This window comes from Zingiber officinale, chromosome 4A (genome assembly GCF_018446385.1).
Source record: "Zingiber officinale cultivar Zhangliang chromosome 4A, Zo_v1.1, whole genome shotgun sequence".
In the NCBI taxonomy this organism is placed as follows: Eukaryota; Viridiplantae; Streptophyta; class Magnoliopsida; order Zingiberales; family Zingiberaceae; genus Zingiber; species Zingiber officinale.
Window position 1 is genome coordinate 83469858 of NC_055992.1, and position 72089 is coordinate 83541946.

Genomic DNA, 72089 nt, shown 5'->3' on the forward strand with positions numbered 1-72089 from the left:
AACTCCTTTGGCCATCCGCCAGGCGCCTCCGGTCGGAGTTCTTCGGTTAAGTGCGAGATTTCCTGAAGTCCGAGGATCCAACTTGGCCTTGGAGATCGAGGGAGGTTTTGTCCGGCAGTCTTTGTTATGTCCGCGTGCATCGATTCGAGCCACACTGATATTGTGCCCATGGATGCCACCGTACGTATTCTACTAGACATTTCGAGCATCGGTAGAACCGCGCTTTTTCCCTTTGCCGCTCCGACATTGACAAACCATTGTTGAGCCATTTTTTCGGCTTCATTTCCTCGATAGGTTGCCTGAGCGGTGACTCTGCCGCTATATTTTACCACCTGATGTATGTGACCGTGTGACCAAGAAAGAACTCTCAAGAATTTCAAGTCAAGTCCCGTGTAAATCTCCGGCGGCTTCTGACTCTCTCCACCCGTACGGCAGGCATGCAAAGCGTCGAGCGGAAGCTGCTTCACCTTCCTTCGCGGCGTGAAGTCCTGGCTCTGGTTGGTGTGTGCCGGCAGGCATCCTACTGTTGTGCCCCAGTCTTGGCCTCGCTACTCCTACCTGGGCATCGATGCAGGCTTCCTTTCCTCCCTCTTGGGATTCATCCTCATCTCTTGGGGTTCCGTTGTCCTTACCGTCGCCGTTAGTAAGGCCTCGTAAATCGGTGGAACCTCAAGACCAGGTCGTCGACCGCCCGTATTACTGGGTACTTTGGCGAGCCTTGGTGGCTATTTCTCGTCGTTGTCGTCATCATAGCCAGCTGCTCGCCACTAACAGAGGTTCTGGAGGAGGAGCCTTCTTGTTGCTTTAATCAAGGCTCTTCCTATCCGGCCTCGTGCATTTCTAGACAATCGAGAACATCGAGAACATAACTAATGTAATCACAGTTATATACAACTATCGATATCATGTTTAAAAACTATCATTATGTGAAGAGGTGGCATAAAATGGTAATTGTAATGAACACAACAAGGGCATAAATTAAGTAGGGTATTCTTATTGGAAGGGGAATGTGCTAATGTGCGGAGAATGGGGCTCTCGAGCCAGTTGTAAGACCCTTCTTACTACTACTACTGCTACTACTACTACTAATAACTCTACTTAACCGGTATGATTTAAAATCACATGGAAAACCCTACGAGAAATTTTACGTCTCCTACTGTCTACCATTTTCCATATCTGAGCAATATACCAAATTACGAAATATATCCAATCAACCCGCTGAGTAATAAAATGAAAACTAACCCACACCGGGTTTATAAATCAAAATATGCACGGGTAGGTAGAAAAATGAAACATAACTTTTACTTTACACAATTTTCTTATCAACTTAATAAAAAATCAAACTAAACAATTTCTTAAACTAAATGAGTTCTTTAGCTAAGTCCCAAGGACCTCCATAGTCCACACATCACACACTCCTCTTGCATCTCCTTATCGCCTTCCTTCACTAAATAAAAAGTAATGAATATACAAAAAAAAAAAAAAATGTTCATGTAGTGAAACAAATGCATATATATAAAACAATACGGAAAACATACAATGACTTATTTTACAAGACAACAATATATCACAAGATCTTCTAATAGAGCTCCATCGACCTAACTTATATATATTGGCTTCATCGGAAAGTTAACTCACTTTAATTAGTCTATCGTTCCATATTTCCTAAGATATCCAAATTCTACTCCCTAAATTCTAAGATATTGAACTGTCTTCTACAAGAATAATTAACAATTTAAAAATTAAAACAACTGATCTTACATCACCTTTCTTATAAATAAACAAAGAATAATCAGATTATAACTATTCGAAGTCATAATCTTTGGCTGTGAAGAGAGCCTTTTAAACCAATTTTAAGAAACCTACTTTAACCCATATAATTTTTTTACGATACGCTTAAAGAAACTAATGGAAGTTGATTTGTTAGCAAAGAATTCTTCAGACAAGGAGCCAAGAAAGAAGCATTTGATGATCATCAGAATGTATAAATCATCATCACTTATCGATAGGGATTTCATAATTAATTTTCTTACCTGCTTTAACTAGGTTATACCCAAAAGGTTATCCCGAACCAGAGAGTGAGCCCAGCCCTTGACTTGGACATCTAGTCCATAAAGGCTGAAGGCTAAATAAGTTATTTTAAATGCTTCTACCGCATTTATTTACTGAGCTATTAAAATGCCTACTGCAGCATTATATTGAGCTAAGCATTTTATCACACTTGGGGGTGCCTAGAGCAATCCTCTCTGATCATCAGAACTACTCTTACGCAGATGCACAACCTGCAAAAACTTAAATAGCCTACTATATAGTACTGCTCATATAAACAATAGATGCTGCTAATAGGAAAATAGACAATGTCATTGTGCATTGTTAACGTCAGACGTTCGAGAAAGTAAGTACGCATAGAATCTAGAGACTGAATAGATCTAGGAACTGAATCAATCACACATGTTTAACAGAATATCATGCTTCACGGAACTTAAACTAGCTTCAAAAGAACTAACAAATAAAAATCTAACTCATGCATAGGGAGTAAAAGATGGATCAAGAAAATTGCTACTAGAAATCAAAACTTCATGCATGGATTAACTACTAAGAATCCAACTGAAACTTTCCGAATTAAATCAGTTCATCAAAATCATTGTTTCATTGACCTAACAACATGGAATTTTCTTATACTAAAAAGAACCAAAATCGATAATCCTTCTTCATGTTCGATACTACAAAGATTTGCTACTAAGAACTTATGAACATAGCTGTTTGTCACGTTCTGTTAACAAGGTATACTATTCTGCAATCTACTGGAATTCAAAACAAAAGGAACATTGGCCTATTTCCCTTCTTTGAGGCACACGACAACTAAACAAAAGGAACTTAAATTGCAACTATTCTACATGCCTTGTAGCACAGCAAGGAAAAAAACCAAGATGCAACTAATAAGAGAACACTACTACGGGAAATCTAGGACCATATTTGTAACTGTTCTTCAGGCTTAAACTGCACTAATCCTTCTCTTCTTTCTTTAGGGTTCACGGTGGAACATCAAGACCAAAAACCTTACAACATGCTTCGAAATTCAAAGGAACGAAAATCCGAAAGCCATGAAAACAAATCGAAGCTCGGAACAACTCCTACTGTAGGTGAGAAGCAACTCACGGAGAAGGGTGCTCGCCGGCCGCCGGATACGAAGCCCTAGCTTCGTCTCTGTTTTCGCCCGAGAGAAGAAGCGCCGTCGCGAGAGGAGGAAAGGAGAAGATTTTGTCACGGGAAAAACCTAAGTTCTCTTCTTATAACTTTAATATTCTGTTAACTAACTATTGCTTAAATACAACTTGATTCGGGTTTTATTAACAAACCCGCGGCTGGTCTGTTGGTGGGCTGCGTTCTGCTTAAGGCATAGCGCATGGGTTCGAAACTTAGCTTCAACCATTTTTCCTTCCTATTTATTTCCTATTCATTAACTACTTCTTAAATAGAATATTTCTCCTTTCTTAATAAGCACACTTGGTCAGCCCGGCTTTAACCAAATCCCAGGTCGCAGCTTCGATTCCTCATCCGCGCACTTTTATTCTCAATTTATTTAAACATTCCTAAATACTGCTTATATATATTTCGCTCCATATAAGGTTAACAAAAATCGTGTAGCTCAGCTGGTTGGCTGCATCCGATTAGAACCTGGTTCAGGTCCGAGGTCTTGGGTTCAAAACCCGGCTTTAACACTTTTATTTAAAACTTCTCTTGTAAAAATTTCCTTTTTTAATTACGTAAAAATACGCTAAAAATTTCTAAAAATCTCTATAATAACAATTCTAGATTTTAATAAGGTCTTTTAGGACTTGAAATAGTGAAATTGTGGGTTACAATTCCTCTGATTCTCCTCAAAAGTTAGACGAGAATAGTCCCTGGAGTCGGATTGTCTTACCGTGTGTCTCGTGTTGTTCTAGTAACTTTCTCCGAGTCTGCGAGATCATGCGGATGACTTTTAGACCTCCTTCTGCTAGCCGTCGGGCTATCGTGTTCTATTCGCCTCTTAGATCCTCTTTCGAATGGCTCTCAGGCTAAGGAATACCTTGCGCATGGAGACATGAAATACATGGTGTTGTGCCGACATATTGGTAAAGTCATTGTACCTTCGATTCATGATATGATCACGGGTAGGGGTAGTCCTACGTGTCGAGGACTTAACTTCTTTTTTTCTTCGTACTGCTACGCGAACTGGTGCCGCCCTTGAGGTCGGAATACGCAATCTATTTACGAGGCTTTACTTTGTCCGTAGAAATTTAGATATCCAATAAGTCGCCACGTTTGCATGTCAGATCACTATCTCATCTAGCACTGATCGGACACAGAGTTCTCATACTGCTGCCCGCCACTCACCTGCGATGGTTGCGCCCTTGCGAACTCTAACCCGAGATAGCTTGTTTTTAATGAATCCTGAGTATTCCCGTACCTCAAATTACTCCGTGATGCCGCGATACTTTTCTGCGATATAGCAGCGTGATATTCCATCACCGGTAAGCATCATCTTTGAAAATACTAATCTGACTGACACAGTGTCAGAGGGCATTCGTCCTTCGTGTAAGTAGATCCTCGTCGTCAGAATGGTCCGTGGTGAGGCTTCAGGGCTTCTAGCGCCTCGAGCCCGAATGGGTGGTGATCATCTAACCTACCGGTGACGGTGTAATCAGGTGACATTGTAGCTATGCAATCTGTCGGCGTGGGATGGCATTTGGTGGTTGCCCTTCGTAACATCATCCCATTCAATTTCCCACAGTAGCACACTCTTGGTACTTTCGCATGGTCCAGGTTCACGGTTGAGTTCCCTTTCGGTCCTGAGCCATTTGGCCCTTGCCTTGCGCCTTTGGAATTAGTGCCTTGTTACGAGATTGGTCCCTTCTATGCGCTTGGCCTTGCCTGGGATGCTTGCACTCGAGTCCTGTGGCTCTCTGGAGACTCACTCTCGTTCCTAGTGTCCTAATCAAGTGTGTTTTTGCCTATCTGGATGCACACTCGCCACCATTCATGCCTCATTACATCGTGCCTCGGTCAGATAGGTTGACGACCCGAAACTCTCGCTATTTCACTCGTGATCGTACACCCCTCTGAACTGACCCGACGGCCGACTTTTCCTAGATCCAGGCTTCACCCGGCGACAGTGTGCCGATCTTCCCAGTAGGTTTCCCTCAAAAGAACTCAAGAATCCTGGTTCGATCCTTTCTCAAGGCGCTGTGACTGCAGCAAACGGCGTAGGGCGGGGCACACGAAGTTGTCCACAACTACGGTTCAGTCTCTCAGCAGCTCCATTTCACCCGCGTGCCTTGATAAGCTCACCATTTCTGGGCTCCGCCTTGCCGGATAGTTCCGCCACCGGATTTCTCCACTGGCTTTGCCGTTCCGGATCGTGCCGTCGCCAGGGTCATGGCTGCTTTGCAGTAATGTGGCCTATGCGGCTTTGTCAGTTCCGGTTATCTGGCCCGTGTGACCGGGATCAAGCCCTTCGTGATTAGGGTGATTCTGGTTGGCTTCAAATTCTCTGTTGAATTCGTTGCAGTAGACCGGACCACTAATGAGGGTCTGCGGAACCGCCCGCGCCCGCCTTGTCAGGCCTTTAGAGCAGCTCTCCCTCAAGGTCGCCCCGTCTCATTGTGCACATTTCTAAGACATCGAGAACATAACACTAATGTAATCACATAATATCATATTATGTCATGTTTAAAAAATCACATACTAACAGGATAGGCAAAGAAGGCATATAAAACATGAATAATAACAAAACAAGGAGATAATTAAGTAGAGTATTCTTACTGAAGACTCGGACGACTCGTTGCTATATGTGTGTGTCTTTGGAGAATGGGAGGCTGCGTATCGTCCGTTACAAGCCAACAGGTTGTAGTACCACCCTTCTTACTACTACACAAGGAATGTTATTAGCTTGCTTAATCATTAACTTACTTATAGCATTATGATTTAAAATCACATGGAAAACCCTATTAAAAAAAATTTCTAGAAAAATGATTCCCTGAGTCCCCTGTCTGGTGAGACTGTCTGGGTGAGTGACGGACCATGAAGCCAAGCATTTTATAATATATTATACCCAAGCAGGGCGAATATATTCAACCGCGGTGATTTAATAAAATAAACTAACTAACCAACAACCACGTTTAATAAATCAAAATAAAAAGCGGAAACATAACTTCTTACTACATAAGATTCAATAAAATTAAGCTAAACAAATTCTTAAACTAAGTGAGTTCTTTAGCTAAGTCTCAAGGATCTCCATAGTCCGCATCATCCACACCGTCTCTTCCTCCTTGTTCTTGCTTCTTTCCTTATACTCGCCTCTTTATACTATATCTGTCATGAGAGGAGAAAGGAAAGATATATTAGTCGATTGACTTAGGCTGAATCGATCAGGAGCCTAAGTTAATTGATTGGTATGAATTCCAATTGATTGGTTTGGCGGAAAAAATTGTGTTTAATTTGATAAAAATAAGATTAGATTTTAATTTGAATGTCTTGAATTTAAGAGAAATTATATCTCATTTTAAATTTTTTTACCTAAAAAAATAAGATAATTAGGTAAATTGATATGCATTAGAAAATTAAAGAGAGTTGAAGTAAAGAAAAATTTACATGCAAAGAATGAGAATAAAATACTGTGTCGCAACAATCTTCTTTTCTAAGAACGACAAATATTCAAAAAGGTACTATACATATGGAAATAAAATAGTTTGCCGTTAAAGAAGAAGTTCATAAACAAAGAGTGTCAATTAAGCACATTAGCACCAACCTTATGATTGTCGATCCATTAACTAAAGGATTGCCACCAAAAACATCTAATGAACGTGTCATAAGAATGGACATTATGGAAAATTGTTAATGATTTCATAATTAATTTTATGCGCTTTTGTATTTGACTCTCTGAGCTCTTTAAATGTTATTTCTGATACATTAATGCATCTTGTTTTTTCTATGTTAGTGTATATACATGAATGAATTATGTAATTATTAACAAGATTTGTCTCTAATAAGAATATTATGGATGAACCATTATGTTATGTCTGTTAAGTATAGAACTAATATTATGATACATAGAAGGAAGTATGTCAAACTAATAATGTACAATCATTATGATCCTTATTAGTTTTTGCTTAATGATTACTTATAAAAATAGAACTGCTCATGTTATTCCAATAGCAAATAGGAAACTAGAACAACTTAAGCATGCTGTGAAAGTAAAACCAATTCAACTACTAGACATGCAATAGAATCTAGAAAATAAGGAATCGTTGCTGTATGGAATTAACAGAATATCATGCTTCACGGAACTTAAACTAGCTTCAAAGGAACTAACAAATAAAAATCTAACTCATGCATAGGGAGTAAAAGATGGATCAAGAAAATTGCTACTAGAAATCAAAACTTCATGCATGGATTAACTACTAAGAATCCAACTGAAACTTTCCGAATTAAATCAGTTCATCAAAATCATTGTTTCATTGACCTAACAACATGGAATTTCCTTATACTAAAAAGAACCAAAATCGATAATCCTTCTTCATGTTCGATACTACAAAGATTTGCTACTAAGAACTTATGAACATAGCTGTTTGTCACGTTCTGTTAACAAGGTATACTATTCTGCAATCTACTGGAATTCAAAACAAAAGGAACATTGGCCTATGACCAATGATAGTACCACTGAAACTGCAAAGGCGAAGAACTTAAATTGCAACTATTCTACATGCCTTGTAGCACAGCAAGGAAAAACCAAGTAATAAGAGAACACTACTACGGGAAATCTAGGACCATATTTGTAACTGTTCCCAAACCTATCATTATCCTTCTTTCTTTAGGGTTCACGTGGAACATCAAGACCAAAAACCTTACAACATGCTTTGAAATTCAAAGGAACGAAAATCGATGAAAACAAATCAGCTCTCCTATCTCTGGGGTGAAGCACTCACTGCGGAGCACGAAGCCCCAGCTTCACCTAAGTTTTCACTGTTTCGCGCGCGCCGTCGATGCAGGAGAGGAGAAGATTTTGTCACGGGAAAAACCTAAGTTCTCTTCTTATAACTTTAATATTCTGTTAACTAACTATTGCTTAAATACAACTTGATTCGGGTTTTATTAACAAACCCGCGGCTGGTCTGTTGGTGGGCTGCGTTCTGCTTAAGGCATAGCGCATGGGTTCGAAACTTGGCTGCAACCATTTTTCCTTCCTATTTATTTCCTATTCATTAACTACTTCTTAAATAGAATATTTCTCCTTTCTTAATAAGAAACGATCGCTAGCACACTTGGTCAGCCCGGCTTTAACCAAATCCCAGGTCGCAGCTTCGATTCCTCATCCGCGCACTTTTATTTTCAATTTATTTAAACATTCCTAAATACTGCTTATATATATTTCGCCCCATATAAGGTTAACAAAAATCGTGTAGCTCAGCTGGTTGGCTGCATCCGATTAGAACCTGGTTCGGGTCCGAGGTCTTGGGTTCAAAACCCAGCTTTAACACTTTCTTTTTACTTCTCTCTTTTCCTTTTTACTTCTCTCTATAATAAATACTCTAAAAATTTCTAAAATCTTTAGAATTTTTCTAAAACAATTCTAGATTTTAATAAGGTCTTTTAGGACTTCAAATAGTGAAATGTTTATAATTCCCCCAAATTAAATAAAGTTAGATCCTCGAAGAACTGAGAATACCTTCTGGATATTTCTGCTCTCATTTGTCTCCAGTAACTTTCCGTGCCTCGGGTGCTTGGTTCTCGTATGACTTTTCTAATAATACATCTTCCATACCTGCGTGTGCATCTTCATGTATGCACGTATATCTGCGTATGCCCGTTATCTCGCATATATAGCTAGATCCTCCGAATCATTGGCTGAGGTCGTGAATACACTTCTTGCATGGAACATGAAATACATTGTGTTGTCATATCTCTGAGGCAAGTCTGAAACATAGCTTTAAACAAATAAACAAAAAATCAGGTATGGTCCCACATATCGGGGACTTAACTTGCCCTTCTTCTTGGGTTCTGTACTCCGCGGCTTCGGTGCTCAGTCGACGACTTTCTCCGCTACAGTACAACGGAGGCGCCAGCCTGGAGGAAGTCATCCAAGAAGAAGTAGGCAGGCCGTGCAGCACCATCGATCGGTCATTCTTGTCGGAAGATGAAGATTCTGAGTCACCAGCTATCATGTTAGCTCAACGGCGTCACAATACCTCCCGGGTTGGTAAACTTCTCCCGCCCTAACACCGAGAAGCCTCTATGGGGTTCTGTATATAACTTTTCGCTATGGCGGTATGATGCACGCTCATCTATGAACGGGTCAGCATGTCATGCTATCTGACAGAACAAGAAAGACTTAAAAACTAACCGACCCTACATTGACCTTGCGAGGTACGGCTCCCCCGTGATTGCCGAGACTACCGCGTTAATGATGTCTGATGCCTCCGATAGATCTAACTGTGGTTGTGTAGCTATGTCCTCCTTGCGTTTGGCTTGTGCCGGAGAGAGAAGCGTGCTTGTTCGGGCATTGGCCATATGCCCTTCCCGCCCATTCATTCAAGCATGCCTCCTTGTGTGCCCTCCTGTCCATCCAAAACTCCTCAGCTTGAAATGTGCCTTAAAGGTGACGAGTAACTGATAACTTTAACGCCGTCTTACGCCTCCTTTGCCTCGGTATTTGAGTCCACAGTTGTTCTTTGTAGTTTGGAGTCATGCCTTTCCTACCGTGTATGAACCCTGAACTTCACAGGCGCTAGTTCTTTGGAATGAGGAGGTTCGTTCGAGCTCGTATTGTCCGTAGTGCGGTAGTGTGCTGGCTTGTGAGATCGCGAATCGCAGTCGAGTCTTCTGTGGTCGAGCACTACTTGGCTGATACCGTAGTGCTTGATCCTATGATGCTCAGGTTCTGTTTCTCTGTTCAAGGCATCTTCGTTCCTCACGACGACTAATCTAGGACATTCACGGATCCTTCATGAATTTCTTCATGATATTTCAACGCTTCTCAACTCGATAGGTAGGTCTGAAAACTCTTGTGAACTTCCGTAGAGGGCGGGGACCAGTGTATGAAAGAACTCTCGAAGATTCTTGAAATCGCCGTAATGTCGGTTCCTTGGTAACTCGACTCTCTCACCATCAGTCTCTGTGTGCGATGCGGGCAGGCCCTTCACCTTCACCTGCGCTGTTGGCTAAGGTCTCCCCGGTTCCATCGGCCAGGCCATCGTGCTGCCTTCATTCCGCCACGATGGATCTTCCTTCTTGAAGGCTCACGCCTGACTGCCTTGCTGGTGCACGCAAGGAGGGTTGTGTGTAAGAGTCTAACGAACGTTGGTACCGTCGTGGAACCTTGATTCGGGGTTTCGGTGACCGTAGATTCGTTGTTTTTCACGATTAGGGGTTTAGTGTAAATTACAGTCTGTCAATAACCCAGTAACCGGTAAATGTGCCGGATCGGAGGAGGACCGAATCCACCCTCAGTTCGGTCGCGGAGCACACGATTCAGGTGGGGCTCGATGGCTAGTGCTCGGCCATTCTAAGACATCGAGAACATAACATAACTAATGTAATCACAGTTATATAACTACCGATATCATGTTTAAAACTATCACATACTAACAAGCAATAGGCATATAAACATGAACTGTAATAACAAACATCAAACATTTGAAAGCTTCCACATATAAATGGCAAAATGGAAATAGTTAGAGGAGGTTTAGAGTAATTAATTATAGCTAGGATAATACCGTTAGAACAGTTATGTATGTTGTGTTGGAAAATTATTCTTTTTTCTTTGGAATGCATAGTTACACGATCAATATTAATATAGGATTCTTTTTTTCCATAATACTATTTTATCTACGGTCAATTATAAGTTAATGTCATTCCACATGTTAGCGTAGTTAGTGTATATATAAACATTTATTTCAATAAATTTTAGAATTAATTTTTAACAAATATAAAATCCTTTTTAATTTATCTACTCAATTTTCTTATCAACTTAATAAGAAATTAAGCTAAACAAATTCTTAAACTAAGTGAGTTCTTTAGCTAAGTCTCAAGGATCTCCATAGTCCATAGTCCACACATCACACCCCGTCACAGCATCTCCTTGTCGCCCTCTTCCTTATACTTTAGCTTTTCCTTTGTCTGCTAGGAGGGAAATAGTATCTATAAGCTAAAAGCAGAGCGCTATCCTACTCACAAAATCCGATATGCATGTATATAAATAAAACATGCTAAACGAATGCTAACATGTAAAGCTACTCATGCTCGATAAAAAAGCTGTATAGCTAACATCGTAAAGCTAGCATACCTAACTACCATAGCTAACATGCTAAGGAATACATAATGATAATATACTAAACATGTATTACTCATGCTGTATGAAAACTAGAATCGTATGTACATCACTAGTACCACCATATAAAGGAATTTAATCTAATAATGATCATGTACCAATGCGCAAAAGGATCTAAGTACAGGCGACCATACATGGTGAACTGCTAAATCGAGGTCTAACTTGTATTCCAACTAATTTGTGAAGTTTTGAAAACTATTTACATAATAGATAAAAATAATCATCTTTGTGGACTTTGTGACGGGGACCTACATGCGCATCCTAGGGACATTGTGATCGCAGGATATAATTCCGGGGTCAGGTGCCTTCTTTGAAAATAAAATCGGGACGACCAGGACCTAAAACTGGTTATTGAACGAGACTTCAACATATTATCGTTATTGCTTCTACCTGTAGGTTATTGCTATCTCAGGCGGTAGGAGCATAGCAATCAAGGAGCTACCCAGGGAGCATAGTCCCAACTGGTGTTGTTATTTTAAATGCCCTATCTTCCTGAATGAGAGCTCGAGCTATTATTAAAATGGGGTCGCACCCTCACGTCTTGAAAATCTACATATCATGCCTGGGTTGGGGTGCCTAAACCGATCTTGTCTTATCGTGCTCTGAACATAACTAAGCCTATCAAAAATCGCATACCTATCAAAATGCATGCTACTTATAAATACATGATAAGCGCTGCTATGTTATTCAATAGCAAAGAAACTAGAACAACTTACATCGCCGTGAAAGTAAAACCAATTCAACTACTAGACATGCAATAGAATCTAGAAAATAAAATATTTGATATTCCCATTACATTCATGCGTGATCAATGTGTCCACAATTTATAAATACAAAATATCTAACTCATCCATGATGGATCAAGAAAATTGCTACTAGAAATCAAAACTTCATGCATGGATTAACTACTAAGAATCCAACTGAAACTTTTCGAATTAAATTTCATCAAAATCATTGTTTCATTGACCTAACAACATGGAATTTCCTTATACTAAAAAGAACCAAAATCGATAATCCTTCTTCATGTTCGATACTACAAAGATTTGCTACTAAGAACTTATGAACATAGCTGTTTGTCACGTTCTGTTAACAAGGTATACTATTCTGCAATCTACTGGAATTCAAAACAAAAGGAACATTGGCCTATTTCCCTTCTTTGAAGCACACGGCAACTAAACAAAAGGAACTTAAATTGCAACTATTCTACATGCCTTGTAGCACAGCAAGGAATAAAAACCAAGATGCAACTAATAAAAGAACACTACTACGGGAAATCTAGGGCCATATTTGTAACTGTTCTTCAGGCTTAAACTGCACTAATCCTTCTCTTCTTTCTTTAGGGTTCACGGTGGAACATCAAGACCAAAAACCTTACAACATGCTTCGAAATTCAAAGGAACGAAAATCCGAAAGCCATGAAAACAAATCGAAGCTCGGAACAACTCACGGAGAAGGGTGCTCGCCGGCCGCCGGAGACGCCCTAAAGCTCGCTGTGTTTTTCGCCCGAGAGAAGAAGCGCCGTCGCGAGAGGAGGAAAGGAGAAGATTTTGTCACGGGGGAAAACCTAAGTTCTCTTCTTATAACTTTAATATTCTGTTAACTAACTATTGCTTAAATACAACTTGATTCGGGTTTTATTAACAAACCCGCGGCTGGTCTGTTGGTGGGCTGCGTTCTGCTTAAGGCATAGCGCATGGGTTCGAAACTTGGCTGCAACCATTTTTCCTTCCTATTTATTTCCTATTCATTAACTACTTCTTAAATAGAATATTTCTCCTTTCTTAATAAGAAACGATCGCTAGCACACTTGGCAGATTTGGTTAATCCCAGGTCGCAGCTTTGATTCCTCATCCGCGCACTTTTATTTTCAATTTATTTAAACATTCCTAAATACTGCTTATATATATTTCGCCCCATATAAGGTTAACAAAAATCGTGTAGCTCAGCTGGTTGGCTGCATCCGATTAGAACCTGGTTCGGGTCCGAGGTCTTGGGTTCAAAACCCAGCTTTAACACTTTCTTTTTTAAAACTTCTTTCTCTTGGTAAAAATACCAAGTTACAAGAAGTATATTGAGCATGTCAAAATTTAGATTTTTCTAAATTACTTAGACTTTAATAAGGTCTTTTAGGACTTCAAATAGTGAAATTTTGGGATGTTACAATGCCTATGTTTAGACTTGTTCTATTTTAATAATTTGGATCTTATATGTCTGTCCTCACGTTAAAACATGTTGTCCCACGTGTCTACAGAACTCATTAGGGTCTGTCTCCACCTGCAACTAATTCCTTCCTACATCTAGTAGTCATGTCCCACTATTGTCTGATTCATATAGATATCGCCTTTCTTATCACTATGGATCCTCGATCGAAGTCGAATCCTCTTGGAGAGGTCATGAATCCAAGCTCGTCTTCACCCCTTTCAGCATGGAACACATGAATACAAATACATCGGTATATGCCGGCACATAAGCTCTTGAAAGTTTCTTCTTCTCTCGAGGGGTCCTCGGTGGACTTAACTCGCGCTCCGATGTACGATCAATCGGGTTCCCTATGAACGAACGCTGACTACGGCACTCAGATTCATACGTGACTAGATCGGCCGAGTTCGATTCAATCATTCCAATAAGACATCGTAGTCGGTCGGCTTGTCTAACCTATCGGATCACAAGTTCTTCTGTCTTCGCATCGAGCTTATTACTTTGGCACGTGGTCGTGTGACGAACCTCGGGGTAGGTGGCCACAACTCAAAGCTACCGAACCGCTATGCCATGCTGTGAATGCATAGCTGCCCCGGCTAAATCGAACGGGTTGCAGAAAAGCCGACTATACGACTAAAAATGAAAAATACACGTAACCGTGAGGAACCGTCGTCGACAATCTACGCCGCCGAGGCCTGGCTACGCTCGTCCGTGGTGAGTATCGCAAGGCTTCTCAACGAGACCGTATCGCCGCTACTCCGGCTCTCCAGATCGTACTGTCCATTTCGTCGGTACGTCCAAGTAGGTCTTGTTCATTGGGGCAGACACATCATGTGCATCTCGACGATAAGACGGCCAATGCTGGCTAACTTGGCGCTGGCAAGACAAGGCGGTCCTGCTCCGCCGACCGCCCTTCTCCTCCTCCAGCTGCACTGAGTGAGCCCTTAAGATGGAGGCGGTACTGCATACCTTCATCGGCTCTGACGCGCCAACGTCTAGATTACGTGGTTTGTGGCATCCGAACCGATGCGTGCTGCCTTGTCAGTATGCGGTTCGTTCCAGACAATCGGCCCAGCATGCTACTCACTAGTTCATTCATGGCGAGCCAGCATTCTTAAATTCCATCCTTTTGCGGCCTGCGCTTGATGCGTGAACGAGCCACATTCTGTCGACAAGCGGCTTCGATAGAAAGCGAAACTCGTGACTTCCTAAGTCTTAAACTCGATTTTCAGGATAAAGAAATCTCAGCAGAATCATCATCTTCAAGTCGCTCGCCCACACATGGTTCACCGGGCTGGTGCACTCTCTCCTCTCCTCTCTCCGTGGATGAGGCCTTCAGGCTTCTGCTTCAGAACTTCGGAGCCACACTTCGGTCCCGTCGCTAAGTAAGCTGCCTTGTTTCGTGCGTTAAAGCCAACCAGCTAGCATGATCCGAGTGGTGCTGTGTCAGACGATCTCACGTCGATGCTGCTGGGACGACTCTTCGACTCCGATCGTTGATGTGGTTGCCGTATAGTGACTCTGACGAATTGCCGGATCTGGCCCCCCGGGGTATTTGGGCGTATCTGTGTTCAGATTAGCCTTTAAGGCTATTATTTCGTAGCGTTGCTGTTGTTTATATGAGCACTATCTTTGCTGCGATGCTCCGTAAGCGAAGGAGAGGCCTCCCCGGGCTTCTCTGGGCTTGGGACTTCGTGTGGGCCCGCACAGTTTCGAGAACACGAGAACTCACCAACTAATGGCTTATATCACTTATTCACTATCACTATATCATGTTAAAAACTATGGCATATACTACTACAGCGATGGTGGCAGAGGTAACGACTGTACACAGGAGCAGGAGCATAAATAAATTAAGTAGATTATTACCAAGGACTGCAATCCGTAATGCTAGAATGGGAGCTGCGATACCCAGTACATAAAGTACCACCCTTCTTACTACTACTACACTCTAAGGATGGCCGTTACTTACTACTCTACTTAACCGGTATGATTTAAAATCACATGGAAAACCCTACGTGATCTCCGATCTTGGTGACCATTTCCATAATACATAATATACTCAACACAGGCGGGTCTGGAAATATATTCCAATCAACCACGGAGTTTAATAAAATGAAAACTAACCACAACCAGCTTTAATAAATCAAAATGTAATGAAAACATAACTTCTTACTACATTTCTTATCAACTTAATAAGAAATTAAGCTAAACAAATTCTTAAACTAAGTGAGTTCTTTAGCTAAGTCTCAAGGATCTCCATAGTCCACATCACACCGTCACAGCATCTCCTTGTGGCCTTCTTCCTTATACTTTAGCTTTTCCTTTATCTGCGAGTTGGAGGAAAATAGTATCTATAAGATAAAAAGCTTCAGTGTGCATATGAGATAAGTAATATCTAATAACATTTGATATGACATGAAGCTCACATGCTGAAGAGAAACAATCACTCTTTTGGCCAGTATTAGCTGCTTTCTTTCTAAATGCTCAAGTATTATTTATGCAACTAATAAACATTATAGTTCAGGTTCTTTCAGATTTCATAAAAAGGAAATACTATGATGAACAATTGAGGAAATAAGAATCAGGGCGAATACTTCATAATTCTGGTACCTCTCATTGTGAGGAGGTATAATTAAATATGATACAATTAATGCTAAATTGAGTCTAACTTGTATTCACATAACTAATTTGTGAAGTTTTGAAAACTATTTACATAATAGATTAAAATAATAATCATCTTGATGATCTGTACTTGCTATGCGCGCATCCCTAACTAAACCCGGATTGCAAGTTCCGAGTCTAGTAGGGTTTACTAGGTTATCTAAACCTAGGGACATTGTAGAACCAACCCAATGGATATCTAATCCAATTGCTGAAAATAAAATACTGATTTCATAATTAATTTTCTTACCTTGCTTTAGTTATAAACTAGGTTATCGAACCTACCGAGAGGAGCCCCCATTGGACATCTAGTCCATAAATAGCAAGACTAAATAAGTTATTTTAAATGCTTCTATGATTTGCTTAATTAAAATGTCTCCATTTTATATTGAGCTAAGCATTTTATCAAGCATGGGGTTTGAGCGCACCCTTCCTGATGCAAATATGTATCTTAACAATGCGCATGCAAAGCTTAACAAAATCTGCATAATAAGCCTATCAAAATCTGCATACTTTACTTATAAAATGCATGCTATAAAATAGAACTGCTCATGTTATTCCAATAGCAAATAGGAAACTAGAACAACTTAAGCATGCTGTGAAAGTAAAACCAATTCAACTACTAGACATGCAATAGAATCTAGAAAATAAGGAATCGTTGCTGTATGGAATTAACAGAATATCATGCTTCACGGAACTTAAACTAGCTTCAAAGGAACTAACAAATAAAAATCTAACTCATGCATAGGGAAGTAAAAGATGGATCAAGAAAATTGCTACTAGAAATCAAAACTTCATGCATGGATTAACTACTAAGAATCCAACTGAAACTTTCCGAATTAAATCAGTTCATCAAAATCATTGTTTCATTGACCTAACAACATGGAATTTCCTTATACTAAAAAGAACCAAAATCGATAATCCTTCTTCATGTTCGATACTACAAAGATTTGCTACTAAGAACTTATGAACATAGCTGTTTGTCACGTTCTGTTATGCAATCTACTGGAATTCAAAACAAAAGGAACATTGGCCTATTTCCCTTCTTTGAGGCACACGACAACTAAACAAAAGGAACTTAAATTGCAACTATTCTACATGCCTTGTAGCACAGCAAGGAAAAAAACCAAGATGCAACTAATAAGAGAACACTACTACGGGAAATCTAGGACCATATTTGTAACTGTTCTTCAGGCTTAAACTGCACTAATCCTTCTCTTCTTTCTTTAGGGTTCACGGTGGAACATCAAGACCAAAAACCTTACAACATGCTTCGAAATTCAAAGGAACGAAAATCCGAAAGCCATGAAAACAAATCGAAGCTCGGAACAACTCCTACTGTAGGTGAGAAGCAACTCACGGAGAAGGGTGCTCGCCGGCCGCCGGATACGAAGCCCTAGCTTCGTCTCTGTTTTCGCCCGAGAGAAGAAGCGCCGTCGCGAGAGGAGGAAAGGAGAAGATTTTGTCACGGGAAAAACCTAAGTTCTCTTCTTATAACTTTAATATTCTGTTAACTAACTATTGCTTAAATACAACTTGATTCGGGTTTTATTAACAAACCCGCGGCTGGTCTGTTGGTGGGCTGCGATCTGCTTAAGGCATAGTGCATGGGTTCGAAACTTGGCTGCAACCATTTTTCCTTCCTATTTATTTCCTATTCATTAACTACTTCTTAAATAGAATATTTCTCCTTTCTTAATAAGAAACGATCGCTAGCACACTTGGTCAGCCCGGCTTTAACCAAATTCCAGGTCGCAGCTTCGATTCCTCATCCGCGCACTTTTATTTTCAATTTATTTAAACATTCCTAAATACTGCTTATATATATTTCGCCCCATATAAGGTTAACAAAAATCGTGTAGCTCAGCTGGTTGGCTGCATCCGATTAGAACCTGGTTCGGGTCCGAGGTCTTGGGTTCAAAACCCAGCTTTAACACTTTCTTTTTTAAAACTTCTTTCTCTTGGTAAAAATACCAAACGAACTCCAAAAATTCCATAAAAATACTCTAAAAATTTCTAAAAATCTTTAGAATTTTTCTAAAGCATTTTTAGATTTTAATAAGGTCTTTTAGGACTTCAAATAGTGAAATTTTGGGATGTTACACAATTGAGATAAGAAAGTGCCTTTAACTAAATTTGTCCTAAAACAGAAATCAAACCCTTGTTGTAAATGAAACTATAAAACAAAAAAAAGAAATTTATTCTTGAAACAATTAAAAGAACAACTAAACTAAGCTAGAGGGACAACTTATCACAACTTTATTGAAACTCAATGATGCAACTGAAAACAGTGAGTTCAACAACCATAATGTAAACTTCGGAATCTGAGATCAACAACCAAAACCCAGCTTTAACACTTTCTTTTTTAAAACTTCTTTCTCTTGGTAAAAATACCAAACGAACTCCAAAAATTTCATAAAAATACTCTAAAAATTTCTAAAAATCTTTAGAATTTTTCTAAAGCATTTCTAGATTTCAATAAGGTCTTTTAGGACTTCAAATAGTGAAATTTTGGGATGTTACACAATTGAGATAAGAAAGTGCCTTTAACTAAATTTGTCCTAAAACGGAAATCAAACCCTTGTTGTAAATGAAACTATAAAACAAAAAAAAGAAATTTATTCTTGAAACAATTAAAAGAACAACTAAACTAAGCTAGAGGGACAACTTATCACAACTTTATTGAAACTCAATGATGCAACTGAAAACAGTGAGTTCAACAACCATAATGTAAACTTCGGAATCTGACTTAATTAAGTAAATGCAGACTTTAATCTAAACACACTAATAGACCAATAAACTGCTAACACTAACTTGAGCTAATCTTATTCGAATTGAGTCAGTTACCCCTAAGAACAAGCATGCAGAGTTATTGAAAGGACACTACTGATCACGACTTAACAATCAACATTGCAGAGAAAGGCTATAAAATGAAGAACTAAATTGGCTTACAACATAAAATTAAAATCCTACTTGCATAATAACTGAAATGTACACTATTGATAAAGCCAACAGGAATTCAACCATGGATCTAATTCCAAGCATTGAAAAATTGGATGAAGATTGCAGAGAAAAGAAAACTAAACTAAGCATTATATCTAGCAAATAAATCCCAAATAAATGTAAGAAAGACATTCCACAAACTCAAATCTTTGATAGATCCCCTTCTCTTTGTTGTGACACAAAGATGCTCTTGGAAAACTCCCTTCAAGCAGTTAGTGGAGAAGATCTGAACTACTAGTTAATACAGATGATGCTCACAGCTCCTGGGAGCCTCCCTTCAAGCTCACGATCAACTGAAATTCTCGATGCACGAAGAATAAAAGTTCAAAATATGGAAATGTGAGTTCTAATCGATTGATCTGAACGATTCAGGTGTTATAGGCAAATTTAGAAATGGAATGGAATTGAACATGCTGAGGTAACACCACCGGTAGCTCCATTGGATGATGGATACTCATATCAGGGAAACACCCTCTGATCTGTGGCAGACTATGAATGTAAAAATCGAAGTCGCGATCAAGGGAACATGTAGGATCATTGTTTTAGAAGGGGAGGGGGGGAGGGGGTGAATAGCACTTGTGGCCAATTCGCTCATTTAACAAGTTGAGTAAAACACAGCAGAATAAAGATAGAAACGAAAAGCAAACAACCCTAACACGACCAAGATTTACTTAGTTCGGAGCCTATGGCGACTCTTACTCCAAGGGCCGCACCTGAGAGTTTTTTCGATAGGCAATCACTAATCAATTCATAAAGATTACAAGTGAAGTTTGAAATAATTACAAGTAATTTGAAAACTAAGAATATCGACGACTTTGTAGGATGAAAGCTTCAGCGGCGTCGTCGATGGAGCTTTTGGACGTTGTAGAGGCTTTATCGGAGCAGTGCACAAATGTAGAAGTCGTTTGAATGTCGTTATCAAGCTCTCGATCGAATGCTGCTTATATAGATTGTTCCGGGTGCTTGGAACCCCTCCAGGCGCCTGGACCACGTGTCCCGACCAATCGACATGCTCCACATCAGCTTGTAAATGACTTTTCAGGTCTGAGCATTTGGACCGAGTTTGGGAGCCTGGATCGCCTGGGCGCCTCTCATTTGCCTGGGGCGAGCCTTGTTCGGGCGCCTGGACCCCTTCCGAGCATCCAGACCGACTTTTTCCAGCTTTTTATTTTCTTATAATAAAGTTAGTTTAGGCAGTATAAAATATATGTAAAATATGAATTTAATAGCCTCTGACTGTTCGATTCTGACTTTGAATTTCGCTGAAACTCTAGGACAAACTGATGCTTACTGTTCTCTCTTCGGGGGAACATGTCCTCACCTACTCCTCTCAGGAGAATTTATCTTTTGCTAGATCAGTCCTCCAGACCATTTGAACTTTTGCTCAGTGTATGAGACTTCAGGTTTTCATGCTGAACGTCTACTCCATGACCCATCCAGATTTCCACCAAGTTCGCGATCACCAGGATTTTCACTTAGAGTCCCCGACTCTAGGATTTCACCTAAAGTTCTTGACTGGCCAAGACTTCACCTTGCCTAATCGCAGCTAGGATCTTCCACCACCTAGAGTTACCTCCCCCTAGGACTTAGGGTTACCTCCCCCTAGGATTTTCCACCTGCCTAGAATCCACTAGAACTTTTGTCTAAGAACACTTAGGACTTTCCTACAAGCTCATTTAACCTTGTTAGACAACAAGTAACCTTAACTTTAGACCCTTTTCCATAATCAAAACTTAAGTTCGATCGTTTGGTGCTCCCTGCACCAACAATCTCTCTATTTTTCATTATGACAACCTGGTTCAAAGTTAATTAAAATATAACAATAAAGTATAGAACTTAATATCAAAAGAACTTATGCATAAGTAAAATAATTTGACAAAACGAAAAACAAAGAATGAAATAAAAGAAACTAAAAAAAACTCAAAAAAATACAAAAAAATAAAAAACTCAAAAATAAATAAAATAAAAAAAACAAAAAAAAAAATAATAAAAAAGTCAAAACAAAAAAAACAAAAAAATTTAAAATAAAACAAAATAAAACAAAAAAATGACGCACAAAAAAATAGAAAAAAATAAAAATAGAAAAAAAAATTCCCTTATGCTCCCCCTTAATGAAAGGTTATATGTTTAACTTAACTTCAACCTTTCTCTCCCCTTTGACATACATCAAAAAGATACTAAGTTAGAGAGAGAAAAAAATTGATTTGTAAAGATAGTAAAAAAAATTCTAATCGTTGTCATAAGTATATCAGTAAGCTCCCCCTTAAATAAACAATTTTAGTTTTGAGAGGAATTTAAAACACTTAGTTAAGTATTAAAAAAAATTTTAAGTACCTAATTAGCTTTAAAAGGATTTTAAACCTTTTAACAACTTTAAAGCTTAAGTAGTTATTTTTAAGAAGATTTTGATAAAAGTCTTTAAATACTTTTGAAAGGATTAAAAAAAATTAAAATACTTAGCTTTTGAAAGATTTTAAAAAAATTAATTAAATACTTAGCTTTAGAAAGATTTCCAAAAATATGTATCTAAATACATAGCTTTAGAAAGATTTTCAAAAAATTTTTATCTAAATACTTATCTTTGAAAGATTTTCAAAAAATTTAATTAAATACTTAGCTTTTGAAAGATTTTCAAAAAAGAATTATCTAAATACTTAGCTTTAGAAAGATTTTTAAAAATTTTTATCTATATACTTAGCTTTATCAAAACTTAGTTAATTATTTAGTTTTTTTAAAAAAACTGAGTTAAGTACATAAAAATTTAGTTAAATATATTTTTTTTTGGATAGAAATATTTGAACTTCCTTTTTCAAAAATGTTTAAAGTTGCTTTTCAAAAATAGTTAGACCTTTTTTTAAAAAAAAAAAATAGTTAAACTAAAAGACACTGAACTTTCTTTTAAAAATACTTTAAACTTTTTAAAGTACTCTATTTTAAATTTTTGAAAGGAATACTTTAAATTTTGAGAATATATATATATATATATATATATATATATATATATATATATATATATATATTTGAAAAAAATATTTAATTTAACTTGAGTTCTTTCACTCCCCCTTGATCAATGGCAAAAGAAATTCAAGAGAATTATTTAAGTTTTGAGGGTTCTAAAGTCCAGCAAACAAAATAAAATAAAAGTAATTATTTATCTTCTTAATTTTCCATCTCACCCTTTCTACGTTATCAAACATGTGAATCTTATGGGTGATAGTGAGATGTTGAGAATTCTGAAAAAAATTCGAACATCCAAAATACTTGAATTTTGAATTTTTAAAATATTTAAGTTTGAAAAATATTAAATTTTAAATTTTAAAATATTTAAGTTTGAATTTCAAAAATACTGAATATTAAATATTAAAATATTTAAGTTTGAGTTTTTGAAAATTCAATTTTGTTTTGAAAATAATTAAGTTTTAAAGTTTGTGTTGAAATTAATTAATTTTTGAAATTATTAGAATTTTGAAATTATTCTTTTGAAATTAATTAGGAATTTGAAATTAGTTAAGAATTTAAAGTTAATTAATGTTTTGAAATTAATTAAAGTGACTTAGATTAGTCAAATTGAATTAATTTTAGTTAAATTTTAATTAAGTTAACTTAATTGAATTGATTTTAATTCATTTAAGTTTGATTAACTACTATTTATTTTAAACCTATGTCCATCTCAACGTTTTCTAGATTTACAATCAGGGAGCCTTATAAGTTTTGTTAGATGGTTAATTTAATCTTTAATTTAAATTTAAATCTATGAATTGATTTACATTTGAGTTAGATTAAGGTTTAACAGCTAGTTAATTAAATATTTATTTCAATAATCAACTTCCAGGCTGTGGCGAGGCACTAGGCCTTCTTAGGTATTGGATCATCAACCACTTCTAGACAAAGCCTTTTAAAGAAATTTAATATTTAATTTCTTTTCTGAAAATCCTATGTCTAACTAGTCAAGTGTAGATCAGGCCTAAGTCCTTATCTATCCTAATCTAAGCATGGATAATAAAAAGCAGTAAAGTAAGCATCAAACAAGTCTATCTAATGATAAAAATGGTCTTTCTATTGGCTCCCCCTAGATCATAGCCTCGATAGGGTCTATCAAGATAATGGGTTTGATCCTTGGGGATCCAATATTAACTAAGTCCAACTTGATTAATCAAGTTAGACTTGGGGACCCATGCTTGGACTATTCTTCTATTTGATCGATTCACTAAAGACAAGTACGATTTGAATCGATTTCTAGTCTTGTATCCAAGTCTGGTTCGGTTGTATACGACCTTTTATTTTCAAGAATCAGATCAAGATCCTTGGACCCTAAGGTGAACCATTCCAACATGTCCTTAAGTTCCTTGACTTGACTTTTCAAATTGAAATTCTCTTCCTCAAGTTGTTGGACTTGAGTTGAGGTTCCTTCTTAAATTTGCTCAGTCAAAGAACTCGAGTTAGTCACTTTCTTAAGGTCTGTTACCTCCTTTTGGAGTGACTTGACCCGAAGATTGGATTTAGCCAAATTTCTTATCAAATATTCAACTAAATTTTGTAATTCGCCTATTTGAGTACTAGTAAACAGAGAACTTATAAAGTGGTTTTGCCCTTTGGAAACGGATATAGATTCATGGCTTCTTTCGGACTCAGTTTTTGATTCCACACCGGTTTCGGACTCAGACTCGCTTTTGACAATGTACGCTTATGCTAGTAGAGCAACGAAGCTTGCTTCCTTGTGTTCTTCTTCGTTCGACTCTTCCGATGACTCGGACCAGGTTGCCTTCAAAACCTTCCTTCTTCCTTGCTTCTGGTTTGGACATTCAGGCTTGTAGTGTCCCTTCTTGTTGCAGCCATAACAGATAACTTCGGACTTGGCCTTCATGTTCAATTGAGTCACCTTCTTCTTCTTAAGTACTTTTCGAACTAGTTTGACTAGTTCAATGGTGATTTCATTTTCTTTTGAGTCTGATTCATCTTTGGACTCAGGTTTAGTCCGACACTTGGTTTTTGGTTCCCGCATTCTACTTGTTCTTGCAATCAAAGTAATACCTTTCTCGACCCGAGTAGTATTAGTCTATTCATGAAGCTCGAATTAAGAAAATAATTCATCTAATTTTATTAAGAAAAGGTCCTTGGATACTTTGTAACCATCTACCATGGATGCCCACAAAGTGTTCCTCGGAAATGCATTGAGCGCATACCTTATAACATCACAGTTTTCCACCTTTTGATCGATTGTGTGAAGGTTATTGAGCAGGTCTTGAATCTGCGTGTGAAGTTGACTTGCTGATTCACCTTCCTGGATTTTTATGTTATACAGTTTATTTAATATCAAATGACATTGATTTACCTTCATGTCAGAAGTCTCTTCATGTAGTTCGATTAGCTTCTCCCACAGCTCCTTAGCACTTGAAAATGGGCCGACTTAGTTCATATCTTCTTTTGTTGGGCCGCATTGTAGGGCTCGAGTTGCCTTGGCATTAGGCTCGATTTTCTTCATTAGATTTGTGTCCCAGTTTATGCATAATACTAGTTTGCCAACGTCGTCGAGTGGAAGCGCGAGGTCGGTTTGGACGATTATTCACATTTCTACCTCGGTCTTCAGATAGTACTCCATTTAGCCCTTCTAGTAGCCAAAATCTTCTCCAAAGAATAGTGGTAGACGAGCAGTGCTATAGTCTTCTTGGTGGTCATTTAGAAATATCTTGTATACACAAAAAAATTAATAAATGTCCCAAGATTTGGTCTTGGATTAATAGCGTTGGAGAAAAATACGGGTAATTCATGAATTTCAAGAAAAAAATAATAAAATAATAAAAAAATATTGTGATGAATTTTGTTAAATGTGATATTTCACCAATTCTAACTAATGGTGAAAAAATGAAAATGAATTTTTCAAAAAATTTGGAGGAAAAAAATGAAAGGAACCCTTGCTCGAGCGCTTGGACCAAGTTCGAGCGCTCGGATCGCCTGAGCACTCCCTGTCTGCCCGGGGCGAGCTTGGTCTGGGCTCCCGGACCCCTTCCGGGCGCCCGAACCCCTTCCGGGCACCCGAACCCCTTCCGGACGCTCGGACCAACTTTTTCTAGCTTTTTATTTTCTATAAAATAAAGTTAGTCCAGACAGTATAAAATATATGTAAAATATGAATTTGATAGCCTATTACTGTCTGATTCTGACTTTGAGTTTCACTGAAACTCTAGGTCGAACCGACACTTACTGTTCCCTCTTTAGGGGAACATGCCTTCACCTACTCCTCTCAAGAGAGTTTACATTTTTCCAGATCAGTCCTCTAGATTGTTTGGACTTTTTCTCAACATCCGAGACTTCAGGTCTTCATGCTAAATGTCTGCTCCACAACCCATCCAGACTTCCACCTAGTCCGCGACCACCAGGATTTTTACCTAGACTCCCCAACTCTAGGATTTCACCCAAAGTGTTCGACCCAACAAGATTTCACCTTGCCTAATCGCAGTTAGGACTTTCCACCAACTAGGGTTACCTCTCCTTAGGACCTAGGGTTACCTCCCCCTATTCCACCTACCTAGAATCTACTAGGACTTTTACCTAAGAACACTTAGGACTTTCCTGCAATCTCATCTAACCTTGTTAGATAACAAGTAACCTTAACTTTGGACCCTTTGCCATAATCAAAACTTAGGTTCGATCGTTTGGTGCTCCCTGCACTAATAGAACACCCTTTTGTTGCTCTCTGATCCTCGTTTTGGAACCCCAAGGTGTTTTGATGTGATCAAACAAGTTAAGTTAGGTCCTGTGTGGTTTAACTCTTGTGTCTAAGTGTACAGGAGCTTAGGAACATAGGAAGTCGAGCGGAAGACGTGGCTAGCGAGAAGGATGGCACGGGAGAGAGCCGACGAGCTCGGTGCGTCCGAGGGATGAGGTGACCGTGGAAGAGTACACCGGTGGACGAGAAGAACGTATGCGACGTTCGAGGGACGAGAAACCGGGAAGGAAGGCTGCTTGAGGAGGTCGGAACTTGGGTTCGGATGAGCCCTATTCCGGATGGCCGAGATCACCCAAGCTAGCAGAGCTGGAGTGGAAGACCCAGACCAAGACGAGCTGAACCAGAGTAGAAGAACCGGACCGCAAAAAGCCAACAGGGTTGACTTAGTGGTCCGGGACCCCCGATCCATTCCGGGCACCCGGAGTCGATTTTTTGACCAGATCACGTTAAACACGATCCGTTGCATTGGGGATAAAGTTTTATCCCCCTAGGGCACTTGGAACCCCTTCGGGGTGCCGGGGTGCCTCGACCAAGGCTATAAATACAGCCTTGGTCCAGAAGCTTTTCAACAATCAAAGCAACTCACTTGTAATCTAGTTCTTTCATTTCTACATTGTCGTTTGTGCTGTAAACGTTGTAGAGAGGCTACTCCACCCGAAGGAGATCGTTAGATAGTGCGCTACACTTTCCTTGGATTAGCAATCCTCTGATTGCAAACCAAGTAATTCTTTTGTATCTATTTCTTTTAGTCTCTTTCTGTTTTAATTACAAGTGCTATTAATTTAGTTGAAAATCCGAGAAAGGGTTATTTTATTTTTCAGGGTAATTCACCCCTCCCTTTAATTGACTAACTGAAAAAGCATTAAAATTAAAATTACTTAATGCTTCAAAGGGTTACTCAATTTGTTTTAGAAATATTTTCAAAACTATTCATGTTTGCAAAAACTAAGAAATTTTTTAGTTAGGAAATCTTTCCGTTACAAATTTAAAAATAAAAATAAAAATAAAAAAAATATATTTCTGCCTTAGAATTTTTTTTTCTACTTAGAAATTTTCTCTACTTAGAAATTTTTTCTTCAACACTTATGAAAATGTTTTTTTGCAAATTTTGTAATATGTCTCAAACTTTGAAAAATAATTTTAAGTTACTTATTCAGTTGCACAAACCTGTTAACCTAGAAAATCAAAAGTTTTCCTACTTACTTAGGTAATTTTTTCTTTACTTGCCAATTTTGTTTACCTTAGACTTGTTAAAAGAACCCCAATTTTTTATGTGATCAAAAGGGGAGAAGAATGTTAAGTCTGGGGGAGGTGTATTTAAAATTTTCTTTCATTGAAATATCTTACTTACACTTATTTGAAACATTATTTGTTTTCGATTATGTCTGTTTTACCCTAACTTAACCTGTGTTGCTCACATCAAAAAGGGGGAGATTGTTGGAACCCCAATGTGTTTTGATGTGATCAAACAAGTTAAGTTAGGTCCTGTGTGGTTTAAGCCTTGTGTTTAAGTGTGCAGGAGCTTAGGAGCACAGGAAGTCGAGGGGAAGACGCAGCTAGCGAGAAGGACGACATGGGAGAGAGACGACGGGCTGGGTGCGTCCGAGGGACGAGGTAACCGCAGAAGAGTACACCGGTGGACGAGAAGAACGTACGCGATGTTCGAGGGACGAGAAATCAGGAAGGAAGGCTACTCGAGGAGGTGGTCGGAACTTGGGTTCGGGTGAGCCCTATTCCAGATGGCCAAGATCACCCAAGCTAGCAGAGCAGGAGCGGAAGACCCGAACCGAGATGAGTTGAACCGGAGCAGAAGAACCGGACCACAAAATGTCAATTGGGTTGACTTAGTGGTTCGGGCTCTCGGATCCATTCCGGGCACCCGGACCATCCGGGCGCTCGGAACCATTCCAGGAAACCGGAGTCGGGTTTTTGACCAGATCGTATCAAACGCGATCCATTATGTTGGAGATAAAGTTTTATCCCACCAGGGTGCCCGGAACCCCTTCGGGGTGCCCCGACCATGGTTATAAATACAACCTTGGTCCAAAAGATTTTCAACAATCAAAGCAACTCACTTGTAATCCAATTCTTTCATTTCTACATTCTCGTTTGTGCTGTAAATGCTATAAAGAGGCTACTCCGCCTGAAGGAGATCGTCAGATAGTGCGCTACATTTTCCTTGGATTAGTAATACTCTGATTGCAAACCAAGTAATTCTTTTGTGTCTGTTTCTTTTAGTCTCTTTCTGTTTTAATTACAAGTGCTATTAATTTAGTTCAAAATCCAAGAAAGGTTTATTTTATTTTTCAGGGCAATTCACCCCTCCCCTCATGCCGACCTCTAGAGGGACCAACAAGTGGTATCAGAGCATGAAGCCTGACTCTCCCCCTGTTTCGCTGTATTCATCTGAAGACGCTCCCCCTTCATTGATGCCGAGTTTCGATGTACTTTGCCGTTCATAGCTCGCCATCAGTGCTAGTCTGACATATTCTTGTACTTCGGATTCAGATGATGAAGTGTCGTCCCAAGTAGCTTTTAGATTCTTGTGCTTCTTGGGTATCTTGACTTTATCTTTCTTATGTTCTGGGCAATCCTCTTTTAAGTGTCTTTCCTTTTGACACTGGTAGCAACGAACCCTTCTTCTATTTCTCAGATTCTTCTTATTCTGTATTTCTTTAAATTTATTAGATTGAAAGAACTTTTTAAAATTCTTTACCATATACGCTTCTTGATCTTCTTCTGAGTCTGACACGGGTTTATCCTTTTTGGTTGCGTTTAGCGCCATTATCTGACTTGATTCTTTTGTTGTCCCTGCACATCTGGTTTCATGTAATTCAAGAGTAGCAAATAACTCCTCTAGGGTACTTACCTCCAGGTCCTTTGAAATGTAGTAGGCGTCGATGATTGACGTCCATTCTGGAGTTCTGGGAAAAATGTTGAGTGCGTAGTGTATGGTGTCCCAAAGGGATTCCGGGCACCCTAGGAGGATAAAACTTTATCCCCAATGCAATAGATCGCGTTTGACGTGATCTGGTCAAAAACTCAACTCCGACGTGGCACCCAGACGGTCCGGACGCTCGGAATGGATCCGGGCGCCCAGACCACTAAGTCAACCCTGTTGACTTTTTACGGTTCAGTTCTTCTGCTTCGGTTCAGCTCGTCTCGATCCGGGTCTTCAGCTCTGGCTCCGCTAGCTTGGGTGATCTCGTCAGATAGTGCACTACACTTTCCTTGGATTAGCAATCCTCTGATTGCAAACCAAGTAATTCTTTTGTGTTTGTTTCTTTTAGTCTCTTTCTGATTTAATTACAAGTGCTATTAATTTAGTTGAAAATCCGAGAAAGGGGTATTTTATTTTTTAGGGCAATTCACCCCTCCCCTCTTGCCGGCCTCCAGAGGGACCAATAAGTGGTATCAGAGCGAGGACGCTTCAGAAGGACTAACCGCTGACCAAAGCAAGCAACCAATGGCCGGACCAAGCATCGTTCCACCAAAATTCGAGGGGGACTTCGCACATTGGAAACATCGTATGGAGGTATTTCTAAACACTGATTTCGAAATTCAGAATGGAGCTCATATGAATCAGAATGGAGAGGAAAAAGAAGAGAGCCTTTGGACAAAGAAGGAACAAAATGATTCCGTTGCAAACAACTGGGCGGAATATCACTTGCTGAGCGTGTTGCCACCTCAAGAAGTCAACCATATCGAAAGCTACTCGTCAGCCAAAGAACTCTAAGAAAAATTGTTAGTTAGAGCCCTAGAGCCAATCATTTGATGATTGTTGTATGGACTCGTTGTATCATATTCTTGTATATAAATAAAGGCATTTATTTTTGGTTATTATACTTACTTGTATTGGTGCCAAATAACTAAGTATAATAGCGTCCTTGAGTAGAAGGTTCTTACCTATATCAATCGATTGGTTGAATTGATAGTGAGATGATATAGGGAACACTACTCTTAATCATTCCTAGTCAAGTATTAACATTCAGGGACAATGTTAATGCGACGAGACTAGCATGTAGGTCAACTCGATGACTTGATCTCACAAGTCATGGATATGGAGATATCAAGTTGACACATGGGTATGCATTGGAGAATGTATACTGAATGACCCGCCATGAGAAAGTATCATGGATCGTTTTATGAGTGTCATATACTTTCTCATGTGGCTATTAGTATGACTACTAGTCCTTGGACCTGAAGTCACCATGGTTCCCTACATAAGGAGTTACGTACTTTGGCTTCGTCAAACGTCACCCATAACTGAGTGGACTATAAAGGTGATTACTAGGTATGTAACAAATTATGCGGAGGGATGTGAGTGATATAGATGGGATCTATCTCTCCTATATGACGGGAGTGACATCGATATTCTTGATAGAGTGAGACCACTAAGTGCATGGCCATGCCCAAATGAGTCAATATGAGATATTGAGCTTATTTGATTGAGTGAGTCTACTTGGAGTTCAAGATTTAGATTGATTAGAGGATGACATGGTCTATGCCTCACATTGATCAATCTAGATGTCAAGGATAGAAGGACAATGTCATATATTGTGAGGAGTCACAATTAGTAGTCACAAGGTGATGTTGGATCTCAACATTCTTGTAACTTGGATAGTAACGATGTGTTGCTAGATACCGCTCATTACTTATGCTTCTAAATGGGTTTAGGAGCATTGCCAACGTTACAAGAACCTATAGGCTCACACACAAAGGGCAATTAGATGGAGATTAGGTTCATTTGATGAACCTAAAGGATTAGGTTCATGTGATGAACCAAATTGGATTAAGAGTAATCCAAAGTAGACTAATTGAGTTGGACTCAATTTGGTTCATGTATTAGATGAGTCTAATTTGAACTTAGACTCATTGAATTAATTTATTTCAATGAATAGAGATTCATTAAATTAAATTTGACTTGAACCAATGGTTAGATTTGATCAACCAAGGGAGAGAAGTGGTCAAGTTTGACTTGACTTGAGAGGAAGATGAAGGGTCAATTTTGACTTGACCATTTGCTACCTCATTGGTGAGTTGGCATGAAGTGGGCCAATGATGATGCTCCACATCATCATGGTTGCTTAAGTGGGATGCCACCTCATGGGAGTTACCAAGAGTTGTGACTCTTGGCATTCCATGGAGGTTACATTCCCTCTTAAAGTGGCTGGCCACTTTAGATGAGGGAGTTAGTGCAATTGTGTGCTTTGAGTTGTAACTCTCATCTTCTTCCTCAAGCTCTCTTCTCCCCCTCTCCTCCTCCACCCTTGGCCGAACCTTACAAAGGTGCTAGCACACCTTTGTGTTAGGTTTCTCCATCTCTTGCTTGTGTGGATACACATAGAGGAGTATCTACTTTGATACTCTCGAGATCCGGCGAATCTTTGGACGAGCGTGATTAAGCGAAGGGCTTCGCATCAAGGGTAACATCTTTTTCCTTTGTAGATCTAGTGTAGATCTAGGTTAGAGTAACTCATACACGAAATTTTGTTTTATAAACTTTGCACGGATCCGTGGCATGGGAATTTCGAGGTTTCCACAACGCAAAAAGCTGTTTTTGCGACTCGAAAAACCCAACAGTGGTATCAGAGCCATGTGCAAAGCGTGTATGAGTTTTAATTTGTATTTTTATGAAAATTACAAATCTGAGAATTTCTGTAAGTATGTGATTTTTATAGTTTTTATGGGTAATTTTCTCATAGAAGCGAAGCACAAGTGTTTAGACACTTGTAGGCTTCGACTACCGAGAAAATATTTCCGAAACGGCAAGGTTTCACCCCAAATCATTTTGGGACAGTGGGCTAAGGCGCTGTAGGATCGCTTAGGAACACTCGCGATGGTTATATCGTGGGTAGGGGTGCTGCTCCTGACCCCGCAAGGGGCTTCGTTCCGTGATTGCGCCTGAAAATCTCTATACGGGACCGCCGGAAATTTTTACTCATAAAAATTGTAAAAATTATAAGAAAAATTATAGAAATTTATAGAAATTACGTAATTTAGAATTATGTATTATTTTGTGATGGTCATGGCCCAAAAGACCCAATTAGATTGGAAATTTGTGTTGTAATTTATTTTATGGTCTGCGTGCCATTTTCTGTGATGTGTGTGTTGTATATGATACGCGACCTACGCGTCGTGCCTTTCCTATTTTATATTCCTGTTGTAAATAGTTTAGACTCGAATGTAACTTGAGTTTCACCTTTGTAATGTACAATTGGAGTGGTGGAAGATCCACTCGAGACGGAGTTACGAGGAGGGCGTGAGCAACACAAGGTGGTCAAAGGAAGGAGCTTGAGAAGCTGTTGACCTTAGGTTGCCCATCCGATCTTCTCATTGGCTTGAGAAGATCGTAGTAGGGCCATGACTAATCACAAAATATTTAATTAATTGCTTGTGTGTGTATATGTGATGCATGCTAGAATAGTAATTAATTAGCTCCTTAACGATTAGATTAGATCTAAATCGCGTACATGATGCGCCTTAACGATTAGATTAGATCTAAATCGCATATATGATACACCTTGTCGATTAGATTAGATCTCAATCGCGTCAACTCGTAATGCCTACCATGCTGTGATACCTATCACTACCTCGATCACATGTTGTTGTTGAATCTGCTAAAGCAGAGCAACACATATTATCTTGGTAGGGTACAGAGGGACAATTTTGGTCCCGCCTATCAACGCATGGGTGAGTACAACTCAATTAGATTGAGTAACTAGTTAACTCAATTGGATCGAGTTTAACTATAGGCATTTTCCAATGGTTGGTAGATAGGTTAAAATCATGTTTATATTAACTCTTGGGCGTATTAGCCAAAGCTAACTCGAGTTTTAATATAAATGCGGATCTTGATCATATAAACAAGAGTTGCATAGAGATGTAATTGGTAATTAGTTACCTACCGATCATACTAAGTCTTGGGCAATTTAGCCAAAGCTAACTCAAGGCGTAGTATGATGTGGATCTTGTCCCACATGAATTATAGAATTCAGTGGGAGCATCATTTAATTAAAGGTCTAATTAGATGATTAATAAAATATGACATTTTTCTGCATTTTTCTGTTGTAGATAACCATGTCGTCAAATACAAACTCTTTCTCCCTGTGTTCTATCTTTAAGAAGGACAAGCTCAACGGAGCTAATTTCCTGGACTGGTACAGGAATCTGAGAATTGTTCTCACACAAGAACCGCCACCAACATGGTGGTGACCAAGATGCTTACAAGAAGCATCAAGATGACGCATTAGATGTGTCTTGTCTCATGCTCGCAACCATGAACTCTGAGCTTCAGAAGTAACATGAGTTGATGGGTGCTTATGATATGGTTGAACATCTTCGTCAACTGTATCAAGGACAAGCAGGGCACTGGAAGAGGAACTGCACAGGATACTTGGAAGATCTTAAGAAGAAGAGAAATAAGATTTCTACTTCAGGTATATATGTTATAGAAGTCAACCTCTCTATTTCTTCATCATGGGTATTAGATACCGGATGTGCTTCTCACATTTGTACTAATGTGCAGGCGCTGAGAAATAGACGAATAGGCAATGGAGCACGGGTTGCTGCTGTTGCTGTAGGAACTTATCATCTATCTCTGTCTTCTGAGCCTGTATTAGAATTAGATGAATGTTGTTATGTGCCTGCTTTAACTAAGAACATAATTTCAGTTTCTTGTTTGGACAAGAAAGATTTTTCATTTATAATAAAGAACAAATGTTGTTCAGTTTATTTAAATGATATGTTCTATTGTAGTGCACCTCTGATGAACAGACTCTATATTCTAGACCTTGAGAACCCTATCTATAACATAAGTACCAAGAGGTTCAAGTCAAATGACATGAACCAAACCTATCTCTAGCACTGTCGCTTAGGTCATATAAATGACAAACACTTATCCCAGCTCCTTAAAGATGGTTTGCTGGACTCATTTGATTTAGAATCATATGAGACATGCGAGTCATGCCTTCTAGGCAAGATGACCAAGACTCCCTTTAGTGGACACAGTGAGAGAGCGACTGACTTGTTAGGTCTTATACATAGTGATGTATGTGGCCCTTTCAATGTCACTGCTAGAGGTGGTTATAGGTACTTCATTACATTTACTGATGACTTCAGTAGATATGGTTATGTGTACCTGATGACACATAAGTCAGAATCCTTTGAAAAGTTTAAAGAATTCAAGAATGAAGTACAAAACCAGCTTGGCAAAAGTATTAAGATACTTCGATCAGATCGAGGTGGTGAATACCTTAGCCATGAGTTTCATGACTATCTAGCTGAGTTTATATCAACTCACTCCTCCTGGAACACCACAGTGGAATGGTGTATCCGAAAGGAGGAATAGTACCTTATTAGATATGGTATGGTCCATGATGATTCACACAGATCTTCCTATGTATCTTTGGGGCTATGCTCTAGACACAGCAGCCTTTATTCTCAACCGAGTTCCATCTAAGGCTGTAATAAAGACACCATATAGGATATGGACTGGGAGAGATGCCCAGGTGTCTTTTATGAGGATTTGGGGTTGTGAGGCTTACGTTAGACGTCAAGTCTCGGACAAATTGGGACCCAAATCTGACAAGTGTTATTTCATTGGATATCCAAAGGAAACGAAGGGATATTACTTCTACATTCCCAGTCAACACAAGGTAGTTGTGGCTAAGACTGGGGTATTTCTAGAAAGGGACTTTGTTTCTAGAAAGACTAGTAGGAGTACGTTCGATCTTGAAGAAGTTCAAGATGTGGACCATAGCACTGAAGCCTCGATGGAAGTTGAACTGGAACCACAAAGTGTTGTGGATGATGTTGTTCCACAAGGAGTTGAGGAACCACAACCAGTTCAAGTAGACCTACCTCTCGTAGATCTGATAGGGTACGTCGTCAGCTTGAGAGATACTCATTTCTCTTGTCTGACCATGATAACTCATTGAGGATGAGCCTACCTCCTATCAAGAAGCTGTGATGAGACCAAATTCCGAGAAATGGCTAGAGGCCATGAGATCCGAGATGGAATCCATGTACACTAACCAAGTATGGACTTTGGTTGATCCACCTGAAGGGGTCAAACCCATTGAGTGTAAGTGGGTCTTTAAGAGAAAGACTGACATGGATGGACTTATTTATAAAGGTCGCTTGGTAGCTAATGGTTTCAAGCAAATTCATGGTATTGACTATGATGAAACCTTTTATCCAGTAGCAATGTTTAAATCCATTCGGATCATGCTTGCTATTGCAGCGTACCACGATTATGAGATCTGGTAGATGGATGTCAAAACTGTGTTTCTGAATGGAAACCTGCTCGAGGATGTGTACATGACAGAACCTGAGGGTTTTGTAGATCCACAGCATACTGGCAGAGTTGCAAGCTGCATAGGTCTATTTATGGACTAAAGCAAGCATCTAAGAGCTGGAATCTTCGATTTGATGATGCAATCAAATAGTTTGGTTTTATCAAGAATGAAGATGAACCTGTTGGTGCGGGAAGCATCCGACGATCGAACTGGTGTTTTGATTATGTCAAAGGGTTCAAGTTAAGTTGTTTTGTTATCTAATGAGCTTAAACAAGTGTGCAGGAAAGTCCTAACTGCGGTTAGGCAGGTGAAAATCCTAAGGGGTGGTAACCTTAGGTCCTAGGGGGTGGTAACCCTAGGTGGAGGAAAATCCTAAGGGGGGGCAACCTTAGGTCCTAGGGGGTGGTAACCCTAGGTGGAGAAAAACCCTAGGGGGCGGTAACCCTAGGTCCTAGGGGGTGGTAACCCTAGGCGAAAAGTCCAGTTGGTCTGGAGGACCGGACTGTCATCAGGTAAATCTCTTGAGTGGAGTAGGTGAGGACGCGTTCCCCGTAGGGGGAACAGTAGGCGTCGGGTTGACCTAGGGTTTCCGGTCGGAAACCCGAAATCAGACCCGGACAGTCCGATGACTGTCAAATTTATTTATATATTATCTTTCGTGTTCTAACTTTGTTTTGCAGGTAACTAACAGTTTTATGCAGGGTTAGAATTGACCAGGATCGGTCGACCGAACCTTGGGATCGGTCGACCGAACCTCCAAGCTACCAGATCAGCTCTCCAGAAGCCGGACCGAGGTTGACCAGGGATCGGTCGACCGGACCTCGGGATCGGTCGACCGAACCTGGGATAGGTGTCGACTGGATCAAGCGACTGGATCAAGCCGAGATGTGCGGGTCAGAGGAGACTGATCGGTCGACCGAACCCTGGGATTGGTCGACCGAACCCAGGGATAAAGTTTGACCATATCGAAGCGGAGCGACGGATGGACGGATCAGATGCGGTGGAGATCATCTGATCAGTCGATCGAACATCGGGATCGGTCGACCGATCCGCTTCGGGTCAAAATAGATCCCGAAAATTGGGATCTGGATCAGACCTCACTGAGCTATAAAAAGAGGCCTCGGGTGCAGCTCAGATCAATTGAATTCCGAACAGAAAACTCTGCTCTTCCTTGTGCTGCTGCTAACGCCTCAACAACACTCTGCTCCAACAAGTCATTCCAAAGCTCTCTATTCACTTTCTTGTTGGTATAATTTCTTTACCGCAATTACTTGTAATCATTAACTTGTAAAGATTTGCGCTAAATAGTTGTTGCCCACTGAAAGTGGTCAAGGACCGCGGGCCTTCGAGTAAGAGTCGCTACAGGCTCCGAACGAAGTAAAAACACCTGCGTCTCTGTGTATTTGCTTTTACTTTCTGCTGCGTTTCTACTCCGTGTTTTAAATCGTTAAAATAGGCACGAGCGCTATTCACCCCCCCTCTAGCGCTTTTGATCCATCAATTGGTATCAGAGCGGGGTCGCTTCGAATAGGTGAAACCACCATTCGAGCATTTCTTTTGTGGTTTTTTCGTCTATATAAGCTAAAAATAAAACCTTACGCCTTTCATTTTTTCCCTCCAAAACTGTTTTCAAAAAATTCATTTTCATCTTTTCACAATTGACTGGGATTAACGAAATATCACATTTAGCAAATTTTGAAATAATATTTTTTATATTATTTTAATAATATATTTTTTTAATTATTTTATTATTTTTTTAAAAATTTGTAAGTTGGTATTTCTATCTTTATTCTGCACTACTAATCCAAGACCAAGTCTTGGAATAAGTTTTTTTTTTTTTGTTTATATTGCGTGCTAGGATTTCAAATGGCCTATGAAGATGGATACAACACCGCAAGTCTACCACTCCTGTCCAACGAAAATTTTGGTTACTAGAAAGACCAGATGGAGCACCAACTGAAATCCCAAGTGGAGACATGGACCATAGTCCAGATCGGACTCATTCTCCCAACTGAAGAAGGTGTATCCATCACCTATGACAAGTGGGATGCACAAATGATAAGAAACTTCGAGACAAATGCAAAGGCAACATGTATTCTCCTGGGCGGACTATCAAATTCAGAGCTTGATCGATTCGGAAGGTTCGACACTGCTAAAGAGCTTTGGGAGAAACTACTCAAACTTCATGAGATTCCTTCAGAGTCAAAAATTGAACAAGACTGCGAACCCAAATACGAATCTCCAGAGTCAGCCTCCGAACCAGACTCAGAAGAATCAGATCAGACCGATTTCATAGCACTAATGGCCAGAGAGGAAATTGCTGAATCTGAGTCTGAACTCGAGGTGGCAACAATCAAGGGGGAGGATCCTGTCATGAATTTGAGAGGTAAGATTGTAAATTCAAAATGCAAATGTCACATAACTTGTTTTAAGTGGAGGGAGAGAGGGCACTATAAAAACGAGTGTCCTACTCAAAAGACTCGACCGGTACAATCGAAGGAGAAGGAGAAAGTGATCAAAAGAGGGATGAAACAAATTAAATGCTCCAAATGCAAACAAATGGGTCACTGCAAAAGACAATGCCCAGAAAGAAGACCCAATAATCCAGAGGGAAAAATCAAGATAAATAAATTTACATTATATGAAAATCCAATTTATACAACACATGATTGCAATAATTCAACTAATCTTGCTTGCTCAAGTATAGAGTTTTCTTCAAAATTAGATACGCATGCTAATAATACCATGATTAAATTTGATTCATATCTAAACAAGAATAACTCAAAATTATTAAGTAAAAATAAGAAATTAACTTTAAGAAAATTAGGAATACAAAATAATATTTTAAAAGATAAAATTGATAAATTAGAGAAGATTGTTAATAATTTAGTCAAATCACAAAATCTAGACTTAGATTACAAGTCTAAAGTAAAACTTAAACACTACGAAACAAGCTAAAAAGCAAATCAAATTAAATAAACTTAAAATTCAAATTAAATTCAAGTTAAATTTTAATTAAATTAAATCAAAATCAAATTAAAATCAATTAAAATCAAATTAAAATCCAAAGGAAGGCTCCAGAATAGCCGACACCTCCGAACTTAATCTACCCGAAATGGGTAAACAAGAGTAGACTACCCGACAGGGTCATTAAGGTTAGAAAAAATGGGCTAGGTTTAACTTGACACACGGTACTGATGAAGTTTTTGGATGATAGTACGTTAGGGAAGCTTGGGCATCGCATGTCTAGGAAGATATGACTTCGACCTGGTGCATTTGGACAAGTGGAACTAACCGAAGCTACCCTTAAATGGATCATAACTAGTTAGACCAAGGTTTAGTATTAAGTTCAATGGGTAGGACTATTTGGAAAACCTCGAAGGCATGCTTACTTTAATGAGTTCCTTGTGACTCACCAAAGCCCAGAAGTTTATCCAAAGAATGCTTACTTGTTGAACCCAAAGCTAAATCTGAATCTAACACAAAGTTAAACATAATCCTAAAATTAAACCTCAATTCATCTCACAAAATTATAGGAGTCCCTGATTGAAAATTTAGATCGGGTGAGATGACTAAGGAATTCAAATTCAAATTAAATTCATAATTAATATTATTTTTTTTCTCAAATGAAATCATTTTAAAATTATTTGAAAAATCATTTTAAAATTATTTGAAAAATCATTTTAAAATTATTTGAAAAATCATTTTAAAATTATTTGAAAAATCATTTTAAAATTTATTTGAAAAATCATTTTAAAATTATTTTAAAAAATCATTTTAAAATTATTTGAAAAATATTTTTAAAATAAATTTCAAAAGCATTTAAAAATTATTAGAAAAATATTTTAAAAATCATTTTAAAAATCTTTAAAACTTAATCTAAAAATTATTTGAAAAATCTTTTAAAAATTATGTTAAACTTTTTTTAATTTGAAAAATTATTGGAAAAATCATTTGGAAAATGATTGAAAAAATCCTTTTGAAAAATTATTGTATTTCAAAAGTTATTTGTAAACTCATTTGAAAAATCATTTGAAATATCCTCTGAAAAATTAATTTCAAAACCCTTTTCAGAAGTTATTAAATTCTTTGAAATTCTAAACTCAATTAATTTTTAAATCTTCAAAATAATGGTCACTTATTTGGAATTCTAACTGATATTTTCAATATTGTAAATTAAAGTAAACTCCATCTCACACTCACTCATAAGCTAAACATGCCTAAAAACCTAGAATGAACTCTAGGACCCTAGACCAAATATAAAAGACCTATTATATTTTATACATGCTTGGACTCTAGGATCCTAGGGATTCATGTTTGGATTAATTAAGGAGGAGTGAACGGAGTCAAGCTAATTATCAAGTAACTTTTGAAGAGCTTTTCAAATTTAATTAAATATCTTTCAAAAAACTTTTCAAATGGAGATTATAAAATTAAGCATGCTTTAGGGCTTTGATACCTGATCAAGACAAGTTGGATAAGTTGCCACATGCTTGGACTATAAGACCCTAAGAATTTATTAAGACATTAATCAAGGGGGAGTGAATTCTTCTTTTCAAGCAGGTTTTCCTTTAAAATAAAAATTATCTTTGACTTGGTTTTAAAAATTATTTTTGACTTGACTTAAAATAAAAAATTATGTTTAACTCAGATTTAAAATAGATATGATATTGAATTAACATTATTTTTAAAGCTTGGAATTTTAGATAATCATTTTTCAAAACTAAGCACTAAAATTATCCAAATCCTTTACTAAGTTTTTTTTTTTTGCAAGAAAAGTCTCTCAAAGCTAAGTACTTAAGTTAAGCTTTTATGAAAATCCTTTTAAAGTTAAATACTCAAGCAAAGCTTTTATCAATAATTTAAATATATATATATATATATATATATATATATATATATATTTATACCTTTAAGTGTTTGTCAAAATTTTTGTTTAATAATTCATTTTTCAAACAACAATTTGTTTCAAAAGATTAAGTTTAACTAATTTGTGTTGAAAATGAGTTTAGTATTTTCAAAACCATTTCAAATTGAGCTAAGTGTTTTTCAAAAGGCTTGTTAAAATTTAGCTAAATTATTCTCTAAAACTTCTTTTCAAATTTAGCTAAGTGACTTCTATAGCCTTTTTCAAAATTAACTAAGTCAAATACTTTTTCACGAAAGGTTTTTCAAATTTAGCTAAGTGTTTACCAAAGTAATGATTTTCAAATGCTAAATTTTGCTAAGTTTTTGTTGAAAACACTAAGTATTTTCCAAGGCATTTCCTAATTTAAGTAAAACAATTCTTTTTGAAACACTAAGACATTAAATAAATGGCTACTCTTCAAGGGGAGCTTAAACTAATTATTCTTTTCTCTTCCTGATATTCTTTTTTATTTATGTCAAAGGGGGAGAGAAAAGTCAAAGTTAAAGAAATTGAGAATTAAGAATTTAAACATAAAGAGGAGCATAAGTTTTACAAATTTTTACATTCATGCTCATGTTTAAATTTCTTAATAATTTCATATTTAAATTTTGTCATACTTTTACTTAACTTTGAACTATATTGCCATAATAAAAAAGGGAGAGATTGTTGGTGCGGGAAGCATCCGACGATCGAACTGGTGTTTTGATTATGTCAAAGGGTTCAAGTTAAGTTGTTTTGTTATCTAATGAGCTTAAACAAGTGTGCAGGAAAATCCTAACTGCGGTTAGGCAGGTGAAAATCCTAAGGGGTGGTAACCTTAGGTCCTAGGGGGTGGTAACCCTAGGTGGAGGAAAATCCTAAGGGGGGGCAACCTTAGGTCCTAGGGGGTGGTAACCCTAGGTGGAGAAAAACCCTAGGGGGCGGTAACCCTAGGTCCTAGGGGGTGGTAACCCTAGGCGAAAAGTCCAGTCGTCACGTAAATCTCTTGAGTGGAGTAGGTGAGGACGCGTAGAGGCGTCGGGTTGACCTAGGGTTTCCGGCGGAAACCCGACAGTCCGGACAAACCACGACCGCAAATTTATTTATATATTATCTTCGTGTTCTAACTTTGTTTTGAACTAACAGCTTGTGGTTAGAATTGACCGAGGATCGGTCGATGAACCTTGGGATCGGTCGGAACCTCAAGCTACCGATCACTCTCCCGAGGTTGACCAGGATCGGTCGACTCGGTCGAGAAGGATAGGTGTCGACTGGATCAAACGACTAGATCAAGCCGAGATGTGCGGGTCAGAGGAGACTGATCGGTCGACCTAACCCAGGGATAAAGTTTGACCAGATCGAAGCGGAGCGACGGATGGACGGATCAGATGCGGTGGAGATCATCTGATCGGTCGACCGAACATCGGGATCGGTCGACCGATCCGCTTCGGGTCAAAACTGATCCCGAAAATTGGGATCTGGATCAGACCTCACTGAGCTATAAAAAGAGGCCTCGGGTGCAGCTCAGATCAATTGAATTCCGAACAGAAAACTCTGCTCTTCCTTGTGCTGCTGCTAACGCCTCAACAACGCTCTGCTCCAACAAGTCATTCCAAAGCTCTCTATTCACTTTCTTGTTGGTATAATTTCTTTACCGCACTTACTTGTAATCATTAACTTGTAAAGATTTGCGCTAAATAGTTGTTGCCCACCGAAAGCGGTCAAGGACCGCGGGCCTTCGAGCAGGAGTCGCTACAGGCTCCGAACGAAGTAAAAACACCTGCGTCTCTGTGTATTTGCTTTTACTTTCCACTGCGTTTCTACTCCGTGTTTTAAATCGTTAAAATAGCCACGAGCGCTATTCACCCCCCCTCTAGCACTTTCGATCCATCAGAACCTTGTGTCTACAAGAAGGTTGTAGGGAACACAGTTGTCTTCCTTATATTGTATGTGGATGACATATTACTCATTGGGAAAGACATCCCTTTGCTACATCTGTCAAGACTTGGCTAGGGACTTGTTTCACAATGAAGGACTTAGGTGAAGCATCCCGCATTCTATGCATATAAATCTATAGAGATAGATCTAAGAGGTTGCTTGGCCTAAGTCAGAGTACATATATTGACAAGGTACTCCTACGGTTTGCCATGCAGAACTCCAAGAAGGGATTTCTGCCGATGTCACATGCTATGAGTCTTTCGAAGACTCAAGGTCCCTCTTCTAGAGAGGAGAGAGACCGTATAGATCAGATCCCTTATGCTCGGCCATAGGGATCTATGCTATGCCATTTCATGTACTCGATGTCCCGCAGTGCTTTGAGCATGACGGCGGATCATCGGTCAGTGAAAGTCATGGAAAGTCAAGAATATTCTTAAGTACTTGAGAAGGACTAAAGAATATTTCTTGATATATGGAGGATGATGATAGTAGCATGGAGTTACAATGATGCTAGCTTTCCAGCTGATGATTATCGATACCGTTCGCATATATAATTGGTGTGGTGGTGGAAGAGTTCGAGCAGAGAGACGCGCAGTTCTACAACAGAGGCTGAGTATATTGCTACATTAGAAGCAGCAAAGGAGGCAGTTTGGATCCGCAAGTTCATCACTGAACTTGGGGTGGTTCCTAGCATCGCTAACCCTATTAAGCTCTATTGTGATAACAATGGAGCAATAGCACAGGCTAAGGAACCACTCTCACACCAGCAGACCAAACACATACTCCGGTGCTTCCATCTTATTCGAGAGATTATCGAGAGAGGAGATGTGAAGATTTGCAGAGTATCCACAGAGGCTAACATCGTAGATCCCTTGACCAAGGCTTTGGCACAGAGAAAGCATAATGGTTATACTAGGTCATTAGGCCTTAGAGCCTACACTGATTGGCACTAATGCTAGTGGGAGATTGTTAGTTAGAGCCTTATAGCCAATCATTTGATGATTATTGTATGGACTCGTTGTATCATATTCTTGTATATAAATAAAGATATTTGTTTTTGGTTATTATACTTATTTATATTGGTACCAAATAACTAAGTATAATAGCGTCCTTGAGTAGAAGGTTCTTACCTATATCAATCGATTGGTTGAATCGATAGTGAGATGATATAGGGAACACTACTCTTAATCATTCCTACTCAAGTATTACCATTCAGGGACAATGTTAATGCGACGAGACTAGCATGTAGGTCAACTCGATGACTTGATCTCACAAGTCATGGATATGGAGATATCAAGTTGACACATGGGTATGCATTGGAGAATGTATACTGAATGACCCGCCATGAGAAAGTATCATGGATCATTATATGAGTGTCATATACTTTCTCATGTGGCTATTAGTATGATTACTAGTCCATGGACCTGAAGTCACCATGGATTCCTACATAAGGAGTTACGTACTTTGGCTTCATCAAATGTCACCCGTAACTGAGTGGACTATAAAGGCGATTACTGGGTATGTAACAAATTATGCGGAGGGATGTGAGTGATGTAGATGGGATCTATCCCTCCTATATGACGGGAGTGACATCGATATTCTTGATAGAGTGAGTCCACTAAGTGCATGGCCATGCCTAAATGAGTCAATATGAGATATTGAGCTCATTTGATTGAGTGAGTCTACTTGGAGTTCAAGATTTAGATTGATTAGAGGATGACATGGCCTATGCCTCACATTGATCAATCTAGATGTCAAGGATAGAAGGATAATGCTATATATTGTGAGGAGTCACAATTAGTAGTCACAAGGTGATGTTGGATCTCAACATTCTTGTAACTTAGATAGTAATGATGTGTTGCTAGATACCGCTCATTACTTATGCTTCTAAATGGGTTTAGGAGCATTGCCAACGTTACAAGAACCTATATGGTCACACACAAAGGGCAATTAGATGGAGATTACGTTCATTTGATGAACCTAAAGGATTAGGTTCATGTGATGAACCAAATTGGATTAAGAGTAATCCAAAGTAGACTAATTGAGTTGGACTCAATTTGGTTCATGTATTAGATGAGTCTAATTTGAACTTAGACTCATTGAATTAATTTATTTCAATGAATAAAGATTCATTAAATTAAATTTGACTTGAACCAATGGTTAGATTTGATCAACCAAGGGAGAGAAGTGGTCAAGTTTGACTTGACTTGAGAGGAAGATGAATGGTCAATTTTGACTTGACCATTTGCCACCTCATTGGTGAGTTGGCATGAAGTGGGCCAATGATGATGCTCCACATCATCATGGTTGCTTAAGTGGGATGCCACCTCATGGGAGTTACCAAGAGTTGTGACTCTTGGCATTCCATGGAGGTTACATTCCCTCTTAAAGTGGCCGGCCACTTTTGATGAGGGAGTTAGTGCAATTGTGTGCTTTGAGTTGTAACTCTCATCTTCTTCCTCAAGCTCTCTTCTCTCCCTCTCCTCCTCCACCCTTGGCCGAACCTTACAAAGGTGCTAGCACACCTTTGTGTTAGGTTTCTCCATCTCTTGCTTGTGTGGATACACATAGAGGAGTATCTACTTTGATACTCTCGAGATCCGGCGAACCTTTGGACGAGCGGGATTAAGTGAAGGGCTTTACATCAAGGGTAACATCTTTTTCCTTTGTAGATCTAGTGTAGATCTAGGTTAGAGTAACTCGTACATGAAATTTTGTTTTATAAACTTCGCACGGATTCGTGGCATGAGAATTTCGAGGTTTCCGCAAAGTAAAAAGCTGTTTTTGTGGCCCAAAAAACACAACAAAAATTCCTGGAACTCCACGAAGGGATATCCGAAGGGAAACTCACGAGGAGAGATATACTTCGGAACAAACTAAAAAACATCCGTCTGGAAATAGGTGAGAAAGTAGCCGATCTACATGCAAAGGTAAAAGAATTAATTACCAGACTTGAGAATCTCGGTGAAACGGTAACCAACCGGGACACCATACGCTACGCACTCAACGCTTTTCCCAGAACTCCAGAATGAACGTCAATCATCGACGCCTACTACATTTCAAAGGACCTGGAGGTAAGTACCCTAAAGGAGTTATTTTCTACTCTTGAATTACATGAAACCAGATATGCAGGGACAACAAAAGAATCATGTTAGATAATGGCGCTAAACGCAACCAAAAAGGATGAACCCGAGTCAAACTCAGAAGAAGATCAAGAAGCGTATATGGTAAAGAATTTTAAAAAGTTTTTTTGATCTAATAAATTTAAAGAAATGCAGAATATGAAGAATCCGAGAAATAGAAGAAGGGTTCGTTGCTACCAGTGTCAAAAGGAAGGACACTTAAAGAAGATTGCCCAGAACTTAAGAAAGATAAAGTCAAGATACCCAAGAAGCACAAGAATCTAAAAGCTATTTGGGACGACACTTCATTATCTGAATTCGAAGTACAAGAATATGCCGGACTAGCACTGATGGCGAGCTATGAAGGGCAAAGTACATCGGAAGCCAGCATCAATGAAGGGGGAGCGTCTTTAGATGAATGCAGCGAAACAGGGGGAGAGTCAGGCTTCAAGTTTGATATGGTAAGTGAGGTATGTCTCTTACCTCTTGATCAACTTTATTTCGGTATTAAGGCTATGGCAAAGTCTATGTATAAATTAAAAAGTGAAAATACTAAATTAAAAAAAATGAATACTAAGAAATAAAAAGAACTTTAGTAAAATCTTGTCTGATAAAGGATTTTGATAAACTTAAACTTGAAAATGTTAAATTAAAAGAATAAATAGAAAATTTGGAAAATTTTGATCGTTCAAATATTTCTTCTTTTAGAAATTATAAAGGATTAAACTGGTACTATAGGTTTTAATAAAATCAGATTAGAAAAATATCAAAAGCTTATGTACCTAGAAAATACTTGATTAACCCTGTAGGATGGAATCTATATTGCGTTCCAAAGTCCTGTTTAACTTAAACTGTTAATTAAATTTAGCACTTTTAGCTAGAAAATTAAACAGTGAATTTCTTTATAAGGCTTTGTCTAAGAAAGTGGTTGTTGCTTCAATAACCAAGAAGGCCTAGTGCCTCGCCATTGCTTGGAAGCCAAGTATTGAAATAAACAGTTTAATTGACTAACTGAAAAAGTATTAAAATTAAAATTACTTAATGCTTTAAAGGGTTACTCAATTTATTTTAGAAATATTTTCAAAAATATTCATGTTTGCGAAAACTAAGAAATTTTTTAGTTAGGAATTCTTTCCATTACAAATTTAAAAATAAAAAAAATATATTTTTGCCTTAGAATTTTTTTTCTACTTATAAATTTTCTACTTAGAAATTTTTTCTTCAACACTTATGAAAATGTTCTTTTTTTTGCAAATTTTGTAATATGTCTCAAACTTTGAAAAATAATTTTAAGTTACTTATTTAGTTGCACAAACCTATTAACCTTGAAAATCAAAAGTTTTCCTACTTACTTAGGTAATTTTTTCTTTACTTGCCAATTTTGTTTACCTTAGACTTGTTAAAAGAACCCCAATTTTTTATGTGATCAAAAGGGGAGAAGAATGTTAAGTCTAGGGGGAAGTGTATTTAAAATTTTCTTTCATTGAAATATCTTACTTACACTTATTTGAAACATTATTTGTTTTTATTATGTCTGTTTTACCCTAGCTTAACATGTGTTGCTCACATCAACAAGGGGGAGATTGTTGGAACCCCAAGGTATTTTGATGTGATCAAACAAGTTAAGTTATGTCCTCTGTGGTTTAACCCTTGTGTCTAAGTGTGCAGGAGCTTAGGAACACAGGAAGTCGAGGGGAAGACACGTCTAGCGAGAAGGACGACACGGGAGAGAGCCGACGGGCTGGGTGCGTCCGAGGGATGAGGTGAACGCGAAAGAGTACACCGGTGGACGAGAAGAACGTATGCGATGTTCGAGGGACGAGAAACCCGGACCGAGACGAGCTGAACCAGAGCAGAAGAACCGAACCACAAAAAGTCAACAGGGTTGACTTATTGCTCTGGGTGCCTGGATCCATTCTGGGTGCTCGGACCGTCCGGGTGCCCGGAACCATTCCGGGCACCTGGAGTTGGGTTTTTGACCAGATCGCGTCAAACGCGATCTGTTGCATTGGGGATATAGTTTTATCCCCCCAGGGCGCCCAGAACTCCTTCAGGGCGCCCCGACTAAGGCTATAAATACAGCCTTGGTCTAGAAGCTTTTCAACAATCAAAGCAACTCACTTGTAATCCAGGTCTTTCATGTCTACATTCTCGTTTGTGCTGTAAATGCTGTAAAGAGGCTACTCCGCCCGAAGGAGATCGTCAGATAGTGCGCTACACTTTCCTTGGATTAGCAATCCTCTGATTGAAAACCAAGTAATTCTTTTGTGTCTATTTCTTTTAGTCTCTTTCTATTTTAATTACAACTACTATTAATTTAGTTAAAAATTCGAGAAAGGGTTATTTTATTTTTCAGGGCAATTCACCCCTCCCCTCTTGCCGACCTCCAAAGGGGCCAACACCTCGGACACTGATCGCCAGTTGCTCAGGTCTCGCCGTCAATGAAGGAAATTGAATCTCATATCTAGAACGTGAATGGAGCTTGCATCACCATGTGAAGAAGACAAAGATGGCACGGTGAACAGTAGTGCAAGCCATTCTTCACCGTGTCGAAGCTGGGCTTATAAATCCTTGCTTGAACCCGATTCAAGAGTGGTTAATCAAATGGCTTGAGTCACATGGCTTAGGTTGAGTTTAGTTGATTCACATGGTTTTAGCTACTCTTCTTGATTGCTTGAACCCAACTCCTTCTCAAATAAGCTTGAATCCCTTGCTCAATAAATCCCATTGGTTACCTACACAATCAAATTACATTTATGAGATAAAAATTCATGAATTAAAGAAAAGAAATGTGGTTAGCTTAAATAAATCCTTGCTTTATAAACTATATCACAAATCAATTCATCAATATAATAATTCTTCAAAAATCATCCAAAAACCAACAAAATAATATGACCAATAAACAAAATATCAATAACCTGCTAGTCTAAAATATCATTTGTTGACGTGGCATCTCTAGGCGCTTGGAGTGGGTCCAGGTACCCCCAGCGGTGCATTCTATCACTTTGCAATGGCTCTTCAATGGCTTCAAGATAAAATTTTATCCTAGCTCGGGCGCTTGAACCGGTCCGAGTGCTTGGACCGGTCCGTGCATCTAGAATATTATTGACGTGGACTCCAACAATTATGCACACTAACATCTCAAAGAGGAGGCACCTGCTTCTTATAGGCTGGTCCAGGTGCCCGGACATGGTCCAGACGCTTGGACAAAGTTGACAGAGTTGCCTTTGTCCGGCTGCTGCTCTGGTTCCTTGGGTGATTCTTCGGTCATCCAGAGTTGAGCTCACTAGAACACAACTCCAGTCTTCTCTCCTCGAGTAATCTTCCACTCCGGCTTCTCGTCCCTCGAAAGCACTGCGCATGTCCTTCTCACTCCACCGGTGTACTCTTCTGCAATTTGTCATCCCTCGGATGCACCTAGCCCGTCGACTCGTTTCCCGTGCCATCCTTCTCGTCCGCTGTATCTTTCCACTCGACTTATTGTGTTCCTAAGTTCTTGTACATTTAGACACAAGGATCAAATACAATAAGACCTAACTTGACATGGTTGACCACATCAAAACCAACCTAGGGTACTTACAATCTCTCCCTTTTGATGTGCATCAGCTCAAGTTAAGTTTGGGTTAATCAAAACATAAAATATTATTGCAATTAAGTACTAGTAAAATATTGTAATTAACTTTCCCATAACCCCCTAAATTTCTCTCCCCTTTGATCATATAAAAAAATAGGGATAAAAAAAATCTATAAAAATTGTCTAAGGGGGATTGAAACAACAATCAAGGCAAAAAAATTATAAGAATTAGTTTTCAAATATTTAATTTTCTAAAATTAAAAAATAGGATTTTCAAAAATAATAAAAAAATTATTTTGAATCTCTAAAAAGTTTTAAATTTTTTATCAATGTTAAACAAAAACATTCGGATTAGAATAAATATTTTCACAATAAAACATAACTTTATTTTAACATAAATAATTCATTTTATACAAAAATATGTATTTTTCTAGAATAAATATTAAAAATATATTTTGATCTCGAAAAATCTTGCTAATTTTTCTGAGTTGGTAAAGTTGAATGTATATCTGTAGAAAATTTAAGAGAGCATTTGGTTTAATTTTTATTTTCTGAAAAATGTACAATTTCCCTTTTCTTATAAAATGACATTTAGACATTCTCTATTTTCCCATAAAATGATATCTCCTTTTCTAGAAAAGAAATGTGGAAAATGCCAACCAATGTTTTTCTTTTTCTCTAAAAATAAAAATAGAAAATAACCAAACCAAACGCTACCTAAATTTTTTAAAATTTAATTTCATGAATTTTTAATATTAAAGATTACTTTTTTTGGTAAAAAATTCATAGAAAATTCATTAATAGTTAAAATTTTTTATTCTAACAGAGTATCTACTATCTTATCGTTATATAAATTTTGAATAGAAAACTCTAACAAAAAGTTTGCTCAAAAATTATTTTTCTAAATAAAAAAAAATTCTAACCTAGAAAATTAATTAAATTAGAGAAAAATTAATCTAGACACGATTTTGGAACCTAATATAGGTTCCTACCTACTAGATTAAAAATATATATGAATATATTTTCATGACACTTTTGTAATTTAAGTTTTGTGATATCTAAAATATCAGTTAAACTTTTGAAAATTTATAAAATTTTGAAAATTTGAACATGAATAATCCTTTTTCAATTTTTCTATTTGATCCTTTAACTTTTCATTTTCAACCTTCAATTTATTGAAATCTTCTAATAGGCATGATTTTGTTAAGATAATTCTTAATTCTAAATTCTCTTTTTTTAATTGTTCATTTTTTGTTTCTAGTTTACATGAACTTCTAGAAAGTATCTTGATAAATTTATATAATTTATTGGGAGGTAGAGAACATACCTCACTTACCGAGTCGATCTCATTATTTGACGCTCCACCTTTATCGTTGCTTTCTTTTGAAGCGTCTCCCCCCTTCGTCGATGCTTATCTCTGAGGTACTTTTATCATCTTTCTGGTGATTTGGTATTAGTGCTAGTCTAGCATACACTTCCAGCTCAGACTTGGATGATGACTCGTCCCACGTTGCTCTGAGATTCTTGTGTTTGGTTTTTGGCCTTTTATCTTTCCCTTTTGGGCAGTTATCTTTTACGTGACCATCTTCATTGCAATTGTAGCATCTGATTTTCCTTTTGCTACGAATAAGCTTCGTTGCCTATTTCTTACCAAAGTTATTAGACTTAATTTTTTTTTTTTGAAAATTTCCTTACAATAAAAGTTACTTTGTCTTCATCGTGTGGTGTGTTAGAATCCAATTCTTCCTTCTTAGCTTGCAAGGATAAGTTTTGATTTGATTTTGTTTCTTTTGTAACTCTTGCACATCGACACTTGTGTAATTCGAAAGTCGAGAATAATTCTTTAAGGGTACTTACCTGTAACGCCCGAAAATTCTCAAATGAATTTTAGAAATATTCTATTATTTTTCTGAAATTTTAGAATATTTTTATGGAATTTTTGGAGTAGCAGAAGTAGCAAAATTAAATAAAAACATAAAATAGCCTAAGCAGGAATTGAACCCGCGGTGACCTATTAGACCCTACAACCCATAGCAAGACTTTAGTAACCAGGTGGCCCCAGCAGGGGTGTGCTAAAAGAAGAGGAGAGAAATTATATTTATGGTTTAGTTGGGTCGTATTAATCACTTAATATAAATAGGGAATTTAAGTGGGGATTTATTATTTTGATCGATAACTATTCCTCACCCTCACCTTCAACCCGCCGACCCCTCCCTCTTCCTCACCCTCTCGGCACACCAAGCACCAAGAGACCTAGGGTTCCATCCCTAGGGTCGTAGGAGCACCTCCCCGCGACGACTCGGATACGAGGACACTCCTCTCCGCGAGAAGAACGCGTAGACGTAAGAAGATCGCCGAAGAGATCTTTTCTCCTGAAAACCTAGCGATCAGAATTGTAAGAAACCTAGAGCAGGAAGTAAGTAGCCGCTCACCTACAGTATAAGTAGTTAATCATACGTTTTTATGCTTTTAGTTCAGCCATATGCATGATTATTAAGTTGAGGAGAGTTAGAGCACATCAAGTGTTCGATAAAATGACTAGTACAGTTAAATGCTACCGTAGACATTTTAATAGCTCAATTAAATGCCATAGATGCATTTTAAATAGCATGCTTAATCTTGCTTCAGTTTATATGAGACTACGGTCCAATGGGTGGGCTCCCATAGTCGCCTCTAGGTTCAGATAACCTAGCTCTAGGTTTAGATAACCTAGTAAGAGCAAGATAAGATAAATTAACTTATGAATCAGTATTTTACTTTATCAGTGGCATTGTGCTGGACTCTTAGTTGTCCTTGGGTTGGGCTCCCATAGTCGTCCCTAGGTTTAGATAACCTAGTAAACCCTACTAGATTCTGGACTAGCTACCTCGGGTCTAGTTAGGGATGCATGCATAGCAAGTACAGTTGCCGGGCCCATCAGCAGCATGATTATTATTTTTATCTATTATGGAAATAGTTTTCAAAACTTCACAAATTAGCTATGTGAATGTAGTTCAAATTCAGCATTAGTCTAGCATCAGTTTAACTCAGCTTATATATCAGTTCATTTCCTCTTATTGGTATGCCATGATAGTTCTATGATTAGTATTTGATTGCCATGTTTTAGCAGTTCTCAGCATGAACATAAGCATGTGTTTCAAGGAGCATCTTTAAAAAAAAAAAACATGATTTCATCGAATGCATGTTTTGTGAGGTAGATGGTTCTTACTAAGCTCCCAAGCTTATAGTTTCCTTTTTCCTTGTACTGCAGATAAAGGTAAAGGGAAGATGGATTAGCGGAGGCTGGAGGACAATGCATCAAGATGTGTGTGAGAAGGAACCTGGAATAAAGACCCCTGGGAACTAGCAAGTTTAAGGAATTAGAACTCCTTATATTTTATTTTCTCCGCACCTTATGAATGTTTAAATGTTATGAATTGTGAAAGTATGCATCATGCCATGCCTAGACTTCTAGTTACCTTGATGTTTGTTAATAAACCACGAACAATGACAGTAGTGGCATGCCTAGGAATCTTGTGATTGTTTTAAGTTGGTACATTTGCATCGTATTTGGATTAGTGGTGAAATGCAGCAGAAATCGCAGAAATCAGAGCTCCAATTGATCAGTTGATCGATTGGAGGGTCCTCAATCGATCAGTGGATTGATTGGGGAGTGATTTCCCACGTACAGAAAGTTGATGAATCGATCAGCTGATCGATTGGCCTTGGATCGATCAACCGATCGATCGGGAAATAATCTCTACGAATAAAGAGTTACTGAATCGATCAGCTGATCGATTGCCCCAAGCTGGATCGATCGGCCGATCGATTCAGAAAAGACCTCCGTGCACAGAAGCACATTGGATCGATCAGTGGATCGATCGATCGATTCAGAAAAGACCTTCGTGCACAGAAGCACGCTGGATCGATCGATGGATCGATTGAAGATGTTGGATTGATCAGTGGATCGATTGAGAAGTCTGATTTTGGCTAGAAACACCTGATTTCAGCTTCTTAATCATATAGGTTATTGGGGTAGCGTTAGTGGCATGTTTAGCTTGCACAAATGCCTAGTTTTAGCATGAAGATGATGCAAAGTCATGGTTCCACTCATATGCTTAGAAATTACCAACGCATGTTCAATTTCCTAGAGACATGTATTATATAGCTTAGTATGAGTTCTATTGGATGATATTGCATGAAAGGATCAGATTTCACCCTTTAGCATATGTACAACCCCAAAAATGTATCTTGAACATTAAATCCCAGATTTTATAGCAATTAGCAGATTTTTTAATTAGTTCAGCTTTCCGCACTAAATAGTTTAGTAACCGTAACCCCTGGCCTTATAGCTTAGTTAGTAGAATGCGGGGCGTTACAGAGTGGTATCAGAGCAAAGTTCCATACTTCCTCCACACACACATCAGCATTGAATCTGCAGCTTCCCAGTAAGAATATCTCTCACCTTATTTATATTCTTGCTTTCATATTTATAGATAACTAAAGCATGTTTATATATGATAGCATCTAACCTGATAGTAGTAGTTATGTAAACATGATTGTAGTAGTTATGTATGTCCTCTACTTCTCTAGGAAGAAATGGTACGAGGACACCCAGCTAGAAAGGCACCAGCTATTGAGCCCCAACATGAGGCGGACAGCTTAGTGCCTCCCCCAGACCTTACAGAAGTGGTGGCTCAATTACAGAAGCAACTAGCTAAACAACAACAGGAGATAGCCACCCTAAGGGATAATCAGCAGAACACTCCCACTACCACCCCGGAACCTAACATAGCAACCCCGGTAGTTCCAGAGGTTCCACCAGTCCAACCTACAACACCAGTAGCCCCAGCAGCGGGGGCAAGGAGGGAAGCCTATCTGATCCAGTGGCAAAAAATCAAGCCAGGGAACTTCTCAGGCACCAGTGAACCATGGGATGCCCAAGCCTGGTTCAAAATACTGAAGAGTACAATGGAGCTTCTGGATTGGCCAGAGCATGAAAAGGAGAAATGCACCTCCTTCTGCCTGGCAGGAGACACATGTATATGGTGGGAGAGGATTAAAATGAAGCGCCCAGTAAACCAGATGACTTGGGCCGACTTTGAAAAGGAATTCTTTGAGGAGTTCTTTCACATGCGGGTCACAAACCGCCACTACGACGAGTTCACTAAATTTCGTTAGAGCAACCTTTCCGTTGAGGAGGTCGTGAAGAAATTCAACAGGCCGACTCGTCTGTGCCCCGAACTAGTCAGCACCGAAATAGAACGAGTCCGACTGATGCTCAAAATGCTAAGGCCGGAAATAGCACTGAATGTGGCCAGTGGCATCCATAGGCCGCAAACCATTGAAGAACTGGTAAGTAGTGCTCTGATCACCGAGCACTACTAGAACAACATCAAACAACAGAAGAAAGCCTTCTCAGAGTCCAAAGGACAAGGAGGCTCAGGTACTCAGAAACACCAGGGCCACAGCTCGAATTGGAAAGGGAACTCCAATAACAAACGTAAACTAGGGAGTTACCCAAAAGGGGGACCAGCTAGTAAGCAACCTAGCTATCCCAAGTGTTCTACTTGTGGGAAATTCCACCCAGGAGTTTGTCGTAAGGGCACTCGAGGATGCTTCGAATGTGGACAGGAAGGGCATATGACCAAACAATGTCCGAACAAGACCAACCTTCCCCCACCACAGCCGATTCAGTATGAAGGAAAACTAGCACAGTTGCACCAGATGCAGGATGCTTTAGATGGTCCACGCATCAGCCAGGGCAGACTAGAAGCCCCCTCAGCCGCGACGAACGCAAGAATCTACTCACTAACCAGAGAGGACGTAGTGAATGCTTCGACAGTTGTTATAGGTCAGATCAATATTTTACAGCAAAATGCAATTGTCTTATTCGATACTGGGGTAGCCCATTCTTATATATCCAGGACATTTGCTGAAAAGTTAGCAATATCTCCATATGTACTCAGTGGTTAGTTTTTAACAACACTACCTTTCGGAGAAATCATGGCATCCACGCACTGGCTTCGAGCAGTGCCAGTTATTATAGCAGACAGAGAACTCTTTGGTGATCTGATCGTGCTAGATATGGCTAACTATGATATCATCTTGGGAATGGACATTCTGATCAAGTACGGTGCCTTCATAGAGTGCCATAAACAGAAAGTTGTATTCCAACCTGAAGCAGGAGTGCAGTTTGAGTACATCAGAGAAACAAAGAGAAAGACCAAGAAGTTTCTCTCAACTCTGAAAGCACAGAGACTACTGGACTCAGGATGTAAGGGATTCTTAGCACATGTAGTCAGTACCCGTCAGGATCAAAACCAAAAGTTAGAAGAGGTCCGAGTGGTATGTCACTACCCAGCAGTCTTCCCTGAGGAGTTACCAGGCCTAGCACCAGACAGAGAGATTGAATTTGAGATAGAACTCGTCCCTGGTACAAATCCCATCTCCAAAGCACCCTACCGCATGGCTCCAGCAGAATTGAAGGAACTTCAGGAGCAACTACAGGAGCTGCTTGACAAGGGATTCATACGCCCTAGTCACTCACCATGAGGAGCGCTTGTATTGTTCGTGAAGAAGAAGGACGGGAGCATGCGCCTGTGTATAGACTACCGGGCCCTAAACCAAGTCACGATTAAGAACAGGTATCCTCTTCCTAGGATAGATGACCTGTTTGATCAGTTAAAGGGAGCACCAGTGTTCTCTAAAATAGACCTCAGATCGGGATATGACCAGGTGAAAGTTAAAGAAGGTGATATACCCAAGATAGCTTTCAGGACTAGATACGGACATTATGAGTTCGTAGTCATACCCTTCGGCATGACGAATGCTCTAGCTACTTTCATGGACCTCATGAACAGAGTATTCAGAGAATACTTAGATAAGTTTGTAATCGTATTCATCGACGACATCCTTATCTATTCCGGAACTCAGGAAGAACACGCAGAGCACCTGAAGATAGTACTGTAGACCCTTCAACAGAACCAGCTGTACGCCAAGTTCACAAAATGTGAATTCTGGCTCAATCAGGTACCCTTCCTGGGTCACATCATCTCCAAGGATGGTATCATGGTAGACCCCAGTAAGATAGAGGCTGTGAATAACTGGAAAAGACCTAAGAACGTCAATGAAATCAGAAGCTTTCTAGGATTAGCAAGCTATTATAGAAAATTTGTAGAGGATTTCTCCAAAATAGCCTCCCCACTGACAGCTCTCACCAGGAAGAACAGAAAATTTCAGTGGACAGAGGACTGTGAGAACAGCTTCATCGATCTAAAAAGAAGATTGACTAGTGCTCCCATTCTGTCTCTGCCAGAAAACACAGACAGCTTTGATATTTACAGCGATGCCTCTAAATTGGGACTAGGAGCAGTATTGATGCAAAATGACAAGGTGATCGCCTATGCCTCCAGACAACTTAAGGACTATGAGAAGAACTACCCTACTCATGACCTTGAGCTTACAACAGTTGTGTTCGCCCTCAAAATTTGGAGACATTACTTGTATGGAGCTCAGTGTAGAGTGTATACAGATCATTAGAGTCTGAAGTACTTCTTCACCCAGAAGGATCTGAATATGCGACAGCGCAGATGGCTAGAGCTGGTCAAAGACTATGAAATAGACATCCTCTACCACCCAGGAAAAGCCAATAAGGTGGCAGACGCACTTGGCAGGAAGTCCAGTGCCACCTTACTATCCCTAGCAGCCATGTCACCACCCCTACAAAAGGAAATTACATATTTCAGTCTCGAACTTATAGTTGGATAGCTCTCTACAATGACATTAGCATCTACCCTACTTGGTGACATTCAGACAGCTCAGGGTCAGGACCCTGAAATTCAGAAAATCAAGCAAGGGTTAACAGAATCTGAAAGTGGAGAGTTTAGAGTATCTGATAGTGGGGTATTATATTTTAGTAACAGACTATGTGTTCCAGATCAGGAGGAACTACGAAGGAAGATCCTAAACGAGGCTCACAGGACTCCTTATGCGATGTATCCTGGTTCCACCAAGATGTACCAGGACCTAAAGAGACGTTTTTGGTGGCCTAGGGTGAAAAGAGACATCGCTAGATATGTCAGTACCTGCCTGACTTATCAAAGGGTCAAGGCAGAACACAGAGACCAGGAGGAGTTCTGCAGCCTATTCAGATTTCAGAATGGAAGTGGGAGGATATTTCCATGGATTTCATAGTGGGACTAACCAGAACCATGAATAGTTTTGATGTCATCTGGGTAATAGTCGATAAATTGACTAAATTAGCCCACTTCCTAGCTATCAGGATATCCTACTCCATGGATCAGCTAGCTCAGTTGTATCTCAAGGAGATTGTCAGACTGCATGGAGTTCCACGGACCATCATTTCAGACAGAGACAGTAGATTCACGTCACACTTCTGGGAGTGTGTACAGTCAGCATTGGGCACCAGGTTAAAGTTTAGCACAACTTTCCATCCTCAGACAGATGGTCAGACGGAGTGAGTAAATCAGGTACTCGAAGATATGCTCCAAGCGTGTGCCCTAGACTTCAAGGGAAGTTGGTGCAAATATCTGTGTTTAGTAGAATTTGCATACAACAATAGCTATCAGGCCACTATCGGTATGGCACCCTACGAGGCTCTCTACGGGCGGAGGTGTAGATCTCCAATCTGCTGGTATGAAAGTGGTGAGCAGAAAGAACTAGAACTTCAGACAGATCTAGTAGCAGACACCACAGCAGCTATACAGCAGATCCGCCAGAGGATAGAGATAGCTCAGAGCCGCCAAAAAAGCTATGCTGATACACGGCGTCGACCCATAGAGTTTTCAGTGGGGGATACAGTATTCCTCCAAGTGGCTCCCATGAAGCGAGTAATGCGTTTTGGGAAGAAGGGCAAATTAAGTCCCAGATATGTGGGACCATACCTTTTCACCAGAAGAGTTGGCAAGGTAGCATATGAGCTAGAGCTATCCCAGGAGATGTCAGCTATCCATAACGTATTTCATGTCTCTATGCTGAAGAAGCATATCCCAGATGCCACCCAGGTGATTGAGCCCCAGTCGGTACGAGTCCGCGAAGACCTCAACTATGACAGTCGACCTATTCAGATAATAGACACAGCAGTGAAGAAATTGCGGAACAAGGAGGTACCATTAGTAAAAGTCATTTGGCAAAATCACATCGCAGAAGAGGCAACTTGGGAGACAGAAGCTAGTATGAGACAGAAGTATCCAGAGTTATTTTAAGTTCGAGGATGAACTTTTTATAAGGTATGGGGGATTGTAACGCCCAAAAATTCTCAAATAAATTTTATAAATATTCTATTAATTTTCTGGATTTTAGAATATTTTTATGGAATTTTTGAAGTAGCAGAAGTAGCAAAATTAAATAAAAACGTAAAATACCCTAAGCGGGAATTGAACTCGCGACCTATTAGACCCTACAACCCATAGCAAGACTTTAGTAACCAGGTGGCCCCAGCAGGGGTGTGCTGAAAGAAGAGGAGAGAAAATATATTTATGGTTTAGTTGGGTCGTATTAATCACTTAATATAAATAGGGAATTTAAGTGGGGATTTATTATTTTGATCGATAACTATTCCTCACCCTCACCTTCAACCCGCCGACCCCTCCCTCTTCCTCACCCTCTCGGCACACCAAGCACCAAGAGACCTAGGTTTCCATCCCTAGGGTCGTAGGAGCACCTCCCGGCGACGACTCGGATACGATGACGCTCTTCTCCGCGAGAAGAACGCGTAGACGTAAGAAGATCACCGAAGAGATCTTTTCTCCGGAAAACCTAGCGATCAGAATTGTAAGAAACCTAGCACAGGAAGTAAGTGTTAGTTAAAGCCCTAGAGCCAATCATTTGATGATTGTATTATGGACTTATTGTATCATATTCTTATATATAAATAAAGGCATTTGTTTTGGTTATTATACTTACTTGTATTGGTGTCAAATAAACTAAGTATAATAGCGTCCTTGAGTAGAAGGTTCTCACCTATATCAATCGGTTAGTTGAACCGATAGTGAGATGATATAGGGAACACTACTCTTAATCATTCCTAGTCGAGTATTGACATTCAGGGACAATGTTAATGCAATAAGACTAACATGTAGGTCAACTCGATGACTTGATCTCACAAGTCATGGATATAGAGATATCAAGTTGACACATGGGTATGCATTGGAGAATGTATACTGAATGACCCGCCATGAGAAAGTATCATGGATCGTTATATGAGTGTCATATACTTTCTCATGTGGCTATTAGTATGACTACTAGTCCTTAGACCTGAAGTCACCATGGTTCCCTACATAAGGAGTTATGTACTTTGGTTTCGTCAAACGTCACCCGTAACTAGGTGGACTATAAAGGCGATTACTGGGTATGTAACGAATTATGCAGAGGGATGTGAGTGATGTAGATGAGATCTATCCCTCCTATATGATGGGAGAGACATCGATATTCTTGATAGAGTTAGACCATGAAGTGCATGGCCATGCCCAAATGAGCCAATATGAGATATTAAGCTCATTTGATTTAGTGAGTCTACTTGGAGTTCAAGATTTAGTTTGATCAGAGGATGACACGGTCTATGCCTCACATTGATCAATCTAGATCTCTAGGATAGAAGGAAACTTGTCATATATTGTGAGGAGTCACAATTAGTAGTCACAAGGTGATGTTGGATCTCAACATTCTTGTAACTTGGGTAGTAATGATGTGTTGCTAGATACCGCTCATTACTTATGCTCCTAAATGGGTTTAGGGGCATTGCCAACGTTACAAGAACCTATAGGGCCACACACTAAGGACAATTAGATGGAGATTAGGTTCATATGATGAACCAAGAGGATTAGATTCATTTGATGAATCAAATTGGATTAAGAGTAATCCTAATTGGGCTAATTGAGTTGGACTCAAGTTGATTCATGTGTTCAATGAGTCTAATTTAGATTATGACTCATTGAATCAATTGAATTAAATGAATTAGATTCATTATATTAAATTGGCTTGAATTAAATGGTTGGATTAGATCAACCATGAGAGAGATTAAGTCAAGTTTGACTTGATTTGGGAGGAAGATGAAGAGTCAAGTTTGACTTGACTTTATGCCACCTCATTGGTGAGTTGGCATTGAGTGGGCCAATGATGATGCTCCACATCATCATGGTTGCTTAAGTGGGATGTCACCTCATGGGAGTTACCAAGAGTTGTGACTCTTGGCATTCCATGGGAGTTACACATGCTCTTAATGTGGCCGGCTACATGAATGGGAGGAATAAGTTTCATTTTGTGAATTATTCTCATTCATTCCATCTTCTTCTTCCTTGCTCCATTTTCTTCTCTCCCTCTCCTCATCTTGTCAAACCTAACTAAGGTGCTAGCACACTTTAGTTTGGTGATCTCTTTCTTGTATTCGTGTGGATACTTCTAGAGGGTTGTCTACTTTGACAACCTTGAGATCCGACACCATTGGACGAGCGGGATTCGCGTAGGGCGCGCATCAAGGGTATATTCTTTGTTTCCCTTTGTAGATCTACTGTAGATCGAAGTTTTGGAACTCGTACTCATATTTTTCAAAAGTTTTCGAAAACCCAACAGTGGTATCAGAGCCACGTACAAAGACTTGTACGAGTTTATTTTTGATTTTTATGAAAAATATAGCTTCTATGATTTTCTGTAAATTTAGGTTTTTTATAGTTTTTATGGGTAATTTTCTTGTAGAAGCGAAGCACAAGTGTTTCAGCACTTGTAGGCTTGCGCTACCGGGAATATTTTTCCAAAACGGCTTGGTTTCGCCCCAAATCCTTTTTGGGACAGCAGGCTAAGGCACTGTAGGATCGCTAAGGAACCCTTGCGATGGTTAGATCGCGGGTAGGGGCGCTGCCCCTAGCCTCGTAAGGGGATTCGTTTCGCGATTGCGCCCGAAAACCGCTAAACGGGACCGTCGGGAATTTTTACTCGTAAAAATTATAAAAATTGGTATTAAAATTGCAGAAAATTATAGAAAATACATAATTTATAATTATGTATAATTTGTGATAGTCATGGCCCAAAAGACCCAATTGGATTGGAATAAATGTGTTGTAATTCATAATATGACTTGCGTGCCGTGATGTGATGTGCGTGTTGTATTTTTTTTATTTTTCGTGACCTACGCGTCGTGCCTTTCTCTTTTATTCTTGTTGTAAATTAGTTTAGAATCGAATGTAACTCGACTTTCAAAATTGTAAAGTACAAAATTGGAGCTGTGGAAGGTCCACACGAGATAGAGTTACAAGGAGGGCGTGAGCAACACAAGGTGGTCAAAGGGAGAAGCTTGAGAAGCTGTTGACCTTAGGTTGACCATCCGATCTTCTCATTGGCTTGAGAAGATCGTAGTAGGGCCATGACTAAATCACAAATTAATTTAATTAATTGCTTGTGTATATGTGATGCATGATTAAGTAATTAATTAGTGCCTAACGATTAGATTAGATCTAAGTCGTGCACATGATGCACCCTTCGATTAGATTAGATCTATCGAGTATATGATACGCATCATCGTTTAGATTAGATCTAAATCACGTCAACTCTAATGCCTACCGTGCCGTGATACCTATCACTACCTCGATCACATGTGTTGTTGAATCTTCCAAAGCAGAGCAACACATATTATCTTGATAGGGTACGGAGGGACAATCTTGGTCCCACTTATCAACGCATGGGCGAATACAAACTCAATTAGATTGAGTATTCCTAGTTAACTCGGTTGGATCGAGTACAACTATAGGCATTCTTCCAATTGTTGGAAAGATAGGACATAAATCACATTTGTATTAATTCTTGGGCGTATTAGCCAAAGCTAACTCAAGTTTTAATATAACTGCGGATAATGATCCTATAAACAAGAGTTGTATAGAGATGTAATTGGTAAATCGTTACGTATTGATCATACTAAGTCTTGGGCGTATTAGCCAAAGCTAACTCAAGGGTTAGTATGATGTGGATCTTGTCCCACATGAATTCAGTGGGAGCATCATTTAGTTAAAGGCCTAATTAAATGATTTAAAGAATATGATATTTATTTTCTGCATTTCTCTGCGTTTCGTCCTTGAGAAGGACAAGCTCAATGGAGCAAATTTCGACTGGTATAGGAATTTGAGAATAGTTCTCACCGAGGAACGTAAACTCCTCCAATGCCCCGCGAGCAGATAAAGATGCTTACAAGAAGCATCAAGATGATTAGATGTGTCTGTCTAATGCTCGCGACCATGAACTCCGAGCTGAAGCAACATGAGTTAATGGGCGCTAACGATATGGTTGAACAACTATATCAAGGACAAGCGAGGCATGAGAGATTTGAGATCTCAAAGGCATTGTTTCAGTGCAAGATGGGGCTCCCGTAGGCCCATATGTACTCAAAATGATTGGGTACATAGAAAACCTAGGTTGGGATTCCCGCTTGGACAAGATCTGACCACTTGCGATAGCTATAGTTAGTTCGTTCTAAACTACAATATGAACGAAATTGCCCAAGCCGCTTAGCATGTTAAGAACTGCTGAGCTCAATTCTGATGGTTCGGAAACACAAGGGCAAGGGCAAGCCCAAAGGCAAAGGAAAGTCCCAAGGCGGCAAGATCAGCTGAGCAAAAGTCCACCGGGCACTGGAAGAGGAACTGCAAGGTGTACCTGGAAGATCTTAAGAAGAAGCGAAGTGAGACTTCCACTTCAGGTATATATGTTATAGAAGTCAATCTATCTATTTCTTCATCATGGGTATTAGATACCGGATGTACATCTCACATTTGTACTAATGTGCAGGCGCTGAGAAATAGCAGGGCATTGGCGAAGGGCGAGGCGGACCTACGCGTAGGCAATGGAGCACGGGTTGCTACTGTTGCTGTAGGGACTTATCATCTATCTCTGCCCTCTAGGCTTGTATTAGAATTAGATGAATGTTGTTATGTGCCTGCATTAACTAAGAACATAATTTCTGTTTCTTGTTTGGACAAGAAAGGTTTCTCTTTTATTATAAAGGACAAATGTTGTTCTGTTTATTTAAAAGATATGTTCTATTATAGTGCACCTCTGATGAACGGATTCTACATTCTAGATCTTGAAAGCCCTATCTATAACATAAATACCAAGAGGTTCAAGTCAAATGACCTGAACCAAACCTATCTTTTCGCTTAGGTCATATAAATGACAAGCGCTTATCCTAGCTCCATAAGGATGGTTTGCTGGACTCATTTGATTTTGAATCTTATGAGACGTGCGAGTCATGCCTACTAGGCAAGATGACCAAGACTCCCTTTAGTGGGCACAGCGAAAGAGCGACTGATTTGTTAGGACTTATACATAGTGATGTATGTGACCCTTTCAATGTCGCTGCTAGAGGCGGTTATAGGTACTTCATCACATTTACTGATGACTTCAGTAGATATGGTTATGTGTACTTGATGACACATAAGTCAGAATCCTTTGAAAAGTTTAAAGAATTCAAGAATGAAGTACAGAACTAGCTTGGCAAGAGTATTAAGATACTTCGATCAGATCGAGATGGAGAATACCTTAGCCATGAGTTTCGTGACTACCTAGCTGAGTGTGGGATTCTATCCCAACTCACTCCTCCTGGAACACCATAGTGGAATGGTGTATCCGACAGGAGGAATCGTACCCTATTAGATATGGTATCATCTATGATGAGTCACACAGATCTTCCGACATACCTTTGGGGTTATGCTCTAGACACGGCAGCTTTTATACTCAACCGAGTTCCATCCAAGGTCGTTATAAAGACACCACATAGGATATGGACTAGGAGAGATGCCCAGGTGTTTTCATGAGGATTTGGGGTTGTGAGGCTTACGTTCGACGTCAAGTCTCAGACAAGTTAGGACCCAAATCTGACAAGTGCTACTTTATTGGATATCCCAAGAAAATTAAGGGATATTACTTCTACATTCCTAGTCAGCACAAGGTAGTTGTGGCAAAGACTGGGGTCTTTCTAGAAAGGGACTTTGTTTCTAGAATGAATAGTGGGAGTACATTCGATCTTGAAGAAGTTTAAGATGCGAACAATAGCACTAAAGCCTCGATGGAAGTTGAACTGGAACCACAAAGTGTTGTGGATGATGTTGTTCCACAAGGAGTTGAGGAACAACAACCAATTCAAGTAGACATACCTCTTCGCAAGTCTGATAGGGTACGTCGTCAGCCTGAGAGATACGACCATGATGACGTTGTGCTCATAGATGATGAGCCTACCACCTATCAGGAAGCTGTGATGAGACCAGATTCCGAGAAATGGCTAGAGGCCATGAGATTCGAGATGGAATTCATGTACACCAACCAAGTATGGACTTTGGTTGATCCACCTGAAGGGGTGTAAGTGGGTCTTTAAGAGAAAGACTGACATGGATGGACTTATCTATAAGGGTCGCTTGGTAGCTAAAGGTTTCAAGTAGATTCATGGTATTGACTATGATGAAACTTTTTCTCCAGTAGCGATGTTTAAGTCCATTCGGATCATGCTTGCTATTGCAGCTTACCATGACTATGAGAAATGGCAGATGGATGTTAAAACTGTATTTCTAAATGGAAACCTACTCGAGGATGTGTACATGACACAACCTGAAGGTTTTGTAGATCCACAGCATACTAGCAGAGTATGCAAGCTGCATAGGTCCATTTATGGACTAAAGCAAGCTTCTCGGAGTTGGAATCTTCGATTCGATGATGCAATCAAACAGTTTGGTTTCATCAAGAACGAAGATGAGCGTTGTGTCTACAAGAAGGTTGTAGGAGATATAGTTGTCTTCCTCATATTGTATGTGGATGACATACTACTCATTGGGAAGGACATCCCTTTGCTTCAGTCTGTCAAGACCTGGCTAGGGAGTTGCTTCTCAATGAAGGACTTAGGTGAGGCATCCCGCATTCTAGGGATACAGATCTATAGAGATAGATCTAAGAGATTGCTTGGCCTAAGTCAGAGTACATATATTGACAAGGTACTCCTTCGGTTTGCCATGCAGAACTCCAAGAAGGGATTTTTGTCGATGTCACATGGCGTGAGTCTTTCAAAGACTCAAGGCCCCTCTTCTAGAGAGAAGAGAGACCGCATGGATCAGATCCCTTATGCCTCAGCCATAGGGTCTATCATGTACGCTATGCTATGTACTCGACCTGATGTCTCGTATGCTTTGAGCATGAAGAGCAGATACCAGTCAGATCCAGGTGAAAGTCACTGGATAGCGGTCAAGAATATTCTTAAGTACTTGATAAGGACTAAAGAATATTTCTTGATATACGGAGGCAATGACGAGCTAGCTGTAAAGGGTTACAGTGATGCTAGCTTCCAGACCGATCAGGATGATTATCGATCACAGTCAGGGTTTGTATTTTGCATTAATGGTGGTGCTGTGAGCTGGAAGAGTTTGAAGCAGGACATAGTAGCTGATTCTACGACAGAGGCCGAGTAAATTGCTGCATCGGAGGCAGCAAAGGAGGCAGTTTGGATCCGCAAGTTTATCACTGAATTGGGGTGGTTACCAGTATCGCTGACCCTATTGAGCTCTATTGTGACAACAATGGAGCAATAACACAGGCGAAAGAACCTCGCTCACACTAGCGGACCAAACACATACTACGGGGGCTTCCATCTCATTCGAGAGATTATCGAGAGAGGAGATGTGAAGATATGCAGAGTACCTACAGAGGCTAACATCGCAGATCCCTTGACCAAGGCTTTGGCACAGAGGAAGCATGATGGTCACACTTGGTCATTGGGGCTTAGAGCCTACACTGATTGGCACTAGTGCTAGTGGGAGATTGTTAGTTAGAGCCCTAGAGCCAATCATTTGATGATTGTATTATGGACTTATTGTATCATATTCTTATATATAAATAAAGACATTTGTTTTGGTTATTATACTTACTTGTATTGGTGCCAAATAAACTAAGTATAATAGCGTTCTTGAGTAGAAGGTTCTCACCTATATCAATCGGTTAGTTGAACTGATAGTGAGATGATATAGGGAACACTACTCTTAATCATTCCTAGTCGAGTATTGACATTCAGGGACAATGTTAATGCAATAAGACTAGCATGTAGGTCAACTCGATGACTTGATCTCACAAGTCATGGATATAGAGATATCAAGTTGACACATGGGTATGCATTGGAGAATATATACTGAATGACCCGCCATGAGAAAGTATCATAGATCATTATATGAGTGTCATATACTTTATCATGTGGCTATTAGTATGACTACTAGTCCTTAGACCTGAAGTCACTATGGTTCCCTACATAAGGAGTTATGTACTTTGGTTTCGTCAAACGTCACCCGTAACTATTTGGACTATAAAGGCGATTACTGGGTATGTAATGAATTATGTAGAGGGATGTGAGTGATGTAGATGGGATCTATCCCTATATATGACGGGAGAGACATCGATATTCTTGATAGAGTTAGACCACGAAGTGCATGGCCATGCCCAAATGAGTCAATATGAGATATTGACCTCATTTGATTTAGTGAGTCTACTTGGAGTTCAAGATTTAGTTTGATCAGAGGATGACATAGTCTATGCCTCACATTGATCAATCTAGATGTTTAGGATAGAAGGAAACTTGTCATATATTGTGAGGAGTCACAATTAGTAGTCACAAGGTGATGTTGGATCTCAACATTCTTGTAACTTGGGTAGTAATGATGTGTTGCTAGATACCGCTCATTACTTATGCTCCTAAATGGGTTTAGGGGCATTGCCAATGTTACAAGAACCTATAGGGTCACACACTAAGGACAATTAGATGGAGATTAGGTTCATATGATGAACCAAGAGGATTAGATTCATTTGATAAATCAAATTGGATTAAGAGTAATCCTAATTGGGCTAATTGAGTTGGACTCAAGTTGATTCATGTGTTCAATGAGTCTAATTTAGATTATGACTCATTGAATCAATTTAATTAAATGAATTAGATTCATTATATTAAATTGGCTTGAATTAAATGGTTGGATTAGATCAACCATGAGAGAGATTAAGTCAAGTTTGACTTGACTTGGGAGGAAGATGAAGAGTCAAGTTTGACTTGACTTTATGCCACCTCATTGGTGAGTTGGCATTGAGTGGGCCAATGATGATGCTCCACATCATCATGGTTGCTTAAGTGGGATGCCACCTCATGGGAGTTACTAAGAGTTGTGACTCTTGGCATTCCATGGGAGTTACACATGCTCTTAATGTGGCCGTCCACATGAATGGGAGGAATAAGTTTCATTTTGTGAATTATTCTCATTCATTCCATCTTCTTCTTCCTTGCTCCATTTTCTTCTCTCCCTCTCCTCATCTTGCCGAACCTAACTAAGGTGCTAGCACACTTTAGTTTGGTGATCTCCTTCTTATGATCGTGTGGATACTTCTAGAGGGTTGTCTACTTTGACAACCTTGAGATCCGACACCATTGGACGAGCGGGATTCGCGTAGGGCGCGCATCAAGGGTATATTCTTTGTTTCCCTTTGTAGATCTACTGTAGATCGAAGTTTTGAAACTCGTACTCGTATTTTTCGAAAGTTTTTCTTTCCACGGATCCGGTGGCTGGGGCTTTCGGGGTTCCGCGATGCGAAAACGCGATTTTCGCGGCCCGAAAAATCCAACAGTAAGTAACCCCTCACCTGTAGTATAAGTAGTTAATCATACGTTTTTATACTTTTAGTTTAGCCATATGCATAATTATTAAGTTTAGGAGAGTTAGATCACATCAAGTGTTCGATAAAATGACTAGTACAGTTAAATGCTACCGTAGGCATTTTAATAGCTTAGTTAAATGTCATAGATGCATTTTAAATAACATGCTTAATCTTGCTTCAGTTTATATGGGACTACGGTCCAATGGGTGGGCTCCCATAGTCGCCTCTAGGTTCAGATAACCTAACTCTAGGTTTAGATAACCTAGTAAGAGCAATATAAGATAAATTAACTTATGAATCAGTATTTTACTTTATTAGTGGCAATGTGCTGGACTCTTAGTTGTCCTTGGGTTGGGCTCCCATAGTCATCCCTAGGTTTAGATAACCTAGTAAACCCTACTAGATTTGGGACTAGCTACCTCGGGTCTAGTTAGGGATGCGCGCATAGCAAGTACAGTTGCCGGGCACATCAGCAGCATGATTATTATTTTTATCTATTATGGAAATAGTTTTCAAAACTTTACAAATTAGCTATGTGAATGTAGTTTAGATTCAGCATTAGTCTAGCATCAGTTTAACTCAGCTTATATATCGGTTCAGTTCCTCTTATTCGTATGACATGATAGTTCTATGATTAGTATTTGATTGCCATGTTTTAGCAGTTCTCAGCATGAACATAAGCATGTATTTCAAGGAGCATCTTTAAAAAAAAACATGATTTCATCGAATGCATGTTTTGTGAGGTAGATGATTCTTACTAAGCTCCCAAGCTTATAGTTTCCTTTTTCCTTATACTGCAGATAAAGGTAAAGGGAAGATGGATTAGCGGAGGCTGGAGGACAATGCGTCAAGATGTGTGTGAGAAGGAACCTGGAATAAAGACCCCTGGGAACTAGCAAGTTTAAGGAATTAGAACTCCTTATATTTTATTTTTTCCGCACCTTATGAATGTTTAAATTTTATGAATTGTGAAAGTATGCACCATGCCATGCCTAGACTTCTAGTTACCTTGATGTTAGTTAATAAACCATGAACAATGACAGTAGTGGCATGCCTAGGAATCTTGTGATTGTTTTAAGTTGGTACATTTGCATCGTATTTGTATTAGTGGTGAAATGCAGCAGAAATCGCAGAAATCAGAGCTCTAATCGATCAGTTGATCGATTGGAGGGTCCTCAATCGATCAGTGGATTGATTGGGGAGTGATTTCCCGCGTACAGAAAGTTGATGAATCGATCAGCTGATCGATTGGCCATGGATCGATCAACCGATCGATCGGGAAATAATCTCTATGAATAAAGAGTTACTGAATCGATCAGCTGATCGATTGCCCCAAGCTGGATCGATCGGCCGATCGATTCAGAAAAGACCTCCGTGCACAGAAGCACGTTGGATCGATCAGTGGATCGATCGATTCAGAAAAGACCTCCGTGCACAGAAGCACGCTGGATCGATCAGTGGATCGATTGAAGATGTTGGATCGATCAGTGGATCGATTGAGAAGTCTGATTTTGGCTGGAAACACCTGATTTTAGCTTCTTAATCATTTGGGTTATTGGGGTAGCGTTAGTGGCATGTTTAGCTTGCATAAATGCCTAGTTTTAACATGAAGATGATGCAAAGTCATGGTTCCACTCATATGCTTAGAAATTACCAAAGCATGTTCAATTTCCTAGAGACATGTATTATATAGCTTAGTATGAGTTCTATTGGATGATATTGCATGAAAGGTTCAGATTTCACCCTTTAGCATATGTACAACCCCAAAAATGTATCTTAAACATTAAATCCCAGATTTTATAGCAATTAGCAGAATTTTTAATTAGTTCAGCTTTCCGCACAAAATAGTTTAGCAACCGTAACCCCTGGCTTTATAGCTTAGTTAGTAGAAGGCGAGACATTACATTACCTCCAAGTCCTTAGAGATGTAATATGCATCTGCTAAAGTTAACCACTCTTGTGTTCTCAAAAAGACGTTGAGTGCGTACCGAATTTAGTCCTAATTTGTTATCAATTCTCTAAGATTATTGAGTTGGCTGATCAATTCCTTGATCTGCATATGGAGTTGAGCCACCTTCTCTCTCTGGAAGGTTATTAGTTGATTTCGGAGAAAATCACGTCTTGCTAGCTTAGCTTCCGAGATACCTTTGTGCAACTCTAGGAATGCCTCCCAAAGTTCTTTTGCTAAGTTATAAGTTCCAATCTGGTTGACTTTTTGGGTCGGCAGTACGGTAAGTAGATGGAATTCTATTTTATCGTTGGCTATGAAGTCAACCTACTCCTTCTTGTACTTAAGATACTCTTCTTTCTCTACTCAATGTTGATCTATGGGTACTACAAAATGATATTTTAAAGTTAGAAATATATTGAAATTAGTTTTTAAATACACCTCCATTTTACGCTTCCAAAGCACAAATTCTTCTTTAAACTTGGGTGGGTGAATGATGAATTCGACCATTGTCTTATTGCTTCAGTTGGCAGCTAGTTCTTCTGAGCGGTCCGAGCTCTGATACCAATTATTGGTCCCTGTATGGCTGGTAAGAAGGGGTGAATTGCCCTGAAATTAAAATTACACCGTTCTCATTCTTTCAACTTTAACTAAGACACACTTGTTAAAGTTAGAAATATATTGAAATTAGTTTTAAAATATATCTCCATTTCACGCTTCCAAAGCCCAAATTCTTCTTTGAACTTAAGTGGGTGAATGCTGGATTCGACTATCGTCTTATTACTTCAGTTGACAGCTAGTCCTTTTGAGCGGTCTAGACTCTGATACCAATTATTGGTCCTGGTATGGTTGGCAAGAGGGGGGTGAATTGCCCTGAAATTAAAATGGTACCCTTCTTATTCTTTCGACTTTAACTAAGACACACTTGTTAATAAATATGAATAAATTACATAAAAGAATAAACAAGGATACCGAATTTACATGATTTACAATCGGGTAAGTTGCTAATCCAAGACAAGTGAAGCACACTATTGAAACTCCTTCTTAGATCAAGATTGAAGGAAGAGAATCCTCATACAACGATTAACAGCTCAGAAAATAAAAATAGAATTTAGAAGTTTGTATACAAGTGTTGTGTGAAATGAAGAGGATCAGGGCGCTGTTTATAGCCTATTGGTCAAAAACATTCGTTAGCTGACGTGACATCTTCAAGCACTTGGAGTGGGCCCATGCGCCCTAACGGTGCATTCTATCTCTTCTCAATAACTCTTCAATGATTTCAGGATAAAATTTTATCCTCTCCTGAGTGCTTGGACTGGTCCGATCGCTTGTAGTGTTGCTGACGTAGACTTTAATAGTTCTTCATAGTAATATCTCCAAGAGGAGGTACCTATTCGGTATAGGCTGGTTTGGGTGCCTAGAGTTCGAGCGCTTGAACTTGGTCTAAGCACCTGGACAAAGTCAATAGAGTTGAATTTGTCTGGTTGCTGCTCTGGTCGCTTGAGTGATTCTCTGGTCATTTAGAGTTGAGTTCACCCAAACCCAACTCCGGCCTTTTACCCTTAAGTAGTCTTCCGCTCTGACTTCTCATCCCTCAGAAATGCCATCCATGTCCTTCTCACTCCATTGGTGTAGTCTTCAACAACTTCTCGTCCCTCAATTGTACTGAGCTCGTCGACTCGCTTCCTGTACCATCCTTCTTGTCTGCTACATCTTTTGCTTGACTTCTTGTGTTCCTAAGTTCTTGGACACTTAGACACAAGGATCAAAATACAACAGAATCTAACTTGACTTGGTTGACCATATCAAAATCAACTTGGGATACTTACAGACACAGAATCTCTTGCCATAAGAAAAAGGTATCATTTAGTGACGCTTGGGGATCATGCTCCTTCATCTTCTTCAAGCCAACATCGTCCTTCCATTCATGAGGGTCCGCCCCTTCAAATACTTGACCCCTCACCACTGACAACAGATAAGTCCACCAACAAGCCTCCGACTGATTGTTCTCTGACCCGTTTCTCTCCCACACCCCCGACATCCCGACCATCTCTGTCCAAAGCTATGGTATAGGCCTCTCTTATGTGCCCCTGGCACTACCATAGTGCTCCCCTCCAAGAGAGGATCCACCACCTCCGAAGCAGAATCTTTCGAGGCCATATGCCTTTTAAAACTGAGGGATTCTATCATGCAATCTTATCAGAGTGGCATGGATCTCGTGCATAAACAAACATTCCTTGGGACGATGGATTGTTTCTCTCAAGAGCTCACCAAGGTGTACTGTTTATTTTGTTAAAAACTTGTAACTGTTAGACCGCGTTGGCCGGATAGAAGGGGGGGGGGGGTTGAATAGCCTGCATAAAAAGAAAACTACCCTTCTAGACCTTTCAAAATTACACTTGCATAAATAAAGTAAACAAATAAAATTTAAAGAAGAGGCAAAGGGATTTTTACTTAGTTACAACCAGAGAGATTGTTAATCCAAGGAATGAGTCACACTAGAATCTCCTTCAGATGGAGAAGCCTCTTAAGCAATGACGTACAAACAAATAGAAGCTAAACTACTAAAAGTAAGTGCACAAGTGTTGAGTACACAATTCTTTAATTTATTAAAAGCTTCTGAACCAAGGCTGTATTTATAGCCTTGGTCGGGGCGCCTGGAAGGGTTCCAGGCGCCTGAGAGGGTTCTAGGCACCTGGGAG